At 41.4% G+C, this 72089-nt stretch overlaps 3 protein-coding genes across 3 annotated transcripts; 2 read left to right on the forward strand and 1 right to left on the reverse strand.

The window, feature by feature from the left end:
• Positions 1-1692: 1692 nt before the first annotated feature.
• Positions 1693-15308, forward strand: TWF1 (twinfilin actin binding protein 1; the record flags this gene model as incomplete). The annotated part of the gene is made up of 9 exons (XM_084277066.1): positions 1693-1717; positions 5017-5094; positions 7607-7785; positions 8456-8551; positions 9924-10028; positions 12379-12504; positions 12682-12832; positions 13266-13387; positions 15047-15308. 9 exons carry the CDS (start codon positions 1693-1695, stop codon positions 15215-15217), a joined length of 1053 nt encoding a protein of 350 aa, XP_084133192.1. The 3' UTR covers positions 15218-15308.
• A 6210-nt stretch (positions 15309-21518) lies between these two features.
• On the reverse strand, positions 21519-35040 carry IRAK4 (interleukin 1 receptor associated kinase 4; the record flags this gene model as incomplete). Its single annotated transcript, XM_084268933.1, has 11 exons — positions 21519-21551; positions 21638-21796; positions 23498-23560; positions 25475-25658; positions 28188-28297; positions 30453-30567; positions 30886-30950; positions 31567-31727; positions 33315-33512; positions 33828-33973; positions 34880-35040. The coding sequence occupies 11 exons, from the start codon at positions 35038-35040 to the stop codon at positions 21519-21521; spliced, it is 1395 nt and encodes a 464-aa protein (XP_084125059.1).
• A 548-nt stretch (positions 35041-35588) lies between these two features.
• Positions 35589-46968, forward strand: PUS7L (pseudouridine synthase 7 like; the record flags this gene model as incomplete). Its single annotated transcript, XM_084279713.1, has 9 exons — positions 35589-35853; positions 35898-36803; positions 37310-37469; positions 39912-40107; positions 41486-41584; positions 43029-43110; positions 44570-44847; positions 45601-45654; positions 46277-46968. The coding sequence occupies 9 exons, from the start codon at positions 35589-35591 to the stop codon at positions 46592-46594; spliced, it is 2358 nt and encodes a 785-aa protein (XP_084135839.1). The 3' UTR covers positions 46595-46968.
• Between the last annotated feature and the right edge of the window lie 25121 nt (positions 46969-72089).

The raw sequence follows: 72089 nt of genomic DNA on the forward strand, positions 1-72089 counted from the left end.
TTAAGTATTTTCCATGTTTCTTTCAGCCTCCTTGCTAGAAGAAATAAACTGCAGTTTTTCTGTTTCCCCAGCTGCTGCTGTCCTCACAGTTGGTCCCAGGTCACTATCGGGTGACATGTCTCCATAGTGACTTTTTATTTCCTGGACAAGCATTACACAGCACAGCTCACATACTACTGTTACAGTGTTACCGTTCCTGTCACGTTTCCCAAATAAGACACTGAATCCCACACCTAGTATCTTTAAACTGTGGATCTGACAAAGCACAGGCACCCACATCTATCAACGTAGCTGACTTCAGAAATTCCTGAGCACTCCAGAGGCTGGGAAGGTGAGCCAAGGAAGGATTACCATGTGCTTTTATTCTCGCCTAGACATTTGGTATGCCCTCTTACAGCATTTCTTATGTTCTCAGGTTGAATGGGAACCCATAAAACCCCTGCTAACTCCCAAGAATCCAAAGGGATCGTCAGCATCAGGACATCACGCTAAGTGCCCTGTTACAGCTCCAACTGCCTGCACATTTCGCCTGTGGAGTCTCATCGGCAGTGCAGGTTAAAAAGGCTGACTACAGTACAGGACACAGAAGCCACTTTTGAAGAAGACATGGCACTCGTGGTTTTTGGCATCAGAGGATGGCACCTCTCAGCCTGTGGGCACAGGTGCCTGTGAAGGGCAGCTAGCAAAAGCAACCCTACCTTTAGAGCATGCTTAAAATTCATAATGGGGGGCACTCCTTCACGGGGAAAAGCTGAGGGAAACTTTCTCAGCAGAGGCTGAGAAGGTGTAAAAGCCTTTGTCCTGGTACATACGCCACTTGCTGAGAAGCAGGTACACCCTTTCTCTGCCTCAAACCTTGCCTCAAGCTTCTCAAATGCCAGCTCCACACTGAAAGAGATCTTCACTTCTCTGTTGATGCAGTGCCACCAAGCAGCGAATAACGCAGAATTAAGAGGGAAAGACTGCCTTGTCAGGGGTAAGGGCTTCAGCTGAAAGAGCTGTGGTTCTGGGCTCTGCCCATTCATTTCTGGGCTCTTTATCTAAAGGGTCTCTTCCAACCCAGGCAATTCTATGATTCTATAACGACTGTTTAATGCAAAATTCACATCACACACAAGCAGCCTCGTGTCCCACCTTCCGGCTCCTTCCCTGCTGCCCCAAGCAACCACGGTCGACCTCTGAGACAGGCTTCTGGAGATCAGCTAAATCCGCCTCAGTTCTTCGTCAGGACTTCGGCCAACAAGCAGCCCCGCGGGGCACTCGTCCCCTTGGGACAGGGGGGGATCACCGCAGGCTACGGCCGCTGCCCCGCTGCAGATCGCCCCGCACGCCCTGGGACGGCAGGTGCAGGGGCCGACAGGCAGGACAGGAGGGGACAGGGCAGGGCGGCACGGCGCCCGCGTTTTAAACCAGTACACAGGACGCACCGAGGGGGCAAGCGGACACAGGGGAGGCGCGGCGCCGGACGGGCTCGGCCCGTCTCGACCCGGCGGTGGTTCTGCTGTAGGGGGCAGCAGCGGGGCGGCCACTGTCCGCTGCCGGAGCCCTGGAGCCGGCCCGGCCCGGCGGGGCCCGGAAGGCGCCGCGCTCCCTCCCGGCCGCTGAGTGGCGGCGGCGTGTCACGTGCGAGCGGTCGGGCCGGGCCGGGCCGTGACGGGCTGCACTGCCCCGGGCGCGGCGCGGCGGTCCGACATGTCCCACCAGACCGGTATCCAAGGTACCTGCGCGGCTCCCGGCGGCGAGCGCTGACCGACCCCTGCGCACCGCGGTGCCCGCCTGTCCCTCCTGACAGCCGGGCCCCCTCTTCCCTTGTCTCCCCCTGCCAGCCGGGCGGGTGGGGTGCCTTTTCCAGCAGGTCGCGGTGCGGGGGGAGGCTGCTGTTGCGGCCGTTTAACGGGCCGTTCCCGGCGGACTTCTCTTCCCTGCCAGGCTCTTTGTTCGCTGCTGGACGAGCCCGTCCTTTCCGCCGCGGGATGACGGGGGAGGCGAGCTGAGCGCCGGGGAGGGGGGAAAGCTGCCGGTGGCATCGGCCGCGGGCGGCCGCCGTCCCTCCGGGTCGGACCCGGAGCTTGTTCCCAGTCAGGCGAAGGCTCGCAGGCTTTATCCGCAGGGCTAACGGCGCCTGTCCGCCTTACAGCGGCAGGGAGCCGGCCTGAGGAAACTGTTCACTCCATAAGCCCATACATGGCGAGGAGGGCTCCCTCCTTGGCTCAGGTAACTTCCCTGAGCGCAGGTTGTCCGGCTGCGGCGGGGTGACGGGTGAGGTGGGAGCCGGCGCCCCCGGGGCTGTGGGGGCTCCCCGGGCACCTCCCGCCCCGCCCGGCTTTTGGAGAAGCTCTCGCCGTTTCGGGGGGGTCGCCGAGGGTTTGGGGTGGGTTGGGCAGCACGGGACATGCCGAGTTCGGCTGCCGGGCCCGTTGTAGAGGGAGCCTTGCGGGGAGCCGGGAGCCCCGGAGTAGGGCAGCCCGCTATTTTAGCGGCCTCCGTGGCTGCTGGAGGCCACAAAAGGGGAAAGTGTGGGAGAGCCCTTTCCCCCCCGCCCATGGTTCCAGGCCTTGGAGGGTGCGAGGAGCAATTAGCAGAAGACAGTATATTGTGTCTCAGTATTACCGGGCCTTTCCACCCCCCCGCCCTCTCCAGCCACAGAATTTCTAAGCAGGGATTATACTGCAGGATTACGGGGGGGTCAGGTTTTCCTGTCTCGAATTCTGCAATCTGCTTGTTTGGTGACTAGTACCGTGTGTACTTTGCCTGCTGTCTCATCTTTATTGTGGAAGGTGACTTTTGTCCCATCCATGGCAGCTCATAACTGCTCTTCTGTTCCCTTTTTTGTTCACTGGCTGCATTTGGTCCTCACCATATTATGTCTCTTCCTTCCCTGCATGCCAATCTTTACATTTCCCCCCCCCCCCCCATTATTATTTTAAGTTCTTCAATTCTTCTTTGGCTGGAGATGCATCTAGGATAGCTTGCTTTTTTTTTCAGGCTGGGGAAAACTGTGATAATGGCTCTTCATTCCCTTGTTCTCTCTCCTGGCAATGCTGGAGGGACGGGCAGAAGAATATCCTGTTGCTTACCACAGGCAAGAAGAGTGGCTAAACCTCTTCTGCTGGTCTTCTCCCTGTCTTTGAGAGTCTTTTGTCCCCAGAGGAGAGCTGCAGAGAACTCTGCAGCCGCCAATCAGGGGTCCTGTTCGCAGCAAAGCATACGCTTCTGCGATTTGGAAGGGGAATAGCACTTGTTGTGCCATTGCTGGCTTTAGCTACAAACAGGCCACTGTCACTCATAAACAATTGCAAGATTTGGCAGCATGAACCGCTCATTTCTGGAAAAAGAAATGAAGTCATGGGGACAGTGATATGTATCAGGCATTTGCTAGAAGTACAGGACTTTCAAACAGGCTAATGCAGGTAAATAGTGTAGGAAGTCACAGAATGCACTGAGCTGTGGGAAAATATACTATAATATATTCAGTCTACTAAATAATTTAAAAATAATATTCCCCTTATAATATTTGTGAAATGAAGCCAAATTTTAATTCTGTAGGTCACTGCTATGCAGAAAGTTTTAGTAGAAAATAATATCACTCTGTTGTGAATTTTAAAACCTTTATGAAAAAGAAACCATAGGTCACTTGATAGTGAGATGGTTTTTCAAACACCTTGTCTCAAAATGTTAATTCAGGAGCTGTCACTGTTCTGGTATTGGTGCAGGTATTTTGTTCTTGTTTTGATGTGTAGGGTTGAAATGAGAGAGTAAAGAACAAAAAAGACAATAGACTAGAAGAGGACAAAAAAATAGTCCTGGGGGAACTGGAAGGTCTAGAAAGTGGCACATTATTTGCCTGCTGAAGGGAATGGTGAGGACTGGCAGAGACGTTTAGAAAAGCTGGCAGCAAATTACAGTGATCTTCTGCACTGGTTAGTGGGAAGATGGTAACTGGGTTGAAGCTGAGGTTGGACTGGTAACCCGATGCAGTTCAGTTTGTTTAACACTGCCATGCCATTTTGGAATTTCAGAGTGGGCCTGGACATCACTTCGATGGGCAGAAATTTAAAATGTTTTTAGTATGGGCAGTAACGTTGCTGGGTACCATCTGACCATCTGCTCAGTTGGCCTCAACCTGACTATGAATAATCCTTTTTATTTGTTCCCTGGTTCGATGTTTGTTTTGCTGGTCCTGTGCTGTATGATGTGGGATTATTTAAAGGACCAGCTTCCAATAGATATTCTTCAATAAATGCTGTACACCCCTCCCCCTGCTTTACGGTATAATTAAGCTGATTCACACTCGGATTATTTAGCAGTGCAGTTGAGATAAGGGTGATCTGCGCATCACTTGAGCACTTCAGTGTGCTTAGGGAAGCAAGTCTGTCACGTTTGCAGTGTAGTGTCAATGTGAATTACAGACATAAAATATTTTTAGTTACTTCGTTATAAATTCATTATAAAGCTATTCAGTTACAGCAGGTTGGGGTTTGAGCAATGTCATTGAGGTGCATAGGAGGAGATAAGGTGATAGGAAAGCTGAGCAACCAGTGCTGCTCTTCAGAGAGGTGTCCTCAGGAAAGACCGGCACTTGTGCCAGACAAGATCTAAGATTTTCCTGGCAGGCGTAAAGTTTCCGTCTGAAAGTTTGTGCTAAGCCTGCAGACTCTTGTAACAAAGCTCTTGTAATTTGAGATGCCTCATATTTTTATTGTGTTGCTGTGTTCACTCTGAAATCTGAGAGCGACGGTGTGATGTCACCTTTAATTTCCACAGTGCTGAAAATCACACGGTGTGCTAGAAAGCAGGGCTGGTTTGTCATGCTGCCTGTCATCTGTTTGTGGCGTGCTGGTAGCTGGAACAGTATGCAGTGCAGAGGGAACATCACTCCCCTGTGCCTTTTTCAGTCCAACTTTGTAGGGAAGGGCCAGCTGCACGCTTCACTATTGTTGTTCTTACATTTGTGAATATTCTTAGTCCTGGAGAAGTGAAATGTGTTAATTTGGTTACTTCTGTTTTCTTTTTCAGCTAGTGGAAGTGTTAAAGACACCTTTGTTGGAGCCAGAAATGGACAATACAGGCTTTTAAAAATAGTCATTGACAATGGTTAGTCACATTTTAATCTTTTTCTCTGATACTGTTAGATATTTTCCTAGTTGTTTTAATGACCACAGGTACAGTTGTTTTAAAAACCAAAACTCTGCAAAATTTAATGTTACTAAGGTTTTTCATTTACAGAAGGTAAGACTTAAATTTTGGTGATGATAATCTTTTCAGTATGATGCTACTGTATGTTTGTATTTGATTTTTTTCTTCCAAATATCACACCATATTTTTCCAAGAACTGCTGTGTATTTCATATGGATAATGTAAATGAACTTACTCTCAGCTTCTTACTAAAGAAGTAGAGGAAAAAAAAAAATCCATACCCGTGTAGTCATTTGGCACTTTGGTTACTTTCACTGGACAGAGAGATTCTTACAGAGCAGCTAGTCACTTTAGATGAAGTATAAATGCCTTTTATACTGGGATGAGCTGCATGCAGGAAGTCCAATTAAAGCAGATGTTTAATAGTGAACTGGCTTCATAGAAAACATCGTTAAAAACCTGTAACTTTACACAAGTTTTCCAAGCTAAAACTGTTCCTGAAGTTCCACATCTTTGAATAAATACAAAATTACGTAATTTCTTGCAGAACTCAAGTTTGATCTTTGAACTCACTGGCAAGTGATCAAGGCTGTAAACACTGAAAGATAGAATGCATAATTAGTTTTGTTTGGTTGTTGTTGTTATTTTTTTTCTATAGCAGTGCTGGTTGACTGTTTAAGACACTTCATGGTTTAGTCGATATTTTCAAGGATGTCAGATGCCCATTTTGGATGTTCTGTTCTTTCTAGAGTTTATTCATTTACAACACACTGAAATACCTCTTAGCTGGGCAAAGTTTTATGTATGTACATGTACATACACATACCTACTTTTATTGTTAGGCAAATAACCTGTGGTTACTTTCTTTGTGTTTGCTTTTCTTAGGAAGTCTTCTGGCATTGTAATATTCCTTTCCTTAAGGAAATGGCAGTAATAATATTACAGGGAGGTCACTGTGGTAAAGTCTCACTAGCACAAGGTAGCAAATGCTGGCATACCATTGAATTGTTTGTTTTCCACATTGGGCAAAGTAAAAATATATTGTGTGTATGCTACATTTTAATATGAAATGAAGCCTAAAAATAAGATACAAATGGAAGATGTTACCTTTTTTTCCCCTTTTGGTGTGTATATGTTTGTGTGTATATACATGCATTTTGTCTCTCTGTAGAAGCAGACCCCAGTTTTTGATACTATTTTCCACAGTTCAAAAAGAAGCCTCTAAAATTCCCAGAATGCTGGAAGAGGGACAGTTGCCTTCTCTGTCTGCAGAACCTTTCAGCAACTGCCCTTAGTCAATAAAAATAGTAAAGTTGAGTTCTGCTAATCTGAGTTAGTAAGAGGACAGGTTTGCTGCTGGGCAGTAGAGTTCCTCCAATTCTATTTTTCCATCTTAAATCCAAGTGAGGATAAAACCACCTAGAGTTCAGATTTAGCAATTACTTTTGGAGTACTCTGGTCTTCGGCTACTTTGCATTTAATTCAGGGAAGGGCCAAACACTCTCTCCCTGACCTGTTCGTGTTCTGCAACTTCCTGTGTTAGAGTGCCTTGCTCTGAATGTTGTGCTATAGAGGCATGTGTATACTGCTGTACTTTCATGTGAAGTTTTAGAAGTTAGGTCTTAGACTCTCAAAAAACGTTTTGCATACCATGCTGCTATGATGGTCCTCAAACTGCTGCAGGATCCTATTTAAACAAGATACCTCTGTTTTGATTGTGGGAGCTAGTATTTATTGGAAACTGATAGATGTTTTGAAGGACGATATACTAATAATTTATTTTGGAAGATGAGAAGTGATCTATAAATAAGAGAAAAATCTTGCTGCCACAGCTGTTCACATAATTAAATCTTATCTGAAATATTCTATACAGGCTTAAGCCAATTATACATAATAAACAACTTCAGTCATTTAAAGAGACCATAGTTATGAAGCTGTATTAGAAAGAGGTTTATCTACTTACATAGTAAAGTTGAAGTGATTAGTGCAAGCTTATTCATTCCAAACTCTTTTCACTGTATAACTAGAGTTACTGAATCCTTAAATAAGTATTTACTATGTTAGAGCAAGAACATCTATAATACTCTCTAAAATTTGAAATCTTACTACCCTATTGTTTCTACTTAAGTATTTTAATACAGAAATAAACAGAAGACAGTTTTTATTTCCCTTCTGTGTACATTATGCTGAAAACACTGACATCAGTATTATCCCTTCAGATCAAAGAACCCAATGACAACCAGCACCTTACTTCTCAACTATTTGTATTTGGGTTGAAGTGAGTTAGGGTTTGAATGTACACAGCTGCAGTAGGAATTTGCTTGGTTTCACACTGACTGTTGTTGAATTCCATTCTTGTTTACATAATTATGAAAGAAGTGTCTGATTAACTGGTTAATGTAATTGCTAATTTTGAAAACCAGTATTAAATGTGTAGTTGCTAACCTGTAGCTTTGGTTATTGGTTACAGAGCAGCTTGTTGTGGGATCCTCTAGGCGGCCAGTTGGATCATGGGAAAAGGATTATGATTCCTTTGTCCTTCCCCTTCTTGAAGACAAGCAACCATGTTATATATTGTACAGATTAGATTCTCAGAATGCCCAAGGATATGAATGGATCTTCATTGCATGGTCACCCGATCACTCTCCTGTAAGTTAACAGTCATTAGAGACTTCATGTTGTTAATGATTTTGCAACAGTGCATTTGATCTGAATCCTAGCATTGTGGTTTAACCTGGCAGGCAGCTAAAAAAACAATCATACAGCCACTTGCTCACTCCCTGCTCCCAGTGGGATGGGGAAGAGAACTGGGAAAAAACCTGATTGAGAGTAAAACAGTTTAACAGCACAGAAAAAGAAGATACTGCTACTACTAATAGTATACAAAGCAAGTGATGTACAGCACAATTGCTCACCACCCACTAAGCAGTGCTCAGCTAGATCCTGAGCTGCAGTTATCCTCCAGCCAGTTTTCCCCCAGTTATATACTGAGCATGACATCATGTGGTATGGAATATCCTTTGGCCAGTTTGGGTCAGCTGTCCTGGCTGTGTCCCCTCACAGCTTTTTGTTAACCTCCAGCCTCCTCCTCACAGGTCGGGTGGGGTGAGAAGCTACAAAGCCCTTGCTTGGTGTAAACATTGCCTAGCAACAACCAAAACATCAGTGTGTTATGATTCAATGAAATAATGCACTTTCAACACTTAAAATACTTGTTTAAAAAAAGATGTTTGTGAATGGACTTGTAACAACAACATGCTAGATTCTGTGTGAACACCAAAGAACCCAAACCAAAACAACACTGTTCATTATATTCTAGGTTCGTCAAAAAATGCTGTATGCAGCAACCCGAGCCACACTGAAGAAAGAATTTGGAGGTGGTCATATTAAGGATGAAGTATTTGGAACAGTACAGGTAAGTTCTTTTTAAAGTCAGCATGCTGACTTTAAATACCGAAAGCATTGGAATGGCTGTATTCTAGAGAAGTAGATAACCATGTTGCTAAGAGGGTTTACTGGTAGAGGTCTTTCCTTGAGTCAAATAATCTCTTATCCACCACTTGCACCAAACCATGAGCAGGGTGTGTAATATGTAGAATTTGTGCTTGGCCCTGCAACTCAGTGCCCAAGCCTGAGCTTCCTTTTCAGTTGTAAGGAAGGAGTACTGTGTTGATCTGTTACTGTTATTTCAGAAGGTGTTTGGGTTGCTTAGAGGTTGGAGTCAATGTAACTCACTTTTCCCAAGTTCATTATGTTACAGCTTAACATTGATGGTTTCAGGGTCTTTATAAATTTCTTAATTGTAACTGTCTGCTGATGCTCATTCATTGTGTGAAAAAAATCATAGCTTCTTCAAGATGCTTAAGTCATAAACCTCACTCAGAAACTTGGTTATTAGTATCCATTGGGTTGCTGTGTCTTTATTTCGTTAGACACAAGGATAGTGTAGTTGCAACCAGCAATGTTACCCTGGTGGAACCTGATTAAGGTCCCACCTGCTACCTCACATACATTAACACCGATATCTCTGAACTGCTCAAACAAGGCATAATAGAATACTGTCACTGGACACTGTATTTTCAAACGTCTGTCTCTTTCAGAAAGGGAAGAGCTAAGAAAGAGCTTTTTCTTTATCCTCAGAACTTGAGCATAAAATCACATTCATGTGATTGCATAAAATCCTGCCCTTTTCTGAGTGACCTCCTTAATAATAAAGACAGAATAGTGTTTGTCTTTGGTGTCAACTACTTTGGAGAGGGCCACGACTCACACTGAGTATTAATGAATTCCCCAAAAGTGGTTATAAGACTTCACCACTCGTGTGACACTGCATCCTTGACTATTTTCAGTATCATGTCCTTACTCCCTATCCTGTGATAACATTTCCTCTTTCCCATTTTTAATTTTTAGAAAACTACCAATAAACTACCACTCTGTGCATGCAAATTTTATAAGATTTTAAAAAACTTGTTTATTAGAACTGTGTCAGTTCTGTGAGGTTATCTCCAAGAAAACTGAGTAACTTAACGCTCTCAGCCTTCATTAAGGCTAATTTTTGAATTAGTGAGGTAGTTGGGGAGTGACTGTGGAAATGCTGCTCACAGTACAGTTGGATACCAGAGCAGCCCAGTGGACCACACTGTACATGTGCCTGCACCTGTAATCTGTTCAAATGAAATGACCACAATTGTATGGGAGGTAACTGCATTTTTTTTAGGCTTCATAGAACATCTTTGATGTAAACTATTATTATTAAAAAGAGATAATTATTGATATTGTGCTTTCAGGATGACGTTTCACTGAATGGATACAAAAAATATTTGATATCACAGTCCTCCCCTGCACCTCTGACTGCAGCAGAAGAGGAACTTCGACAAATTAAGATTAATGAGGTACCTACAATAATCTTCAAGCATGGGTGGGAAACTGGTGCAGAGTTCCAATCATATTTTAGGGAAAAAGTCTTTCTAGGTAAAAAAAGGGCAGAACAGAAAATGGAACTTTTTTTGGGAAGGTTTGAGTGGATGAGAATTCCATTTATTTCTCAATGACTTGAAACTGCAGGATGATGATGGCTGATGACATGATCTTGCTGAGTTTGCAAGACCTCATATCTGAGTCAGAGGCCTTGCAACTGCAAAGATTAATTGTTGCAACTTTGGCTTTTATTATCACTGGATTTGCTTCATTGTGAAGGGTGACTTAGCGCTGGCCCAGCGAGGTCATGGAGTCTCCATCTTGAAGATACTCAAAAGCCATCTGTGCAAAGACGTGGGCAACCCGCTCCAGGTGGCCCTGCTTTGTGAGGGTGGTTGGCCAAGATGATCTCTGGAGGTGCCTTCCAACCTCACCCATTCTGTGATGGCCCACATACATTTACCATGGTGGCAGAAATTGCACACACAAAATAGCAAGTGAATCATTGCCAGGAGTATTTCAGCAGCCTTCTCCCTCGAGAAAACATACTTTGCTCTGCTCCAGTGCACTTGTCTTTAAGACTGAGAGGAAGTGAATGGAATTCAAATAAAAAGAGAAATCTGAAGCAGGTAGCTAGTCCTTTTAAAAAGCTCATCTGCTTTTCTACAAATGTTTTATAGAAAAACCTCTAACAAATGCCTTTCAGTAGTGTGGTGATTGCCAGCTAGCTAGTGACTGAGAAATTTCAGAGGATCCTCTTCTCGTGTTTTTCCTTCACTTCATCTCTGTGTGTTCAGACATGTATTAAAATAGGTCATGTGCTGATTTTACTTGTTCTTTAGGCTGGTATTTTGCAGCCATGGTACATGTTTGAAATACGGTTTGTTTCTGCTGCTGGATGCCACCAAACCACTGTGTTACCTACAGCTCTCTATCTTCTCTTATGTTTTCACTCTACTGTGCTTTTGCTGTGACTTCTGTTGTTTACTGACATCTTTTTTTCAGTGGTGTCTTTTGTTATTTTCTGTGTCTAGCTTTGATTAATCCAACATAGAAATGCATTCATCATCATCAAACACTGCATTTTACTTGAATGCTTTAAAAAAGCCTCACAACACTAATGAATATAAAACACCTGTGGTATCAGTGATCACTTCTGGTCTTATCTCTTACGTGCTACATACATGTAGCTTAACAGCTAATTCATAAATTTAACAATCTTTATACACAAAATGAGTTCTTCCACCTGCTTTCTTGTCTTCTTGTTGCTGGCAAACTGTTCCTTAAAATGTTAAGTACAATGGCCCCAAGTATCTTTTTAAAATTTTTTTTATCAGTTTGTTTCATATTTCATTAGCATCTGTTTTTAATTAAAGCTGAACATCTGGTTGATGGATCTAAGACCCTAATTTGTACACTTTTATGATTTTCTTGTTGCTTCATCACCAGCATTAAATGTATCAGTGAAATTGTGAAAGGAAGTCAATATATTCAAAAGCTCGTCCTTGCAAAATAAGTTCACATTTGACAAAAATGGGATGGCCAGGGCTTATTTTGAGAGAAACTGCATGAATGTTAAGATAAACATAAATTGTTGAAAAGTGATTTTAGAGTAACTGTTTTTTTCTCTCTGATAATTTGTGACCCACATAACTGGATTATGAACAGTTGCCTAGCTTGCAGTTACCCTGGATTTTTTTCTACTTTGTGTTAGACCTTCTAGAAGTCAAAAATTAAGATTCTGTTTATTTGTTTGCTTTATTTTGGATATAGGCTTTTGGCAGAAGGGTGTTGAAGCAGGAGGATGGGAAATTGCTTTGCTTTTCCTTCAAGAAGATCAGTTTGTCTCCTAAAATGGAATTTCTCTCTTCCTCTGAAAATTCTGACTCCCTAGAATGACATTTCTATGTTTTGATCTAAAATTTTTCAAGCTACAACAAAGTTTATATGCAGTATTATCAGTTCAAAAGTACAACACAGCATATGAAAATCAGCCTCTTTCTTCCCTACTTATTGTGTCTTTAGACAAGAATTTAACTTGGAGCTGCTTCACTGACAGCTGAGCCTGACGGTTCTGTTGCCTCTGCAGAGCTGGCTGTTTCAGAGTTAGGAAACTGTTTTCAGGTTATCAAGCAAACATGACCTGTAAATTGAAAAATGCAAATGTGTTGTGTATGGGGATGATGATTTAGGGTAGATTATTCTTGGAATAGCTGCTGCTAACTCTGTGTGTAACCATGTGTGTGATGTTTTGTAGTTATTGTGTGAAACCAAATGAATGCTTGCAAAGGTTTCTGTTTACATCTCAGTTGATTTGTGTTGCAGGTACAGACAGACGTTGGTGTAGATACCAAGCATCAGACATTGCAAGGAGTAGCATTCCCCATTGCTCAAGAAGCTATTCAGGCTTTGGAGAAATTGAAAAATAAGAAACTCAATTATGTACAACTGGCAAGTATAAAATACTTAAAATATTTTTCATAGTGACTATAAAATAGATGACGTGTTGATGGCATACACAGAGAGATTGCTATTCTGTATTAGATATCTTTTTTTTTCTTCTAGCCTGTCTTTTTATCTGGTTTGCTTTCTGCATATTAAGTGTATTCAGGTTTGCTTTGTTTACAGCAAATTGATATGAAAAATGAAACTATCATTTTGGCCAACACACTTCATACTGAACTTAAGGACCTGCCAAAAAGAATTCCCAAGGATGCTGCACGTTACCACTTCTTCCTGTATAAGCATGCCCATGAAGGAGACTATTTGGAATCCATAGGTATGAGAACATTTCCCAGTATGAAATTTCATTGGCTTGTTTCAAGTACTTCAGTGGTTTTGAGGCAGAGAGAAAGGATGTGTCATAAAAGTAATCTGTCTCTCAGCATGATCATAAATTTCCAAGTCATTTGGTTGCGAAACTGACTTCTGAAGAGTCCTTATGTTTAGAAAGCAGTAGCTATGCTTCTTGATTATGAACACCCATAAATCAGTTGTCATGTGAAAACAATGACACTGGCCATTCTCTCATTCTGTCTCATTCCTGTTTGAAATGAAACACTTGGTGAAACAGAAAAGATCCGGAAAGGCATTACATTTTCCCCTTTCAGGCTGCATGAGTTCATTTGCAGTGCCACTCTGCTGTGAATGATTTGCTGATACAGGTTTTGATGGTGTGTAGTTACAGTCTGATACCTTTTTTTCCCCTGCAGTTTTCATCTACTCCATGCCAGGGTACACCTGTAGTATACGAGAACGAATGCTCTACTCTAGTTGCAAAAGTCCACTGTTAGAAATTGTAGAAAGACAGTTGTGGATGCAGATCATTAGGAAGGTAAGTATACTGGGTATACTGGTACTTTCTCCATCCCTCTGTTCTTTTCTTAACACCTAACTATAATTGTCTCTGCCACCACCTTGTATAAACAATGAGAAGTGTTGTGTAACTATTAACGTTTGTCCTGGACAAGAAATACTTGTTGCTAAAGCTCCAGGTGCAAAGTTAAGTCATGGAAGCTTTCCTCTGGTTTGTATTTTTTCAGAGCTTTCACAAACATATCCTTGTGTATCAAGGGAGTGTTTGAGAATACTTTGAAGGACTATTTAGAACTAACACAATTTCTTACTGAAAGGCCTGTCAGATTTTGGACTGCAACACATTGCTGTTGTTGAATACTAAATTCCTGTAAAGCCAAGGTTATTAAAGGATTTTCAAAATAATGTCAAGCTGCAGTTCTGGAACTTAAAACTGGTATCTTAGGAGTCCTTGATGGGGCAAACAACAATTTGCAAGCAAGCAGAACTTTTCACATTGCATAGATTTTACTATATGATGAGCAACTATGGTGCATTGCTCCTCACCTCCAGAGCAGATACCACAGGAACAGTCCATGTGTGGAATATGTGCCCTGTGGTTACATTCTTAATGCTGGGAGTTATGTCTACCTGAAAATAGCAGATTTGTTAGTAACAATTTTTACGGAGATGACATGAATTCAGTAGATTATCTGTGTGGTATTTTTATGTAATTATTTCTCAGAAATTTCCTCTCCATGTGACTCCTGAAATTCCCACAGGCATATTTCTGCAGCAAGTACTTGTAATAGCCATACCATGGCTGGCCAGCCTGCCGAGTGCTATGGTTGGCAGGCCATGAAGTATTGACTGCTCAGCAGAGCGGGGCCAGAGTGCTTCTCTGAATTCTGCATTCCTGCGACTCAGAGCAGTGGGGTTTGGCCTGAGAACAGTGTTTACTTTCCATTCAGGTTTACATGCTTAAATTTTAAAAACCCTAACAGCCCCCACTTTTTTTCATTAAACTTACTGTAGCTTTTCCATGGCTTGAATACTTGCTGAGAGGCAGCAGCCAGCTGATCATAGGAGCTGTTTATACTCCTCCCCTTCTGTCTGAAGAGACATAGATATCTATGCACCAACTGCTTTTACAGTTAGTGTTTAAAGCACGTTTCAGTGACAAATTTTAATTCTTAGAATGCTGAGATTGTGTTGGGACAATGAGAAGGTTTTATTATAGAGGGGAAAATAAAGAAAGGAAACGTTAGTTCTGAGATCGGCATGCTGCTTGCTTATCTTTGATCAAGGAAGTTGCCTTACAGATGAGTAAATAAGCACTTGTTTCCACATGGAATGTGTACTCCTGGTTAGTATTAACATACCCTGTGCTAAAGCTTGGGACAGAGGAAGAGTCTTGGCGTATGTACTGTGCAGTTGTGCTTATGTTTCAGGAAAAATGATTAAGCCAAATCACACTCCGGTACTGGTAAGAGTAGAGTGGATTCTCAGAAAAGCTATTTGAGATTGCCCAGGGTGTTAAACGCAAGTTGGAGAACATTTCCTGCTGGGCTCTGAGCACCACGGCACATACGGTTTTAATACAGTGTTTAGAGCTATGGCAAGACTTCAGAATGGTTTTAGGTATGTCCTTAAGATGAATATGACAAATGTTGTTGGTTTGTTTTTTTCCACCCCCCAGATTGAAATCGATAATGGTGATGAGTTAACTGCTGACTTTCTTTATGAAGAGGTTCATCCAAAGCAACATGCTCACAAACAGAGCTTCGCGAAACCGAAAGGTCCTGCGGGGAAGAGAGGAATACGAAGACTGATCAGAGGCCCAGCAGAGACTGAAACACCTAGTGATTAGAAACTGGTTTTGCATTGGTTATCAAGCATTACAGTGAGAAATGAAATTCTGGCTTTTGGTAATGAACTGAAATCATTCCATTCGTAGATGCTGGGGAAAAAAAAATGGCTCTTTTTAGTCTTCTCTCTTCTGACCTCAACACTTTTTATATTGTTACATACTTGTTGACCATGTTTTATGATATGTGGAAGAACTAATTATTTTAAAGGTAGAAGAGGAAAACTATGGTAGTACCCCTTTAAAGTAGATTCCATTATTTAATAGCTATACATGTGACCATAAGCCTTCCAGACATAAGACCATTAAGCCCCTGTATTCTGTGGGTAAGTTGCAGCTGCATGCCTGCCTGCAAACCTCTATTCTTGTAAACAGCCTATTGAAACCCTTAAGAATTTCCATATGAGAAGAGCTGAAGGACTATATAGTGTTGTCCCAGATTGGTTTTTAATTTTTTTCTTATAGCTGCTATGAAAAATGTTCAATAGAAGGTTTTCTTCCATTTTTAACACGACACATTGTTGGGGTTTGTTTTTATTTGGGTTTTTTGTAACAGAAAAGATGAACTAGAATCAGTTATCCATCAGTGAATGTAGGTGTTCAGGAATAGCTGGATATTTTCCCACACAACAGAATGTTCATTTCAAATGTGTAATTCATTTTGTGTCATTGTCTTTTAAAGAAATAGACTTTGGCTTTTCAGACTTCTGTACCACTTGTAAGCCTTACAGAGGAAATGCTGAATGACCAAGTGAAAGGTGATGAAAAGTGCATGAGTTAGTATCCTCAGCAGATTATGAAGCTGCTTTCAAAGCAATATGTTTAAAGTTTCTAATAAATAATTGATGAGCTGTGCACTTGGACCTCAACCAGCATCAATTAGGTAAAAATTGAAATAGACTTGCTTCATAACGGCAAGTTATTCTGGAGATTCTAGTGTGTTTGTAGGATCAACTGCAATTCTAACTTTCATGATATTCTGAAAATTAGTTTTCCTGAATGTTTGAACTTTAATAGTAACTTAAATCTGTAACAAAATCCAGCCAGGTCTTGAGTAACTGCTGGCAGCACCTGGTGAGGAGTTTATTTTTTTTCTGCAAAAGAATGTTAATACCAGCCAGAATAGTCTAAACTTGATTGAATCATGAGTAATGCGTTTAATAGGAAGACTAGATTATTTTAATTAGTGGATTAAAGAAGAATTAGATGTGAAAATCAAGTATTGGATGACCTTAAATATTTAAAATTGTGTACTGAGGCAAATACTAGTGGATGGATTATATTCCCCAGTGGGAACTTGCTTTTTAGTGTCTTGTACATGAGCTTTGAGGGGTTTGACTATTTAATTTCTTCTTTTAAAGCTACATGGGAGTTGCAAGTCTGGGTTCGCTGTGTATTATCATAGTTGCTGGGTGTACACGTTACACAGCTGAATCACCTCTTTATCTGCTGGAAGGGAGATTTCAACCTTTAAGTTTTGTAGAGAAGTAATGCTTTGACACTCCTAGTTCCTGATAAAATTTGTTTTACCTTACATAGTATTGTGTTCAGAGGTATAAGGTTGCACTATGTCATGTGAAGATTGCGGTAGCTGTTGGTTTTACTGTGGTTTCCTTACATGCAGTACAACTTAGGCACCTCAGCGTTTTTCATTTAATCTCACACACTCGATCAATCCAATTCAGTAGCTCTTGATCCTCAGCTAATCTGTTTTCCCTTAGCTCCTGCGGTCTGTTTCTGCCTCTCACCTTCTCCCTCCAGGGCACGGAGCTGGCCCTTGGAGTGTTTCCCCTGTGTACTCCTGCCTGGCAGGCAAGAGGCATTGTTTTTTAAGCACAGCTAATGGTGTGCGGCTCATTGCGCACTGCGATTCTATTTTTAGTTGAACTCTGAATCTTCTTAGCTCACCTCATTCACTTTGGGGTTTGGGGGGGTTGTGGTTTTTTCTGTTGCAAGTAAAACCTTTAGGTGTAGCATTAAAAAATACCACTAGAGGGTTTGTTGTTTGAATTTAGCATTCCTGCTCATGTGTCCGCCACACCAAGAGTGCACATACATTTTTACACTGATTTGAGCCAGTAAAGAAGTTCAGCTTTTTGATACCAAACGTTTTAAATGATGGTTTGACCCGATACGGTTATGTGTGTGTTGTGTTTTGGATGGGTTTCTTCCTAGCCTTGCCCCAGGTAGCTGAGGGTAAGAGGCAGGAAGCGTAGCCTGGAGAGCTGTGAGAGCGGGTTAAGTGATTGTGCGAGGGTGTTTATAACGAGCTGCTGTAGAGTTTGTCCCATACCAGACATTGTGAGTACTCTTACTTGAAAATATTTGATGTGGGGGTACAAACCCCTGACCAGCCCGCAGAGAGTCACGTCTGGAGCACATTTTCCCCTCACCCTTCCCCTGAAAGAGATTTGTGTGAAGTCTTGCACTGTCGACTGCCTCTCCTGTAGCTCTTGCGACAAAGCAATAAGCATCACCCGGTTTTGTGAGATGTGTCACGTTTACACCTGTGTAGCTGCCACACACAATGTGGTTAATGACTGTCCAGAGCCAGCACAGCACAAGGGCATTAAGGAAAGTTACTCCTTTACTGTCTGTGATCATTTAACATTTGAAAGTGTCCGTTCCAGATTGCTGCTGGCCTTCATAAAGTCCAGAAGCAATGCAGTTGCTTGGACTCACGAGCTATTAAATAGTTGTTTATTAACATGACAGGTAATTACTTTTGAAACGTTTATGTTGCAAGGTAGGGAGAATTCGATGTTTTAAAACACTCCTCTCAGAGGTTTGTAAAACTAATCAAGGTAATAATTGCTCTATTACTTACAAACACTTCAATAAAGGAAACTCTTTTACTGTTTCTGTGTATTCAGTGAAAACCACCTCCAGATGGTAAAAGTAACTGTTTACCTTCTCTATTTTGTAATTTACTTTATAAATAAAGATTGATGCTTTATTTTGGTGTCGTCTGAGTCATTTCAGAAAATCTCTGAAGTTCTGTAGATCACAGTGTGTAGGTAACAGGCAGTTCCCACAGGACTAAAAGGCAGTATAGGACACTGCAGGGTAAGAAGGGAGGTCAGCAGAAACAGAATTCCTGGCTTTTGCGGCTAGAGAAAAAAATCTGTGTGTTACAGACAGCTACTTTGTGGAAGCGGGACAGAGGCCGCCGTAGCAGGGTCCAAGTGCGTTCATCTCTCGAGGTTGTTACACTTCCACTGTAAGCCCTTTCAAAACCTACTTCAGTTCTTTTAAATGCTGAAGTGATTATTAGTCATTTAACAGTTCTATCACTTGCTCAGCACAAGGTAGTATAAAGGATTCAAGTGATGTTGTTCCATTACTGGGTTTTCTCTGACTGAAAGTAGTTTGCTTGAAGTCTTCCCGTTGCCCTCAAAATTCAAGCTGAAAAGAACATTCAGTGGTTTGGTTTTCAACTGCCCGGCCAACCCATCCCCCAGGGAAAAGCAGCACTATGGCAGTGCTGCAGTTAGAAGGAAATTTGAAGCCGTGTTGAACTAGGATTTAAGAGAGTAATTTTACTGCAAAAATGCTAGAAACGAAGAAAGCTATTCCTGCAAGTGGAACAGGAGGGAAGAGGCCAGGACATCTTTCAGCAGCAGTGTTAGTTGCCTTCTGGGCAGTGGGTGTTAAATAGAAGTATCAGCTGACCAGCCCAAATGGGAAGACAAGGCAATTCCTCCCCCTTCAGCAATACAGCTGTTAAAAGGTGTGTTGGCTCGAAAAGCAACTGGACAAACTGATGAAAGAAAGAGGCTCAGTAACTAAGACCTCATGTCTTTTCCACAGTTAACAAGCTGCAAACTGTACAAAGCCATCATATTCCAACGCAGTAGCACTGTGCGGGTCCTGTTCAGACTCACAGAACTGTAGCGGTTGGAATGCACTTCTGGCATTGAGTCCAACCCCCCTGCCAAAGCAGGTTCCCTAGGACAGGTCACAGGTAGATGTCCAGATGGGTCTTGAATATCTCCAGAGAAGGAGACCCCACCACCTCCCTGGGCAGCCTGTCCCAGGGCTCTGTCACCCTCACTGTGAAAAAGTTTTTCCGCATGTTGGTGCAGAACTTCCTGTGCTCCAACTTGCAGCCATTGCCCCTTGTCCTGTCTCTACAGAGCACTGAAAAGGGGCTAACCATTTCCCCTTGTGTTCCACACTTCACATATTTATAAACATTGATCAGATCCCCCCTTAGTCTTCTTTTCTCAAGGCTGAACAGCCCCAGTTCATTCAGTCTCTCCTCACAGAGAGATGCTCCAGGTCCTTAATCATCTTCGTAGCCCTCCTCTGGCCTCTCTCCAGGAGGTCCCTGTCTTTTTTACACCAGGGAGTCCAGAACTTGACACAATACTCCAGGTGGGGCCTGACCAGGGCAGAGTAGAGGGGGGGAAAAAGTATGGAACACTTAACAAATTTGCGTGTTCTTGCACTCTTTCCTTGGCAGCCCCCACGAAGCAAGGTCAGCATGATGTTAGAAGCACAAGCAGAGTCGTAGACTGGAACAGGTTGGAAGGGACCTCTGGAGATCAGCTAGTGCAACCCTCCTGCTAAAGCAGGATCACCTATAGCACACCTTGCACAGGACTGTGTCCAGACAGGTCTTGTGGGGTTTCCTCTGTAGATACTCAAGCTCCCCCGGCAGCCAGTCGCCTTTCTGTCAGCTTCAGAGCAAAAGTACAAGTACTTGAAGCCACATCCTTTCCACTAAGAGCTTTATGTATCTGTGAATGCAGTCAGATCACTTGGCAATGATTCCCTCCTCTTTGATAATCAATGGATTTTCCAATTTAGCTCTAAGCCAGACTATTTTCCTACCCCTGAGCTGGAAAGAAAAAGTTCATGAGGTGCAAGAAAGGCTTATATGAAAATAAGCTCTTTCATTTACAATGATAATATTTTCGTACCTACTTAGTCCAAAGAGCCTGGATCTTACTTAGTGGCTTCCATTCCATTTTTAGCCTGCTTTGATCTGTCAATGTCTCTATTTCAGAAAGCTTTCATGTTGCTTTGTAAAAAGTATATTTTAATAGTTATTAACATACATACATGCATATATATTTGTTCAAGAAGGAGCTAAATTATTTGACTAAGGAAAATGCAAAATTGAGGTTAACAGAGTTATTGTTCTAGCCCCTGTAAGAAAATAAACCATCTGTATTTATTATCCATATGGAACCGTCTCTTAAAGTCAGAAACATTCAAAGTAGTTAAGACTCTTCCTATGAACAAAAATTAAATCATTTGTCATCATACAAGAGTTCTCTGGGAGAAAGCCGGATACATTTTTGCATTTGTCCTGCAAGGTAAGTTGTTTTCATAGAATCACAGAATGGTTTGGGTTGGAAGGGATGTCAAAGATCTTCCAGTTCCAACCAGGGATACCCTCCACTACACCAGGCTGCCCAAAGCTCCATCTAGCCTGGCCCTGAACACTGCCAAGGAGGAGCAGCCATAGCTTCTCTGGGCAGACTGTGCCAGGGCCTCACCACCCTCTCAGAGAAGAATTTCTTCCTTACATCTAGCCTGAATCTGCCCTCTTTCAGTTTCCTGATGAACAGTCCCTCTCCCACATCCCTGTCGGTCCCCTTCAGGTACTGGAAGGCCACTATAGGGTCTCCCTGGAGCCTCCTCCAGGCCCAGCTCTCTAATCCTGTCCTTGCAGGGGAATCCCTGAAACCAAAACACAACCTAAAATATGTCTTGCACCATTTATTTTACTCAAACTAATCCCAAGGTGACTTTTTCAAAAACGGTCACACTCACAAATGCTACCAGTCCTTTCACACCAATACGAACTCTTCAGTTAAAGTGCTAAATATAGTTTGGTTTTAATGGGTACCTCTGTCCTTTCCCCAACAGGCAACATAAGTGCTACTTACATCTATTAAATGTTTTTTGTCTTCAACAGAAAAAGCAACTTGCATTCTGTGCTGTTATTTCTGTGTGCCTTTGGAGCAGACATACTTGGGGCTTGGAAATAAAACAGGTTTTAACACAGAAATGCATTAAAAAGCTGTGGAGTAGGTGTATCAGCACTGCCATTTGTTAATGCAAAAAAAAGTTGTCTCATGTTGAGGGCCAATGACTAAAGAAAGGTGAAAAGGCTGCTCAGTCAACAAAAACAGCACAATGGTGAGAGGCCAATGACAGCACCCCTTACGTGTGGGACAGAAAGTTCTGCAAAGCAGAAAAGCTGATAATATCATGCTAAACACTTAATAAAATACTTGCTTCTGGCAGCTACTCCATTGCAAAAATATTTGTGTATCAACAGAAACTCATGTCAAGTTTTTATCTCTTGTAGATGCTGTTGGACCTGCAAGAGAAGAGACAGAAATACAAATAACTGATCCTGGAACCACACACACTCAAAATAAGCCTTTTGGCTGAAAGACAACATACCGTCTTGATGTCTGGCCTTCTGTTCTTTTTCTCCTTCAGACACTGCTCAGCAACTGAGTACATTTTGTGGACAGAAGGTGCATCCCAGTTGCTCATCTTCTGATCAACATAATCCTCAACAGTTGCTTCCTCATCCTCAATTTCATCTTTGATACCTAACTACAACAGAGTTGGAACCAATGAGCAGGTGACACCTGAACAGTATATATTCCATATGAACTCTGAAAACTCGCTTTTGAGTGTCCATTTCTTTTCTCAATGACTCTTCTAGACAAAGAATGATGACAATGGTTCAGCAGCACAATTACTCATCAGTATCTGCAGAAACAGCCTATAAAGTCCCTATAAAGGGACTAGACATCTTTATTATAAATTATTTCTGGGTTGACACACAACTGTAGCGCAATTTTATGTAAGCTGCATCATGGAGCTTTAAATTTCTGCCAGTTCAAGGCTCAGTTTCTTAGTACTTGTCTTCTTTTTTTGGGTTCTTTTTAAGAGAAGCAGCATGTTCAACATAAAGCATTTACATTTACTTAATAACCCACAAATAGCCAATCTTAAGTGTGAATACATTTATTTTGGTCACCTTTACAAAGCCTTTTCTGTAAACCAATGCCTTCTGTCACCAGTCTCAGTGGCTGCTCTATCTATTCTAAAGGAAACTTCTAGTCTGAAATACTTGTTTTTAAATCTGACTGTTTAGTCCAAAGCTCTCCAGCTCCAACACACTTGAAATGTGTTATCTGTCATCACAAATTCTGTTGAGGAATAGCTCAGACAAGTCAGCATGGTAAATAACATATGAAATAAAAAGTCAGAGAGTAGAGGCAGGTCTTCTGCCTTCCTCTATGGGTCAGTCTGAAATTGCTGACTAATATTCTACTACCCCAAAATTTTCATAGCTAAGGATGCCACATTATCTTGCACTGACCATTACCTTTATGTTCTCAAAAGTACATTCTAAAGATAAACTGTACCAGTCAAATTACATTTTATATTCCTTTATAGATCCCACCTCCTAAAAAGCCTGCTTCAAAAAGCCCCAAAACCTCAAGATTCAATTTGGCAGGGATTGAGTTCTCCAAGGGCTTTACAGAGCTCAACATGATAAGTATTATGCCACAGCAGAAGATACAGCTTAGAAGAAAAAAATTCTATTAATAGTAGACAGATATTCCTAAAGCGGTGAAGAAAGCGATCAGCTACCCAACAGTATGGAAAACCTTGGATTAAGTAGTTCATTTAAGCTAAATAAACATGCAAGATTTTTATTCCAAGAGAGTGAACTCTGGAGACATTTGTTTCCTAATTAGTAGACTGAATTACTCACTGAATAGTAAAAAAGAAAACAAAATTCAAGTCACTCCACCCTATGAAAAAAGCCTTTCCATCCCAAACTTCCCTAAGGCTAAAAATACAAGGTATTTGTAAATTCTGAGTGAAGTTGGAGAGGATGAAGACTGCCACAAGAATGGCAAGCAGTATAAAGAACCATAAAGAAACAACTGAAATGAACAGTTTAAAATATTCCAATGGAGGAGGAACTATCTGGGTATAAGGAGTATGCTGGTAATGGTATGGTAATGGTGTAATTGTATTGCAAACAGAAGCAGTAGCAAAGTAAGGAGAATGACAGTATCAGATCAGAAGGAGATGACCTTAGCGACTGAACAATCTTCTACAAGCCAAGAGAGAAAAGTTTCAACCTCACCTCTAAGACAAACACTGACACAGAAGCTCTTTTCATAACTACATATTTTGATGCCTAATTTGATTGTCTCAGATCCCACTAACTGACCATGATTTAATATAAAGTGATCCTGGAGGGGAGGAGAGGAGAAAGCAAAAGGAACGTACCAGTAACTGTGGCTCCCGGTTTTCATCTACTGGAGGAAGACCTGTTATTATTTCTAGTAAGACCTAGGGAAAAAGAAAACAACACAAACCTGAACAAGAAGAACCATAGAATCATTTCGGTTGGAAAAGACCTTCAAGACGATCAAGCCTAACTGTTTACCCAGCACTGCCAAGTCCTCCACTAAACCATGTCCCTAAGCAACACATCTACAGGTCTTTTAAATACCTCCAGGGATGGTGACTCAATCACTTCCCTGAGCTGCCTGTTCCAGTGATTGACAACCCTTTCAGTGAAGTTATTGTTCTTAATATCCAATCTAAACCTCCGATGGTGCAACTTGAGGGAGTTTCTTCTCACCTATCGCTTGTTACTTGAGAGAAGAAACCAACACTCACCTGGCCACAACCTCCTTTCAGGTAGCTGTACAGAAGGGTAAGGTCTCCCTTGTGCCTTCTCTTCTCCAGACTAAAACAACTCCAGTTCCCTCAGCCATCCCTCATTAGACTTGTGCTCTAAACTCTTTACCAGCTTTGTTGCCCTTTGGACACGCTCCAGCATCAAAATGTCCTTCTTGTACTGAGGGGCCCAAAACTGAACACAGAACTCGAGGTTCTCGGCCTCACTAGTGCCAGGTACAGCCAGGGGACAATCACTTCCCTAGTTCTGCTGGCCACGCTATTTCTGGTACAAGCCAGGATGTCTTTGGCCATCTTGGTCACCTGGGCACACTGCTGGCTCATATTCAGCCAGCTATCAACCATCAGCCCCAGGTCCTTTTCCAGCCACTCTTCCTAAGCCTGTAGCACTGAAGCACAGAATAATCATTAGCATACATATATATATATAATCTCATTTGCATAAAGGAGCATGACTGCCAGTCTTCCAAAGACATACAGGATCTGCCTTTGTCCAAAGATAGCTGTGGCCGTTGTTCCTACCTTACTTTCACTGTTACTGGCAGTGTGGTTTATGAATTTTAACCTGACACTGTATGCCTCAGCAAGATGGCAGGCATTCCAAATCGTTCAGACACAGGCTTACCTACCTATGAAAGTAAATGCCATAAAGGCAGTGGTCTGCAGCAATTAGGAAATTAGGATCCTGGATCTATTCAGAACACATTTTGTATTTTCCCAGATATTAAGCTCATGTCTTTGTTGTACTCAGCTTTAAGGCAAACCCCACATTAACAGTGTATTTTTGGTGCTTAGAAGTATTTTTGAAAATTTTCTTTTTTTTTTTTTCTTTTTTCTTTTTTTTTTTTTTTTTTTGTCCAGCCTGAGTTATATTTTTGTACAATATTATGCAGGAAGAAACAATGTTCCACACTGGAGAAGAGAAGGCTCCAGGGAAGACCTTATAGCAGCCTTCCAGTACCTGAAAGGTACCTGTAACAAAGCTGGGAAAGAGCTGTTCACAGAGGCATGTAGCAATAGGACGAGGGATAATGGTTTTAGAATAGAAAAGGGGAGATTTAGGTTGGATATTAGAAAAAAGTCCTTCAATATGAGGGTGGTAGATCACTGGAACAGGGTGCCCAGAGAGGTGGTGAAGGCCCTATCCCTGGAGGCATTGAAGGTCAGATTTGATGGGGCTCTGAGCTACCTGATCTAGTGAAGATGTTCCCCCTGCTTACCGCAGGGGTTCAGACTAGATGATCTCTAAAGGTCTCTTCCAACCTAACACATTCTATGACTAGATGATTACTTCAAACCGTGCTTAGCTAAGACTTGGGAAGGTATTTTCCTCTGGTCTTTTAGATGCAAATTTATATTTTAACATAATTATTGTAATTATTAGAAAATTCAATGTTTTAATGAACATATTCAAATGATTTTAAACCAATTAAAGTTTAGAAATGCTTAAGAGCACATATATTAGATCAGAGCAGATTATTCATTTCCAATATACTTGATTTTGTACACATTTAGCATTAAAAAACCCCAGTAATATACCACTTCCCACATTCTACTTACTACTCCAAAACTGAAGATATCAGATTTAGGTGTTATCTCTCCCCGCAGAGCTTCAGGTGCCATATAAGCTGCAGTTCCAACAATTCTTTCAGTCATGATGGTTTTTGTGAATGTTACAGATGCTCTTGCAAGTCCAAAGTCAGAAATTTTGGGTATATATGCATCAGTTAATAAGATATTTGCACTGGGGGAAAAGGGGAAAAGAGAAAATAATTTCCAAACCAGTATAGTAATTAAGTTTTATAACAGACTAGTAACTCTTTAGTAACTAAATGCAAACTGCTATGTGGACTGTTTCTTGAAATCCAACATATTTATTTGTTATTCATATAACAAAGAATCTAAGAGGTAATTTTGTTGGAAATTGCTCCATTTTAAAATTAATTGCTTTAAATAAATCAAGAACTAGCTGCCAGGATCCATCCATGGTTTTTCTCGTGCATGCATGCACTACAAAAAGAAATTAAAATGAAAAAAGAAAGAAAGAAAAAAAAAAGGCAAAAAAACCCCAAGGGAAAAGACAAACACCCCCTACCCCCAAATCCTACAAAAATTTCTTATAAGAAATCAATTATATCACAGCAATGTTTGGGTTCTGAATACTCTAAGGAAGATAATAGAGAATACTTAGCTCTGATGAACTGGTACTGTACCACAGTACAATTCTTAACAGTCTGTATCTCTGCCCTAAACTAACAAAAAGCAGCTTTTTATACCTATCATCTAATACTGTGTCAACCATTACAAATTCACACACCAAATGAATACTCTTACTCTTCTCTTGGAAGAGAAACAGTAAACTTAAAGCTGAAATAATACATGGGCTGTGTTTCCAATTGATCTCCAGCTTTCACTTCCCCTAAAAGAGCCCTGAAGAATAAAGCTCATCAAAAAGACTTTAACACTTTCATAAAACACTCAGTGGGATGAATTACAGCATAAATCATATTATATATTTTTTTTAACTTCTAACAATTGAAACCATTTAAAAAAAAACCCACTTGATTTAATATTTCTGTAATCCTCCTCATTTTCTCATCCCCTTAATAGGACTGTACAAAAACCACCCAGCCAGACACACCAGAAACTTCCATTTCTAACTCCTCCTTGTTCACCAAACCTGCTCAACAGAATGAACACAGCTGTAAGTTACAGCAGATCACTTGGTAGCAGAACTACTGTAAATACTGTTAAATACAAGAACACTGAAAAAGGACAAACATTAGTCAAGCTGCCAATCACCAAGTAATTTCATATTTACAACTCAGCTTCTAGAAGAACAGGATCAAAGCTTCATAAATCTGAGCTTCTTATCAACTTGAGCCAAGCCCAAAGAGCGGTCACCTTTTTGATACACCACAAAGAACACAACAGAAACAAGTTTTATTGCAACTGTGAAGCCTCAAGAGATAAATGACTATTTTCTGGGCATATCCAAGCCAAAAAACTATGGAAAATTCCAAGAACATCCAATCACGTCCCCTCTAGCCTACAGGGAAGCTGGTCTACTGCCTGTGTGGTTACAAGCTGCCTCCAGGCATCACAGGTGGCGAAACAAAGACAGAAGTAAACCTGCTTAGATGTCTCTTCATTTCAGTTTTACCTGGGAGTAGCAGCACTATTAGTAACACCAACCAAACTTCCTGAACTATTCATGCTGCAAGTGCAAGAGGAAGCCAAACAAAAAAAAACCCCAAACAAACAAAACCCCAAACAAACAAAAAATAGAAACAAAACAAAACCCAATCCTGGAATATGATCAACTCACAGCTGTTAGAAGGGTAGCGTAGAGTAAGGTAAAATATGTCCCCCTTCCAGTCAATACACCTGTCCAGCAGCTTAGGCAGGAAAGAAAGAAGAAACGTAACTTAGCAAAGCAGCAAGCACAATTTATGAGGCAGCTGCAGCAAACACTTGCTCCTCACCAAGCTGGAAGGTCACAAAACCCAAATGGCCTACATTTAGCAGAGCTGCCAGAAACTAGAAAGCTGCTGAAACATTCATCCATGACACCCAATCAGTCAGTTGCTCCCTCTTAATCTACAGAAAGAATAAGGCATCTGAGGCTGTTCCCCAAAGATCTGGACTGCTTTGGTATTTTAAAAAACCCAACACCACAACTGTAGCAAGGAAGAGGAAAGAGAAAAAAACACACCCCTTTTCTGAGCTCTGATATCCCTGTGAAAATTTCTGCTATAAACACACAAGGGAATAAACATTATCCTTGAAGGACCCTGAATTTTATAAACCTGACTCAAATAATTTTACTGTCTTCATAATAAATAGCAGTAAATCAAATGAGATGCTCTGAGGAAATGTTCTGGGGGAATAAAGAAAAAAAGAGGGTGGGGGTTCATGCGAAAAATTCCCCATTTAAAAAGTCATTATGTTCTCTAACAGCAGCTTTTTTGTTAGCAGCAGTTATGAAAGAACAGAACTTCTGGGTGTCCTCACAGCACTCAAATAACTATTTGATAGTAACAGATTACAATAGCCCTCATAATTATCTTTAGAAGTCTGTACTGGTCATGTCCTTGTGGCACAGACAAGATTATGTTGATGGATGTCACTTGCAGCAAAGATTGTGCCCTTGACTGAAGCAATGCTTCTTGCAGTTTGCTCTCTATAAAATGACTTTAACAGGGTGAAGTAGAGAAAAAAAAAAAAAAAAGAAAAAGGGAAAATGCAGCCAGCAATAGTCAGCAGCTTTTACCTTTTAATATCTCTGTGAATATGATTATTTTCATGCAAAAAGTTGATGCCATTTGCTGTACCTTGGGCAATTTTACATCTTGTATTCCAAGAAATTGGTGGAGTGTTATCCTTGAATAAGAAGGGAAGAAGGCAAGTAGAAAGAAGAAAATCAAATGTATATATATGTTCACATAAAACAAAACTTACAAAACTCCCACAATGCAAAACCAACTTGCTACATTTTGTGATTTTCAACTAAATTGTTAAAAAGACTACTAGCATAAATTTCTTAATTTACTTGGGCAGAAATACAGGAATTTGTCACATTCAGTTCTCCCCCCTGCATTTTGCTTTAGATTAATTCACCCACTGCAGAGAGCGTTCTTAATAATACCCAACTGTGACCCCTCAAGGCCAGCTACAAAGAACTACCTGCATATAGTGCAGCTCACTTTGTCCTGGCTCTGGTACCAAGAGCCTTTCAACCAAAAGCAAATCATTCAGAGCAATCAACAGTTTTTACTAGGAGTACATCAATCTTCCAGTGTTTTTGGATTTACCACTTCAAGAGCTTAGATAGATCCACATTACTAACTAGATGTTAGACATGAGGACACCTTCATTTCAAAAGTAGTTTTTAATCCTGCCAGTGGCAAAGGGAAGAGGATTAAGAGTATCTCATCATTCTACCACCTCCCTCGCCTGCTCCTCCAAGGCCAGACAAAAGGATGACATAAGCAAGAGTCTGTACCTCAAACACATTCTGTGAAGTCACAAAATGAACTTACCAGCAAGCACACACATTCAGTAAGCAAATTCCTCACTGAATCCACTTTATCAAAAAAAGATTCTTTCTGATTTACAGTTTTTGATTTAGATTCTTTATGATTTATATCAGAGGTTGGTCTCTTCTTATAAGGGGCTCAATTATTTCTCCCTCAGATTTCAATAACCATCATCTTTCAATTCACACTTGATGACAATGGCCAAAGTTACATGGATGAACATTTTAATGTACATCCCTGTAAAGTTCTGCTCACTTCTACAAATGAATCTGCACTATCTTTAGGAGCACTTTAGTCTCTCTTCTGTACTGGTTCAGTTAAAACCAGAAAAAAACCCACAAAAACATAAACCTAAAAAAATTCAGATGCCTGAGTGCATGAAAGCAAATTAACCTTAGGCAGCAGTGCTACTAAACAGATCCAGTCCTTTCCTCAACCACCACCATTCATTCTCATTCTAGTACCACTTCCTTCCTGTTGGGGCAGAAATATTTGCATAGCACTGTAGAGGAAACACCTCCAGGTAAAATGTAAAGACTTTTTTTTCACTGAGTATTTTTTTTTTGCCTGATCAGCTCTTTAATGCTGCTGTTTCTCCAACTACTAAATGACTGGGCCAATAAAACGAGAAGATCAATGAAGAAAATAGCAGAACAGTATTTTTTTAGGTCTGGGGTCATGGTGGGTTGAAATACCACCAGTTTAAAATGTCCACCAGATTACCTCAGAAGCTGCATTTGCTCAGTATAAAGCAGATGCTTTAACTCCTTCAAACTAATACAGACATTCATCTACTAGGTTAAGTGTGGCTTAGTACTGGCATCACTCTAAGCAACTATTTGTCCTTCATACACAGACTTGCCTCACCAAAACCAAGAAGCAACTTGTTTATTAAAGGCCAAGGCTAGAGGATAGGTTATTTGATTAAATCAGACGAAAGCACAGCATTTAGACAAAATATTACATAAATAAATATATAAATAAAATGCTTAGGCATTGCATTAGAAGATACATAGGCTGTGAACACTGTGTTAGAACCACTTGGTGGTTAGAACTTAGTGGTTCTAACACAGTGTTCACAGCCTGTGTATCTAACAGTGTTCACAGCCTGTGTATCTTTTTCTGCAAAAGGGCAATGAACAAAGAACAATTTCACAACGCAGAATCTCAAGAATTAGCAGAGAACTTGTCAAGGCAAGAGCCCTCAATGCAGCACCCTCTGCTCTGCTCCATGCAGGCACAAGTCCAAAATCCAGTGCCACTTCAAGTACCAGCACATGACATGCTACCATCAGCCTGCTCTGACTGAAGTGCATCTAAAACATTTGTGTAACGTTATTCGAAGAATATCTGCTATCACCTTTGGCTTCTAGAAGGCAGAAGTAAGGAGTAAAACATCCTTTGGCCATCCCAGCTCAGTACCATTTCAAAGATACGTCACAGACATCTGTACTTCAGCAAAATACCACAGCTGGAGGCTAAGGAAGAGCTTTACCTACCAGACAGGCAAGTCTGTCCAGCAAGGAGCCGCTGGGCATGTATTCGTACACCAGGCAGGGCTGAGCACCATCGCTCGAGAAGCCCAGCAATTCCACCAGATTCTCATGGCGACACCTATAGCAACAGATAAATAAATACAACCTACTCATATGTGCTCTGAAATGCTTCCAACGTTGGAGGAAAATACAAGGCAGGGGGAACCTGACCCCCCAATTACATGTTCCAGCCCTACCACACATAAGCCAGGATTCTGCAGTGGTGCTTTAAAACAAAGAAAATGCAGTCATGTTGTATATGAAACATTCTCACTTAATATAAAACTCATTAAGTTATGCTAGAAAGACAAATAAGGATTCACACTAGTTAATGTGTTATCTGCAAACTCAGGTTCCCAGAAAAGGCTATAGTGACATCATATAACACTGTACTCACTTTGACATCATTTTTATTTCTTGATCAAATTGCTGTTTCAAGTCCTGAACACTAACATCAACCATCTACAAAAGGAAATATTTGATGTTAATACAGCTGGGCATACTAAAATGCAGTTGTTCATTAAAAAATAAATCAACAAAAAAAATCAAAGTTTTAAGCCTTTAATTAATTACATGTAACAACTATTATTGGACAGATGGATCCAATTTCATCACAGTCACCAACTTAACTCTTTTTATTTCACAGCAGTTACCCACTACTAGCACTTACTCATTACAAAATGATTTTTTCACACAAAAGTGCTGGTTATAGAGACTGAAATTCTGTGCCAATTCTACAATTCTATTTATGTTGTGAATTGTTCATGTGCTTCTGAAAGCAAAGTCTCCCTTAGTACCCCTTGTCTTCTGCAACTTCCAGTGTGCAGGGGAGGGGGGGAAACCAGGGGAACACTCTGCGCTTCCAGGCAACTTGCCTGAGGCGCTACAAGAGCTACAGAAAGGGCAAGATCTGATCTCTGGTGAGTGCTGACACACACCACTCATGGGACTACAGGATAAGATTTTCAACCCAACTGATGCTTAACATGGTGGCACTTTTTGAAAGGTATCATTCAGCACTTTCCACAGATGAACAAGCACACAGTCATTAAAAAGAAAAACGTGCAGGACAACTCACAGCAACAAGCTTCTTGATAGCCACGCTTCTGCCATCGATGTAGCCTTTGAACACAACACCAAAGCCACCTTCTCCCAGTTTATTACCTCCAGCTGATTCTGGTCGTGCATCAAAATTATTTGTAACACTTTCCAAGTCATGAAACAAGTAAGTATGGAATTCTGAAAAACATATTAATCATTGAATCATTAAGTTTGGAAAAGACCTCCAAGAACATCTAGTCCAACTGACCCCCTACCACTTATATTACTAACTAAACCATATCCTTAAGTACCTCATCCAGCCTCTCCTTGAACACCCTGAGGGACAGTGACTCCACCACCCCCCTGGGCAACCTGTTCCAATGCCTAACCGCTCTTCCTGAGAAGAAATTTCTCCTAATTTCTAACCTGAACCTCCCCTGGTGCACCTTGCAGCCATTCCCTCTTGTCCTGTCACTAGTTATCTGCAAGAAGAGGCTGATCCCCAGTTTACCACCACCTCCTTTCAGTGAGTTGTGGAGAGCAATAAACCCTCCCCTGAGCCTCCTCTTCTCCAGGCTAAACCATCCCAGTTCCCTCAGCTGCTCCACATACTTGTGCTCCAGACCCTTCACCAGCCTCATTGCCCTTCTCTGGGTATGCTCCAGGACCCTGATGTCTTTCTTGTGCAGCCTCACCAGAGCTGAGCATGGGGAGGGGGCTGATCACCTCCCTGGTCCTGCTGGCTACGCTATTCCCAATACAAGCCAGGAAGCCATTGGCCTTCTTGGCCACCTGGGCACGCTACTGGCTCATGTTCAGGCAAGTGTCAACCAACACCCCCAGATCCTTTTCCTCTGTACAGTTTTCCAGCCACCCTGCCCCAAGCCTGTAGAGTTGCCTGGGATTGTTATGGCCAAAGTACAGGCCCTGGCACTTTGCCATGCTGAAATTCATCCCACGGGCCTCTGCCCATGGATCCAACCTGTCCAGGTCCCTCTGGAGGGCCTTCCTACCATCTGGCAGATCAATACTTCCCCCCCAACTTGTTGTCATCTGCAAACTTAACCAAACTTAAACCAAAGCCTCACTACCATGCAAATCCTGACACAGTGAAGCCCTACTTCCTGCATTGTGATGAAGATACCAGAAAAAATGAAATGCAAATAAATAATTAGCTACATGTAATTCTTCACAGCTAGCACTGTAGCAGCCCTCTATTTTTTTTTACAAGTATTTTTTGTTAATACTTGTAATACAGGAAATAGAGCTGAAACATGCAGCAGATCGGAGAGCACCACACTGTGTCAGATGTAAAAATTACATGGTATTTCTGGCAGCAACCCAAAAATGCAACTCCAGGAAAAAAAAACAGACCAATCATATACTTCCCTACAATGCTTACTTGAAGCACCTTTTCTCAGTTGTTTCTGTCATGTAAAATCAAGCTTTGAAACACAAGATGCTAAGCATTCTACAAAAATCAGTATCTAAACAGGACAACAGGATTATACACAGCACAAAATAAATTGCAGCGCAATTAAAAATCAAGTGTTCCATCACAGTAGCTGCCTTAGTGGCATGGCACAACTCAAACATCGACATCCTATTACCCAGGCTAAATTGAGAGTCACACAGAACAACAGCAAAAGCACAATGCCATTTCCATCGATGCATGATGATGGAAACAGTCATTACCCTGGTGCACTCCTAGGACTGATTTTGCATGGGGTGAAGGGCAGATCAACAACAAAGTTTATACTTAATCCTGCCAAACTATGTGCCTACCTGTGTTACTAGACTGCAAACTGCTATTTTCTTGACTTAAGTAGGAAGGAGCTGAATGCTGCTTCTCAGCACTCTGAGCTACAATAGGATTTAGACATGCCACTTCTTTTTCCTGTATAGGCAGTTGTTTCTCATGTATAGGCAAGGTTTCCTGTGAAGAAAGAGGTAATGTAACTTCTTGTGCCATCCTTACAGAGTCTGCAAATGGAATTTAGAAACAGTGTTAACTACATTAGGAACTAGGAAAAAAGAAGTAACATTAATGCTCATATATACTAAGATTAGGAGGCACATAAGCCTCATGATAGGTTATATTCTGCCACCATGAGCAAACTTGTAGGGCTTTTATTTAAACTTGAAACCCTTATCTAAAGTGTTACTACAAATAATAGAGAACATATTCACTTTCAGTTATTTTGATTTAATTCTTTCTGATTTTCAAATTACTGTCAAGCTCTTTAGCACCTTAGAAAACTGAGCATACAGTACAGAAAGTACAAGGCTAACAGTTACCTGGAAGCAAAAGGCTTGCTGCTGCAAGGAATTGATTCCTAACCAGGAGATCCACAAGATCACCAACTGTACAGTTTGTTGTTCCCCAGTCAAAAAGTAATTCACATGTGGGGCTCTTTCCCATTTGTACAAATGCCTCAAATCTCCTTAAAAGAGAAATTAAGACCAACATTAAAAAAGTGACCTCGAGAACCATAAAGAAGGAAGAGTGATTAAAGGTAAATGACAAAAGGGAAAAATATGCAAAGTATGGGAAAAACTAAGGGAAAAATACACATAGATGGTTTCAACATTTTGTCTGGGACCTGTATCAGCACATGGAACTAACAGAAGAAAGAATGTCAATGAGAGACAGGTCAAGTCAGAGGCAGACCAAATGGAATGGCATTCATAGTTCATCTGGAGAATTCTGAGATGGGTATTAAGCAGAAATGGAAGAAATGGAAATCCATTATTCTAAGTGGTTCATTATTATTATCATCATAGAAAGACAGAGATTTAATGCTACCATCACTAGAAAGACTGGAAAGCCAAAATGACACATGGGATATTTAAAAATCTCCTAACAGCTTAAGGATTCAGCAAGCCCTTCAAGCAACAATGGCTGTTCATAAAGTACTTCTGACATTACTTCTCAATTAAACTCGCTGGTTTTAGGCCTCGGGCTCCCCACATCTGGACATTTTCATGGTAACAGTGAATTAGGAGTGCCAGCCCAGGTGTACAGCTTCTCACAAGAGCAGCACAGGAGACAATGAAGTCAGTGTTTACTGGTCTCTGGCGTACATAAAGCTGCTCAGCCAATGCTACATCACTAAATATTCATATGCCTGCAGCTTTAATTAATTCTAATTTCCTCAGTCAATTTTCTTTGGCTTTAGCTTGTCTGAAAACGGAACTGCCAAACAACCAGGAGCAATTACGCTGAGTTCCCGAAGGAAACGGGGCCGAAGTACCCACTGGCACAGAACTGCAGCAAGGTACAGTAACGGGGGCACGGCAGCGTTTATGTCAAGCGCCCAGCAGACAAGGGCACGTCACTTCAGTAGGACCTGATGTGCATTTGGCTGTATCTGCTTTCGCCGGAGGGGTCGGTGATGTCTGCTGCCAGCTTCTTCCACCCTTCCTGCGGGTCAATGAAGTCCGCCAGCTGCCGCATGAGCCGATAGCCCAGGCAGCGGACGTGCGTGGAGGTCGTTACCGGCCTGCTCATCTTCGGCTCCTGCGGGACACAAACAGCACCGCTACCGAACGCCTCCGCCGGGGCTGCGCAAGCCGGGAACGCCTCAGAACCGGCACCGCAGCCGCCCCCGGACCCCCTCCCCACAGCTCTGCCAGCCGCTTCCCGACTGCACAGCGAGGCCCGCCCCGCCCCGTCCAGGGCCGCCCCCTACGGCGCAGCTCCCGCCCAAAGGCCCTGGTAGGCGACGGCGCCCTCCCGCAACCCGCGGCGGCGGGAGCCCCCTCCCCTCCCCTCCCCTCCCCTCCCCCCTACCTCACCGTCGACCCCCCGCCCGTCGCTCCTGGCGCCCAGGACCCGCCCCGCGCGCCGTGCTTCCCGTCGGGGCTCCCCGCCGCATCACTTCCCCTTTAAGAAGGGGCGGTGCAGCCTCCTGCGGAGCTGGCGTCGCCGGGGCGGAGCAGCTCGGCAAAGAGAAAGCGGAAGCGCTCTGCTCCCGTGCGGCCTTTCCATAGGCTGCGGGAGGACATGCCCCGCCTCCCCCGGCACACCCCATGGCTGTCCGTGGGGGAGGATAGGGGATGTGTGTGTGTGTGTCCCTTGCTCCCTTTCCCCACGCGCCTGGAGACATTGGTACCGTCCTTGGGCCCCTTCCTTCGTGGGAACGGCAGGGGGACGGGGGACAGAGTTGTGGCGCCCTCTGGCGGGCCGCCTGGCAGCATCCCGCGGGGCCCGGGGGCGCGCTTGGGCTTCACCCCGCGTGGCCGCTCGGGACGGGCGCGGTGCTGCGGCCTTCCCTGCCGGCCTCCCTCCCTCCCTCCCGCGCCCTCCGCAGCCTTGTCTTTAGTAGCTGAGGTATTGTTCTTCTTCTTCGTCTTGTCCTCTTGCAGGTGCCGGGGTGCCTGGCCGGGGAGCAGGGGACGGCAGCGGAGCCATGCTTTGCTCCTGCACTCACCTGACCGACCACACCGGCTTCTGCGGTACTATCAAAAACTCGCCGGGTGACTTCGTAGTGACGGAAATCGAGGTGCCCGAACGCTTCCCTGGCGATACCCGGGCTGAATCGCTCCAGGAAGCCAGCCAAGCACCCAAAAAGCCGAGAGCGGACCCTCCCAGTCCGCGTGCCGGTGGCTGTCATGGTGGGGCACCCAGTCCTTCGGAGTGTGACCCACGCCCGGCCGGAGGGGACTGTTCTGCATCCCCTAACAAAAAGGAGCGTGGGGGTGACCCTGAAGTGAAATCTGCCTTCCAGGAAGGCGGCAGACTGGACTCCTTGCTAGGCAAACCCATGAGTGAACTGCTGAGTAAATTCGCTGGTGATCTGAAGGACGCGTGGGACTCGGAAAATAGTGCCGATTGCAGCACCGGGGAGTTCTCGCTGGGACCTGTGCTGGACAAGCAAACTCGGGCTGATCTGCACAGTGCTGTTAGGCAGCAGTTCCCCTTTCTAGTCACTGTCACGAAAGACCATGAAATGATTGTAAAAGGAAACCCAGATTACAAAGAGCTTCGCCAGTTAGTGACCGAAAAGGAAACCAGTGATTTCTTTAAATTTTTAGATGCAAAGCTAGAAAATTCTACGTTTTCTTTTCTGCCTGATGGAAACAAAGAGCACAGAAAAGTAGTTCACCACTTTATCAATAGAAAATTTGGAAAGCTTTTAGAAACAAAGTCTTTTACTGTGACGGATGTCAATCATCAGCCAAAAATGTCAATAACAGTGCGATTTCGAGAAAAAAGTTGGTCCAGAAAAAGGCCTGTTGATGGTTTCCAGGAGAAACAAGATCTTTACACAGGTAAATTTCACATCTTTAGTGAAAGTGTGAGGTATGGTGTTGTATGGTATGGTATGTAGGTTTGATTCTCATTTATGTTGTAATACATTATTAGTGATGTACACCTCATTACTGCATCACTGGAGAATGAAACGGATGAATCAAGTTGCTGCAGTGATTTAGCATAATCTGTCCAGTGGTAATGGTTACAATTCTTTTGGCTGTAGCATTGGCTTGATGTTATTCCCTGTATGCTAGCTTTCCCTTGAAAGTCATTGGGTGTTTCTAGAAGATGTATCTAGATGTTGGACGTATTACTGAGGTCAAATTTGATTTTTAATCTCATTCCTTAAAGCAATTGGGTAGTCATATAGGGAATGTTTCTGGCAGTGAGTCAATACATGTTCATTGAATTGTGTCGCACTTTATCAATTGCTGCTTTTAAGGGTAGCAGGGGTTTCAGTTTACAGAACACCTGTATTATTTAGAAATGCAAATTGCTAATAATTCTGAGATGATTGTTTCAGCTTTCACCCTTCAGAAAGAAAATCTGGAAACACTGGAAGCAATCGGCTTCTTGGCTGCTGAACTTGGTGTTCTTCCTTCAGACTTCAGTTACACTGGCATCAAAGATAAGAAGGCGATTACTTACCAACCCATGGTTGTGAAGAAGGTCACTCCTGAGAGGTACTGAAATCTAGGTGCATTCAGTTTAGTACGTATTTTTATATGTTAATAAGTAGCAACATGGTACAATCTTCTCAAATACTCTTGTTGATGTCTTCCCTTATTCTGTATTGGAGCACAGTGGAAATGGCTTTATTAATTTGTGGCTGTAGAGAACACACAGCTTAGCACAAAAGTAAAATTCCAGTATTGGAATTTAGGGAAAAGTCTTGCCTTTCTCTGTATTTTTCATAATGTGAATATGCTGTATTGGCAGGGACAGTTTCCTTCCAGTTCATGCTCATGGGATCCGCTCTACAATTTCTTCATTCCACTAGCTGGAACTGAGAACCTCTTGCCATGTGATGCAGGAGGTTTCTGCGTGCTGTCAAAGCATTGTCTTGTGGTCCACAGACAAGAACTTAAAAGCTTCATACAGCTACAAGACTAAAATAAGGCATTGCAAATATATTTTGGACTGATGTTGTCTTTGAATGTTAAGTGTCAACTTGTATTGTTCAGTTAAGAAACAAATACATTCCGAGTATTCCGGCTGGAAGGAGGATCCGGGGAACTACAGGCCTGTCAGTCTGACCTCAGTCCCAGGGAAGATCATGGAGTAGGTCATCTTGGGAGCTATCATGCAGCACATGCATGATGGCCAGGGGGATCAGGCCTAGTGAACATGGGTTTACAAAAGGTAGATCTGTCAAACTAACCTGATCACCTTCTATGACAAGGTGACCTGCTTAATGGACAAGGGGAAGGCTGTGGATGTGGTCTACCTGGACTTCAGTAAAGCCTTTGACATGTTTTCTCACAGCATTCTGACTGAGAAACTGGCTGCCACTGGCCTTGACAGGAGGACCCTCAGCTGGGTTAAAAACTGGCTGGATGGATGGGCCCAAAGGGTGGTGGTGAGTGGAACCAAATCCAGCTGGAGGCCGGTCATGAGTGGCGTCCCCCAGGGCTCAGTCCTGGGTCCAGTCTTATTCAACATCTTTATCAATGACCTCGATGAAGGGATTGAATGCTCCCTCAGTAAGTTTGCAGATGACACAAAACTAGGAGAAAGTGTTGATCTGCCTGAGGGTAGGGAGGCTCTTCAGAGAGATCTGAACAGACTGGACTGATGGGCTGAGACCAACGGGATGAAGTTTAGCATGGCCAAGTGCAGAGTGCTGCACATGGGACATAACAACCCCATGCAGTGCTACAGGCTTGGGGGAGACTGGCTGGAGAGCTGTCAGGCAGAGAAGGACCTGGGGGTGTTAGTTGACTGCAGGCTGAATATGAGCCAGCAGTGTGCCCAGGCACCCAACAAGGCCAATGGCATCTTGGCTTGTATCAAAAACAATGTGGCCAGTAGTTCTAGGGAGGTAATTGTGCCCCTGTACTCGGCATTGGTGAGGCCACACCTCGAGTACTGTGTGCAGTTCTGGGCTTCCCATCATAAAAAGGACATTGAGGTCCTTGAGCAAGTGCAGAGAAGGACAACCAGGCTGGTGAAGGGGCTGGAGGGCAAATCATATGAGGAACGGCTGAAGGAGCTGGCAATGTTTAGCCTGGAGAAGAGGAAGCTGAGGGGAGACCTTATCACCACCTACAACTACCTGAAGTAAAATTCATGGGTTTATGATTTATTATTGACATAAATAAATATCAGTAGTAAAATTCCGTGGCAGACAGCACTGTTAAGACCAGTTGTTCAAGAGATAATTAGCAAAAATTTGCATTAATGTTTAAATCAAAATTGTTAAAATACTTGAATGCTCCTAAGCCACTAGCATAACAGGGAAAATTAAGAATTTTTAACAGTAAATTATAAGGTTATTAAAATATTGCTTAGAATATAAGCTCTTATGCTGGAAGTTTCCTTTGATTTGAATGGTTGTTACTTAGACATAAGAACAAAGAGATTGAGTGGATATTTGAAAGGGCAAATACTTGAACTGTCAGCTGTGTTTCCAATTACAAGCATGTGCAAGCATACCCAGAGAATCAGTGTGCTGAGTTTGTTTTTGTTAAGGCTGACCAAGAAAGAGCAATTGTGTTTTGGAGCCTGCTAGAGCACATTACTTTTTCTTTCTTTCCTTTTTTTTTTTTTTAATGAAGAGCAGATTTTTAGGACTGAAGAGTAAATCGCTTGTTTTTCAGTAAAAAATGCAAAATTCAGCTCAGTTGCCTTGAGAAAGTTCAGTGAAATCCTTCATTCCAATATCTGCTGAGCCACAGAATTTAAGCTCAAGTGAAGCAAACATTTAACAAGTATTTCTGGACTATAACTGCATTTTAAGACTTTTATCTCTGTGTTGGATTTGGTTTTCTCATAATAATCTATTTTAAATCCCTTTTTATTTTTTAAGTGGTTTTAATTCTGCTGCAAAGGTGAGGAAGACCTTTTTTAGAAGTTGGTTAGCTTTAGCAGAGGACGGTTCATGATTTCTCCCAATTATTATGCAGGTTGAAAGAAATTGGAAGCAAATTGGAGAAAAAGGGCATAAGAATGCACAACATACACTCAGCGTGCCAGCACCTTAGGCTTGGTCAGCTGAAGGGCAACCACTTTGATATAGTTGTGAGAGACCTCAAACGTCACAGTCATGACTCTTCTGGAAATTTGAAAGAGAGAATATCTGAAGCAATGGAAAATATTGAGGTAAAAAAGCCTTGTGGTTGTCAGTAATGAACAGTTTTAAACCTGTGCTCTATATAAAAAATAGTACTTTTAAATAAAATTCTTGTAGTAGCACTAGCAATAATGGCACTATTTTCCAGTTTTTATGTTTTTTGTTATTTTATGTCTTTCCTGCGTTACCAAAGGAATCAAGAGTAAAGCTGCCCAGAAAGGTGATGGGTACCCTGTCCCTGGAGGTGTTCAAGGCCAGGTTGGATGGGGCCCTGGGCAACCTTGTGTAGCTCCAGGCCTGGAGGTTGGTGGCCTGGCCTGTGGCAGGGGGGTTGTAGCTCTATGATCCTTGGGGTCCCTTCCAACCCAGGCCATTCTATGATTCTATGGTTCTGTCTTCCAAGGACATACCATAAGTGAGTTTGTTCTGTGTTACAGACCCCACTACAGATGGGAAATCTGGTAGCAAATGAGTATGGATGTATCAGCTATTGCTGCACAGACCGAAGGCCGACCGAAGCCTGTGTTTCAGTGTGGCAGAATATAGTTATGCATGTCAACTGGTCACATGAGAAACATGCATGGTCAGCTCAGATGAAAAACTTTCATGGCATAAATACATGTGAAATGTCTATTATCAGAGAAAGAAGATACCCTGAAATTCAGTGGAGTTTGATTGCTGTTGTCTTTAGTCCATAAAGAAAACCCCTTCATCAGACATTTTTAAACCACTGAGAAAAGTAAAAGGAAATCATGGAAAGGAAAAACTTTGTGTGTTTTGTACAGTAGTTATTTTTTTGCCTTAACTAATAACCATAATACGAAATACTTTACAAAGATTAATCCAGGAATAAAGACCCGGATGGAAACTACCCAGTGTGCAAAACCAAATACGTTACAAGCCTTTTGGAAATTATTTTGTTATGGAAAAAAGCATTTATCTGGTACTTCCATGCTTTTCTTTCTCTCTTTGCTCCACCTGACTTTTGGAAAATGAACACAAATTCTTTTGATTATATTTCTTGTTTTATTCATTTATTGATTTAATACCTGTGGTATGCTGCATTTAGCTTGAGTAGAGATTGTGGAAGTTGGTTCATATAAAAAGCTTGATTACTTTGACTTGAGTTGTTAATTATTCTAAAAACAACTACTATATAGAAATAATTTTGTTTCATTTTTAATGGAAGTGATAGAACTTGGTTGGCTTTTTATATATTTCTAAATTAGGGGCTAAAATATTGTAGTGAATCATGAGTTATGATTTTATTATTTAATATTTCTGCTTTTAAAAAACAGTTTGTATGTATTTTGGATGTAAGTGTAGTTGTATGTATGTTGTATGCTTAGTCTTACTTTACACCTGGTACTTTCATGCTGTTAACATATTTATTCTCTATCATTCTAGGCAAAAGGTTTTGTAAATTACTACGGTCCTCAGCGGTTTGGACAAGGACAAAATGTTCAGACAGATGAAATAGGATTGGCTTTATTGAATGAAAAAATGGTATTTTCATTTTGTAATTTAAGTAGTTGCTGTCAAGTTAATTTCACATTACTTTTGCAATGTCTAGCACTGGAGTTGACCTTCTCACTGAACAATTTCATTTGTGAGATAAACCCATATGTGTGCTGGAAGTAATTGCCAGATCAGTTTTGACAACAACATAAGCATGAAGATCTTAATGCTGAAACAAAAAATCTTTTTAAACAGCAGGTGCAGCTTGAAATAGTTGAGGAAGTGATTCTTTGTCTGTGATTGCTGTGTGATTGTGATCACCCTCATCATGCCACCTGGCAGGAAAGCGGCTGCATTCCATTCAAGGTTTGAACACTAAAATGAAGCAATCTTTACACAATGTCCGTGGATGGTTCTGATTGCCTCCAAACTTGTAGCCTCTTTATCCTGCTGGGGGTCTGCATACTTCTTTAAAATGTCACAAGAAATTACACTGGATCATATGAAAGGATTTACTTTTTCAATACCACAGTAATTTATCTGCTGTATAGAAGAGATTGCTGCTTTCCATTATGCCTTGGCTACCTCCCCAAACTCTTAGTTCTGAGTGATTGCTCCCATGTAAGCTAAGGAGAGCTTATTTCTTAAGTAATAATTCTTGAGCCATATACTTTTCAATGTATATGGTATTGTCCTTGGCACAGGTCTTAACCAGAATCAGCCACTACATCGTCAAATGAATACTTCAGTATCCTTTTCTTTTAATCTTGTTTTGATTCTGGGAAAAGTCGGGAAAACTTACCCTCCAAATATAAGAATAATCAAGATTTAAGGGCAGCCACAGAAGTTACTGTTGATGGAGCTGACATTTTTAATTCTGGTAGTTGGTACTAAGTGCCAGTCCCTGACGGGCAGTGATTTAAATCTCTAGTCGTAATTCAATTACTTTTTAAAAACATGTAGGAACTACTGTTTGTATTAAAAATGTGCCCATGTGTGCTTGGACAGTCCAGTACAGAGGAGGATAAGAAACAGATGTCACAGGTTGGTAAAAGTGCTAAAAATTGTATGGCTCCGCTGGGGTTGCAGGTAGCAGAGGTTAGTGTAGTGTTTTCCCTGTCACAGTGTCATCTCCCCTAATACAGGTGAGTATTAAAAAAAAAGATTGTCCCTCTGTGAGACTGTGGAACGTGTTCAGTTTGCATTTTAAATGAAATGTGTGGAAGGAAAAGGAGGAACCTTCCAGTTCAGGATAGAATGGTGGCATTACAAAGTGGAGGAGTTCTGACTGGATGCTCAAGAAGAGTTGGTTTGTCACCTTCATGGTGTTTTCTGTGAAAGTGAGAGTTTGACTTTGGCCTTGAAGAACTGATACAATTTTGAGAGGCTGCAGAATATACTAACACAGACTTGGATGCATGATTGTTTAGTTGACAAAGATACATATAAACGCAAAAAAACCCCCACCCCAAACTAATATTATTCTTTAAAGGTGAAAGCTGTGAAGTTGTTCTTCACACCTGAAGATACTGATGACCCTGTAAACAACGCAAAAAGATACTTCCTTCAGACTGGTATGTTCCATTACCTTGTCTATATATTTTTTCAGGGTTGGTATTGTGAGGGAATAAGGTGTTGCTGCACAGAGAGATACTTTTATTTTGCTGATGCTTCATACCACTTAATAGCTTATTCTGCAGAACTCAGTAGAGTTTCATCCTCGTTAGATGAGGATGAGACCTCAAATGTGCAAAGCAGTGGAAAACTGATGTGCTTCAGGAGCAAGACAGTATAGAAACAAACTCTGTACAGCACAATGCCGGAAAATACTAAGAATTTTATCAAAGCAGTTTGCTTATTAAAAGAGTCTTTCCACCTGTCTGCTTTTGGAATATAAACTTCCCCTCTTTAATAAAGGAAGTATACAGTATACAGCTCATACTCAACACTTTCCACATGTAGGCATCTAATTTTCTGAGATTTCTGTGCCAAACCTAGCTCTTGTTTTTTGCACCTTTGGGCTATGCTTTTACGTGTCTTTAATTATGTGTCTCTCCCAAGCTTTCCTGTGATCTGCCTTCTTTCTGTCTTGCACTAAAATCAACAAAATATGTGAAAGGCAGAAATGTGCTGCGTAAAATGCTCCATTTGTCATTTTTATTGGTTTTATCATTCAGTTTAACTTTTTCTCAAAAACTAAAAAATTTGAGTTGCTCTTGACTTCAAATATATTTGTTCTTTTCAAATATTCCACATCCATTAGCTTCGTTATCCATGTAGATTGACAGAACAGCTATGATACATAGCTTCAGGAGGGACAAATATGGTTTATTTCACAAAACAGCTTAATGAATTATGCTGTACGTTGCTGCCTGATGCATGGAAATACATTGATGTGGCCTCTGAAAACAGCTCTGTGCCTGCAAAAGGCTGTACAAAAAGCTTCTTTAGATAATCAATTGTAATGAGAAAATATGTAAATCATAATATTTTAAATACACTCCATGTATATGATGCAGTGCAAATTAAATAATTTTGCATCTTGGCTGAGGCTCAGACTTCCCAGAAGCCAGTGCAAATTGTGCCTTTATAAAGAAGACATGGGTTTTACCCCTGTGAAATATGTGGTCTCAAGAGATGTAATGTGGAAGTTTAATGTTATTTTGTAGCTTGGTCTTTACTTTCAGTTACCTGATCTAAAAAAGACCCCACATTGGAGTGATGAATTGACTTTATCAGAAGAAAATAATAATGCAAACTAGGCTGAATACCTGAGTGACAGCTAGTTTAGCTTATACTGCATGAAATGCAGAAGAATTCATGGGACTGTGTTGATAGGCATGATAGTTTAAATTTGTCTAACATGACACATTGAAGGAAAGGGAATAATAGCTTAGAAGCCAGCATAAAGAGGTTAGACTGACATCAGTTTTCCCTGCCTGATTATTTCATCTTCTTAAGTGTATTTTTTTCCTGACAGGCAATATTTGAAAAACCAGGGATTACTTACATGGTTATTTTTGTTTGTGTCAGAGGATGCAAAGGGCGCACTGGCGATGCTGCCGGAATGCAAAGTGAGGGAGAAGATGCTGCTGCGAGCACTGAACCGCTACGGTGTGACCCAGGAAGGCTGTACCAGGGGGTGGCTCAGTATTCCCCATGCCATGCGCATATTCTATGTCCATGCTTACTGCAGTAAGCTATGGAATGAGGCAGCATCGTACAGACTGAAGGTACATGGCTCAAAAGTTGTTGAGGGTGATCTTGTCTTCTCAGAAGAAAATGATGGAAGCGTTTCCCTGAACGACAAGGTGAGTCTTTGCAATATAGATATTGAGGGGAAAAAAACCACAAACAAGACAAAGCACGGTGTTCTTCAATGCATATATGTACTCTCATGCTTTTATTTTGTTCATCCATTTACATATTAGTGACAAAGGTGGAAAAAGTGATGTAGCCTTTTTGATCTGCCATAAATAGGCGCCTTTAGCATCTTTTTGCTGTTCTGACTGTTTTATTCAGGTGAGAAGAAGGAACAGCATGTCAGAATTCACATATGTGAGAATTCAGCCTGCATGGGGGACTGGGAAATACTTTCAGAGTGGGTTCTGGTTGCATCAGCAGTCAGGGTGGATCTGAATCCTGTTCTCCAGGGTCAGGCCTTCCCATTATATCCACCAATGGATGTAAGCCCGTGGTGAAAGGTGCCCACAGACTGAACTGGTAATCTCATTGCAGCTACACAAAGCATATATAGCACAATATCACTTAGGCAATTAAAACAGATCACAGTGAGTCTAAACTGTTATGAGCTGTTAAAAAAATGCAACAGTCCTCTTAGAAAAGTAGTAAAGGGCAAGGGAGTGCTTCTGCTCACCCACAATACAGGCTGGGTCCTCTGCATGGAGCCATGGGTGAGCTAATGAGGAGAAGCCAGCAGTGGAGTGTGTGCTGGTCCCAAGTTTGAAATTCATTCTTCCAACCCAAACCGTTCTGTGATTCTGTGCTTTTTATTTAAAAAAAAAAAAAAAAATGTTTTCTTAACTTCTTAACTATCTTGTCAGGTTCATGTAGTCACTGCTCCAGAAGAGTCAGCTGACAAATACTCTATACACCAAGTAAGTCTTATAAAAAATTCCGAATTGTTGATCTCTTTATTTGATTAAAATGTTTTGTTTTAAAAATAATGTGATTAAGTTAACTGGTGCAGTCTTCCTCCTTGCCAGAATGCACATTAAAGAAAACACATGTGAACTGGTCTCCATTCTCATAACAAACAGGAGGAAATAATATTTACTTTGTAATGGAAATAAGTTTAGAGCCAGTTGCAGTATAGCAATATTTATCTTGAAGCTGAATGTAAATACTTGGAAAAAATTTTCCATCTACTGGAGAAAACATTGAAGAGCAGTTGATGTCCTAATTCTTGAAGGTTCAGAGTACATAGTTGTAAAGTCATAGATAGGCAACTTAATGTCTTCACTATTGTATCTTTCCCAGCAAGCAAGGAAATTCCTGTTAGTATATTTCTAATTTGTTTTGGCAATCCTGATACATCGATTCTTTTTTCTGCTTTAATTACATCCAGGATAACCTGCTTTGCAGGGCTTTATTTCACAAGAGAAGCTGCTGTTTTACTATGTCAGGCCCCAAAACACATTTTAAATTGTAATCACATATGTTTAAAGGAGAATTGGTGGGCTTTATTTCAAATGTGTTTGTTGTTTTTTTCCTTTGAAGGTGGTTCTTCCAATGGTGGGACATAGTATCAAGTATCCTAGTAACAAAGTTGGCCAGTGGTACCGTGAAAGACTGGCTAAGGATGAGCTGCAGACCTGCAAATTCAGAGTGTCTCCATTACAGCTGAATATACCTGGATGCTACAGACCCATTTTGAAAAATGTTCAGAATCTCTCCTATTTTTTGGAAGGCTGTGAAAAAGGAATTGAAGACAATGATCTGAGTGAATCAAAAGTCGCTCTTCATATATCGTTTGACCTCGATCCTTCATGTTATGCAACGGTCTGTCTAAGAGAAATAATGAAATGTGACTTTTAAGATTTCAGTTATTGCAAGATTGCAGGAATATTATACACTGGTGATTATTTTATGTGTAATGCCAAGAAATTAAGGGAGATTGACAGGTTCAAGCCAGAAACAGGAAAAAAAGTGTAGATTGAGATTCACAGTAATTAGGAAAAATCCCTACCAACCCCTTCTATGCTGGGCAGGTTTAGCACAATGTAAAGAAGCCATGGGCTGCCAGGATGGATTTCATGTCTGTGTAGACATTTGACTTGCAAAGTTAAATACTGGGAAAATGTTTGCAGCAAGCAAATGTGTCTTCTGTGTCATCACCATTTTTAAAAAATAGTTTATACTAAATGCTGTTCAAGAAATACTGTTACAGACTTGCAGCCTACAGGTGTCTAACTGAAAACTTGCTCTACACTAAATTGATTGTGTTTGGGGACCAAGTGTTAAAATTCTGTGTTAGTCCTGAGTCAACAGTGACAAGTCATCTGATGCTTTATCAGACATTTGATGAATCCCCTCAGCCTAAGTTAATGCTAAGGAGTCCGGGATTAAATAGTGCATAGATTTTACTGCCTGTTCAAGTAAGCTCATCAGGACAAGGTGAGTAATTAACATAACTGCAAACCCATTTTTAATAAAAAAAAAAGTCCTGTTTTATTGTTTACAGGATGCAAACTTTATTCTTGTTACTGTCAAGCCTTATGGTGGGGGGAAAAAAGAGTTTAATGGAATCATCTCTGGAAAAAACCCACAAAACAATTTTATATTCTTAATTAAAAAAATATTAAGTTAACTGTGATAAATTGAGTGGATTTGTGGAAAAGGGGAGAGCAGAAAATGTCATTTACCTGGTCTTTAGCAAGGCATTTGACAGCTTCTCACAATATTCTTGAAACCACGTTAGGACATTATGGTCTGGATTGGTGGACAACCAGATAGGTAAAAGAGTGATTGGGTGAGTCTGGTTGATGGTTAATGGGTGGTACCCTACCTGGAGTGAGTGTCCCTGGGGTGTGTCCTGGGCCCCAGCCTGTTTCATGTCTTTGTCAGTGACCTGTTGGAGGGGATGGAGTTCACCCTCATGGAATTTGCAGATGCTGACACATCAGGGGAACAAACGGATACTCTGGATGTTCAGGCTGTGATTCATGGAAATCCAGGCATGCCAGAGTGACATCACAGGAACATTCAGCCTGACATTCAGCAAGGACAAGTGCAAAGTGCTGCTCCTGGGAAGGAAGCACCCCTGCTGCAGCCCGGGCTGGCAAGGGACAGGCAGGGGAGCAGCTCTGCAGAATGGCCCTGGGGGCCCAGTTTGCAGCTGAACGTGAGGCACCAGTATGCCTTGGCAGCAAGGATGGCCAGCAGCCTCCTGGGATGTGTCAGCTGAGACTCAACCAATAGGTCTAGGGAAGGCATAACTTCTCATTTTTTGGCACTTGTTAGACCACATCTACATCCACCACGAGAAAGATGCCAAAAATTAACTAGTTCAGCAAAGAGGCTCCATGTTCTCCGGGGACTGGACCACTTGCCATTTGAGGAGATGCTGAAGAAACTGAACTTCTTCAGCCTGGAGAAGAGATGGCTCGTGGGGGAAACCAACAGCAGGTACCTACAGGGAGGTTAGCAGGAAGATGCTCTTCCTAGTGGTGCACTGCAAGAGAACATGAGACAATATGCATAAATTAAAATGAGATTTAGATTGACAAAAAGGAAGGTTTTCCCTTGTGGGGACAGTCAGGCAGTGGAACAGGCTCCCCAGAGGCTGTGCAGTCTCCATCTGAGAAGGTCTTCAAGACCCAGTAGGATAAACTTCTCAGCAAGCTGGTCTCAGCTGAGAGGCAACCTTATTTTGTGGAGTCAGTTGGAGAAGAGAGCAGAGATCTCTTCCAACCTGGATTTACCCTGTTATCCTAAAGAGAACATTGCAAGTGTTCAATCTGTAGGTGGCAGCATGACTTAAAAGTAAAATGGAAAACGACTCATTTTTACTGAGAGAATTAATATGAGTTGAATTCTGTTTTGGCATCAGTCTTTCAGTTGTTGCTAACAGCTGAGTAAAATAAATCTCCCATAGAAGTAGGAAAAATAGAAATGCAGAAACATAATTCACATGATTTCAGTGCTTGCATAGAACTCTGTAGCAGTGAAGGATCCAGATAACTCACTACCGTAACTAAGAGGATTACTCTGTAAGACTATAAGTAATTCAAAACGTGACCCTCAGCTTTTTTATGGCAAAACAGACTGTCATGCAAACAGCTACTGAGCCACTGTAGGTGACTTTCCACGCTTGCTCTATTACAGTGCTTACTCTACACCTCAAATTTAGGTGATACAGCCAAACCGATTGAAAAATCCATTTCCCTGCCACCACCCACCTGAGACAGCTTTATTCCTACCTTTGCTTTTCAGTATCACCACTTCTGTCTTACACTTGCCCTTAAAAATACCCCTCTTCTGGAAAAATATTTTAAATGCAAGTTGTTTCGGTGCAGCACAGCTCAAAAAGAGTTGTCCTCTCACCACAGCCATGGTGAAGTGCTCTGGTGAAGATGAGAAGCTGCGTGCAGTTGCAGTGACCAGAAGAAATAAATTAGCACTGAAGTTCTGTTTGAAGACACTATTGTAGTAATCTTCAATGTGGCTTGCAACACCCTGGAAAACCATCTTATCACACGCAAGATTTGAATACGTAAAGCATTAAAAGTTGAGCCTTGATTTGGGAAAACACCAAAGGTCAGAGTAAAAGATTTTTGACTGAAAGGAGTGCTATTTTAAAATCAAAGATCAGAAGATGGTGTTAAAAGAGTTCCCCTATAATCATTTTAGGCTCATTTGTCAGTACTTCTATTGAACGCTAAAAGGACTAATCTCCTTAAGCAAATCGTTCTTTCAGCAACTTTAAGGTGAAAGAGCTAATTATGTGTGTCCATGGGTTAAAATTCCTATAGCAGAAATGTTCTGCTAGGGAAAAGTCAGGTTAGCTATCAGGAGGGTTTATATGGTAAACATCCTTCTCATCCTTCTTATTTCAGTGGGCATTTGTTTGTAATTCATTCTCTTGGCAGCATTATGGACAGTTGAATTCAGAGAGTTTTGCATGAGTGCAAGGCTCATCTCTCCTGTTACTAAGTACTTCTCTTGCTACCATCCTTTTCTGATAAGCCTTAAAGTGCTTTGCTAATACTAATGAAGACAGGTCTCTCTGTTTCTAACAAAAGGGGTTTTAAGTTCAATGGCTAGTTGATTATTTTTTTTCAGCACAGATGATAGATAATTGGGCTTTTGAATGGGAAAAATGCAAATGTTCCTAATCTGTGAAATCCTGTTAATTTTAATTCATTACAAATTTGACAACTAGTATTATCCTCAGTGAGAATGTACAAATTTTCAGATCTTTCAGAATGAAATGGCTTAAAATTACATTCCTATCATAAAGGCAGTTCAGAAGCCAGGTAGATGTGTGATCATCGGCTCAGCTAACTCATTAAATCTCCATTAACTCCTCTCTCAGTGTCAGTGCCTGTCAGCTTGTGATTTGACCTCTTACACCCAGCTGATGAGCACAAACCTCTTTTCCTTTCTCTTGCAGAACTTCTGCCCATAATAAAAGCTCAAGGGAACAAGCTGAGAAGCTATTAACACTTTCCTTTCTTTGAATCTGCAGTCTTGCCTTGCAGCCCACTGGTTCAGGTCTGGATTCCTTTTAGAAGAAATGAAACCAGAAGTGAGCTCCAGCTGCGTACTGAGCACACTCTGTGTCCAAAGGGAGGAATGACAATCCAAAGGGGCAGTTGGTCATTCAGACAGCTGCAAACCCTCTACATGGGGACACTGCACTGTGGACCTTAGACAATGTTTAGCCCAAAGTAAAAACACTGAACCACATGTTGTGTGGGGCTTCAGTGCTCCAGGATGTTCATCTGTTTCTGTCACGCTTGCTCGTGCAGACATTGTCTGAGAATATTGATTCTGCCTTCCTTGCAAACGTAACGAAGTCAGATGTTTGCACTGTCTGAAGTTACTTCATTCTGCCCAGCAGCAGCCATAATCTTACAACAGTCAAATTGTGTTTTCAGCTTCTGCACAAATGCTCCTACCTGCTTAGAACAGCAAGATTCTTAGTGTTTTAGCAATGACTGACTCAAAATATTGTCTTTCAGAATATTCCTGACATTACAAATCCAGGATACCCTCTCCCACCCTCAGCAGAAGGCACTTTGTCTTTTTACTTTCACATCTCTCTTCAGATCTCTGCTGAAATCCAGGTTTCAGAACTCTGTATAAAAAGAACTACAATAATACATGGTTGAACCATTCATTTGTGAAAGCACAACATGAATCAATTAGTGACTTTTGTGTTGATACTATAGATAAATAACTAGAGTGAAGCTGGATTTGGGTTTAGTACTCTACAACTGCAGTGGTTTGAATCAATGCTCTGTCTTGTACCACATCCTATCTGCAGCAGTTCCTATAAATGGACAAATAGGAAGAAGTAAAGCCAGGGAATTCTATATATTTGTCCTCCAGCTATTTAATTATTCTCAATGGATTCCTTTCCCAGGTATTTCTCATGTTCCCTTGAATATGTTCAACCTTTTCCCAGAGTTCCATGTTTGCTACTTGTAATATGAAGATCCACCTTTTGGGGTTTGTTTGGGTTTTTCTGTTGGTTTTTTGGGTTTTTTTTAGCTGCCTCCTTCTGACTTTGTTTGATGATCCTTGACTCTTGTATTTCAATACAAGGGACAGCAAAGACTTCATCCCTATCCATTCTTTTGGTACCCAGTCGTTTGCATGCTCCCTGTGTGGAATTCCTAAATTGGTTGCTCACAGCCACAGAGCGCTATGCAGTCTGCTCCTATTGATGCTATTTTGCCATACTTGTCATTCTGTGAGCTTTTCCTGTTTTTTAATATACCCTTTTGGAGAGGAGGGATCTAGAACTGGACACAGTTCCGTATTTATACCATGGATTTCTCCAGTGACATTGTGATGTTTGTTTTGTCCTGTACCTCTCCTAATATGTGATTACTTTTTGGACATACCCTTCTTCCCTGAACACTGAAGCAGTGTATTTTTGAAACTAGGTATTGTAACCCCAATTTTCCACCCCAGAGTCAGGTGAAAGCTTGTTATTTTTCATGTGAAGTTGGGATTTGTTTTGTCTGTGAGTCACTTTTCATGTGTCTATGCTCCCAATTTCATCTGCTGTTGCATTCCCCTGTTTTTAGCATCATAAGGATTTTCTGCAGTTCTTCACACTCTGCCCTTATCTTTGTTACCCTGAGTAACTGCATCATCATCACTCTTCTCTTTTCCAACCCTTAATGCACACACTGGACTGCATTCCAGAGCCCTCTGGCTTATGCAGGGACTGTTTAAAGGTGCATGGTGACGGATTTGTCAAGTGCTTTCTGAGAGCTCAAGTGCCCCATCTCTGCTGCAGCACACATTTCCATGCAGCTCTTAACTGCTCCCCAGAACCCCAAGGAGGCTGTAAGGCAAAGCCTCATAGAAGCCACATCAGCTCTTCTCCAGCAGATCGTAATTCTTCAAGTGTCTGCTTCTTCTAGCCTGTAATAGATTTGCCCATTACAGTTCTCTGGCTTATACCTTGCACCTCCTATATTTTTATCCCCCTTATACAGTACATAACTTATACTTGTATCATTAAATAGCTTAGATTTTTACTACATCATAGAATAACTGCAGAAAATCCATACTGTTGCTACCAGTAATGTCAACTTGAGTTGAAGGCCTGAGGAATGCACTGAAGAAGATTTGCCAGCCTATATCTTCATTAAATGCTCATGGCATTTGAAAGATATTGTTTTGGATCTGTGCTCTGTTCAAAGCAGAAATTTTGAATCCATATTTCATCCTAGCCTGTTAACCACAGTTACAGCTTGTAAAAGTAACTGGTAGTGAAGGTGGTGACAAAGTATGGCGTTTTCGACTGAATGCAAGAGAAAGGCTTTCTTGACATTTGAATAAGGGAGATAAAAAGTCAAGTCCCAATTCAGGTAGAAAAGGCCAGTCTGTGTGGTGCAGTCAGCAGATTATTCTGCAACAAGAGGCTGACGCAGCTGCACACCCACGCTCAGTGTTTCAGGTCCTAGCTCTGAGATATGGGAAGGATTGTCCTTAATGAGAACCTTGCTTCTGAGCATCAGAGCTTTGGGATGGGAAAACAAGGAAATAATTAGTTCAGTTCCTATGTGCCCAGCAGCAGAAACGAGCCAGTGGAGGAATTCAGACTCCTCAAGGATTTACACATGCTAAATAGGACATTTGGGAATGGTGTTAACACCTAACCACCACTCAGAACCCAAAACTTAGAGGCAACATCTCACAGAAAATTGAGCACCTAAATTGCCATTTCGGTTTTCAAAGCTTGGCCTGTAAATTTGGCCTTAACATGTATCAGATAAGGATACATGTTTTAATCCTAAACTCATACTAAAGGCTTGATACAACATGCTAAAACAAATGGAATTGTCCTATGGAGCAATGTATGCACCCCTCCTTTCCTCAGCGCAGATTGAGATGTCTGGGAAAGGCGATGCTTACCTCCATCCTGACCTGCCAGTGCATCATTGGAGGTTGTAGAGAGATGGGTGTTGACCTCTTCACTCAAGCAAGAGGTGATAGGATGAGGGGGAATGGCCTCAAGCTGCACCAGGTCAGGTTCAGATTAGACATTAGGAAAAAATTCTTCACCGAAACAGTTACCAGGCATTGGAACAGGCTGCCCAGGGAGGCAGTTGAGTCACCAACCCTCAGAGGGCTAGTTATTCTATGAGGTGCTCAGGGATATTGTTTAGGTAGAGGACAGGTATGTTTGGACTTGATGATCTCAAAGGTCTTTTTCCAACCTGGTGATTCTGTGATCAGATGCTGCATAAAGCCAGGAATTTCTGGTCAAGTCATCTAGCATCTTCCCTGGGATACTTGACCCAGCTGAGAACCATGCCACTAAGGCAGCTGAAAAGGTACAATTTTTTTCCCACCACGAAAGGAGCTTCAGGAAGGCAGTGTGGAGCCCTTCTGCTAGGGATAAGAACGTGCTTTGGATTCGGTGCTGAATCTGGCCCCAGCCCTGACTGGCCTTCACCCTCCCCACCCCTCCAGTACTCCCTCCACCCTGCCCAGGGCTGTTCCCAAGGAGGTGTGGGATGGCTGGGGCTGCCCCAGTGCCCCCAGCTGCCCTGCTTGTGCCTGGTGTGGTGGAGCTGGCTCTGACCATGGCATGGCTGTCTGACAGAACTTCTCACTCAAAAAAATGCTCTCCCTCATAAAGCTCCAGACTGCATAATTAATCCCACCACTTCCTTTGTACAGCCATTTTCTGTTACACCTTGCAAATGATGATGCTAGCCGAATGTTTGACAAATTGTTAAACCATGTTGCTCCAAAACCTCCTGGAAAACTACAGGGCAGAGTTCACAATCTCACGCCGGCTGTTAACGCTGCTCCTTGGCTAGACACCTGGTGCAGATAGTGCTTATCTCCTACCAGTGTGTAGTTCTCTGTTTCACAACATTTTCACATAAACACACTCAGGCATTTTAGCAGTGCCTCAAGCAGCCCACCAGTTACTGTCCCACAACAAGATATGATACACATTACAATGTTACTGTAAATGAATATTAATATATTTATTTTCCCAAGGGAAAAAAAAAAACAAAACAAAACAATATATTCCATCAAATGAGAAAGCAATCTTAAAGATTGGGAGTCCTTCACCTCTCCTTTATTCAGATAACCTCTCACAGCCAAACTGGGGAAATAAATCTCAGGGTCTGTAAAACAGTGTAAAGTAATTTTCCAGATGGAAAAGAAACCTTTGGGGTGGGTGCTTTCAACAACTGGTCAAAGAGAAGTGTGAAGAGGTGATTTTGGAGGCTGGGATGACTGCTATATTAGAAGGGACTGTTGATAAGATGATTGATGCTTTCTGGAGTGGCGCTGGGAAAAGCAAGAATGAAGAGATGGTGATGGGTGCCCCACCCCTAGAAGTGTTCAAGGCCAGGTTGGATGGGGTTCTGGGCAGCCTTGTGTAGATCCAGGACTGGAGGTTGGTGGCTCTGCCTGTGGCAGGGGGGTCGCTTCCAAACCATATCATTCTATGATTCTGTGATAGTTTGAGAAGGAAGCAGTGCATGTAAAAGAATGATATTGAGAAGGGAATAATACGGGAGGAGAACATATGTAAGAGGTAAACAATTAGATGTGCTTGTGTAACTTGACATAGCCCCATTTAACTCAGTATTTCTCTGGACACATAGATGAGGCCAGAGTGTGACGTGTGCTGACCCACTGTTGCCTTCACTTGAAAGAAGGAAACCGGCTTCTCAGCAGCGGTTCTGTTAAAAGCTGGGCTTGAGTGGAGTGACAAAATCACAGCACTTCAAAACACACACCTCCAGGCTTGATCTGATGCTGCCTTGCAGCTCATGCAGGCTGTTGCAGAGCAGGCAAGACAGCTCCCCAGCCCTGGCACGGAAGGGTGAGAGGCGATGCGAGTCGGGAACTACGCTCTGGTGGGCACAGGCGGCGCTGGACCCGGGCTCAGATCCTTGTCAGCTTGACTGACAGGAGCCAGTTGAGGTACTGCAGGGAATATATAGTTCGTTGGGGTGTGGGCTGTTAAGGAACTCCCTGATTAAAGGGCAGTTTAAAATAAAAGACAATCTAAAGCAGGAAAAGCATGATTTTTGTCTATCTCGCTGCAAGTGCAGCCCCGGTGTGATTATAGTATTCCCAGCTTCAAATGGGAAAGCCACTTGTTCTCAAAAGCAGCCAAAGGTTGTGTACAGCTCTTAATTTATAGCTGCATTTTAGATAATCAGTAAATAGATGACAAACATTATATCACAACCTCCCCCTGTTTTTCCTCCCCTGATCAGGCATTTTTTGTGGTATTTTGCCCATTTAGACTTCTTCATTACAACGTCCATTTAAAGACCTTCCTCTCTCTTACAGGCTGAGAAGCATCTTCATCACAGGGGCAGCAAATAACTCATGCCCTACTAAGCTAAAAATGTGACCTTTCAATGTTCACCATTCCTGTCAGAGAACCTGCCGTGCTCCTTCAACGTCTGTCCCAGCCCACCCCTGCCCTAGGACTGCCACTCAGCTTCACATAGCTGTGCTGGTATCCCTTTCCTGTCTTGCTGGTATGGAAGGAGCTCTGTAAAGTAAAACTGCAGGGCAGAGGTTCGATTTCACAGTAGGGGCATAAGTTCAGAAAGTCACTGCCTCATTTTCTTACCAAGCTCGGCCCTTCAACCCTTGAGGGCTCTCCAGTACAGGCACGAGAGTGTCAGACAGAGCAAGGGGAGACCTTGCAGCACCCAGAGCTTGTCCTACTTGAATTTACACAACAAAGACCTTAACAAACATAAGAAAAATAAGCTTACAGAAGGCTGGTATATTGGTTTTGGCAAAGCAGCTGGCCTACAGCTGATCCTTTTTCTCTCTGGAGCTTTTTGATGCTGATTCTGTTCAGGAACTGTGAAGTGATTTGTCATCTTCAAAGGACAGGTTTGTCTTTAGTGCTTTTAAAGCTTAGCTGAGCATACAGAGGAAGTGCTGTTCTTAAAATGCAGTAAAAAGTGGCACTGTACAGCATATAAAATATTCTAATGAATTTGAAAATGGGAATCAGGTGAATGTGAAAACTTTTAATCCTTGAAAATTTCTCCCTTTTGCCCCATCTATAAAAGCAATGCAGATGTGGAAGGTAAATCTCTGTGTGTGGGACAACTGTTTTGTGCTGTGCTCTCTTAAGCTAACATCAGGAAAGAATTGTAAAAATCAAAGATCTTTCTTTTGTCACATGCAGTCTTTGCTTTTTAACACCATTTTCTTCCAATGCTGTAGTGGCAAGAGCCTATTAGCCTTTCTACTGTCAGAACTTTGGCTGTCTTCTGAAACACTGGTATTTCATTTTGTATTCTCTGTGGTAATATATGAGCAATTTTCTGTGTCCTCTAACATTCCTGTTTTCAGACAGGCAAATTGTGCAGGTGTAACAATTAATAATTCAGTTTATTATCAGTGTACTTGTCCATCCGAGGTAAAAACATCCCAAGAAATTTGCTTCTGGGATTTGAACCACTTTTTAGGCATTCAACAGATTTCCAGACTGTTGTGGTTTTAATGAGGGAGTAAAGAATAGAACAGCATCCCGTGCTGAGGTTCTCGATGCAAGACCAGCATGTGGCTGTGTAGGAATGCTGAGGTAAAATCAGAGCCAGACAAATTCACCAAAAATATGTGTGTGGGAAGGGCATTTGATTTTACATGCCACAAAGTCTAACCACAAAGGTTGGGAGACCCACGTAAGCATGAGGCGCACTTGAAACGAGGTGTTGAGTCAAAAGAATTGCTGCTTTCCAGAGACATGTGTCCAGAGGAGAAACTGTGAGAATAGTGAAGTGTCACATTCCTCCTGTTCTCTGTTTTAGAAAAGCCCATTGACACGTGCTCACTGTGAAATGATTCGGCACACGTTCCTCCTTACTAAAACGTCAGACTGATACAATTCATATGAATGGGATTCCGGTAGAGACTGCACATAGAGACACTTCAGAGAATCTCTCTGTCCCATTTCTGGTTCCCCAGCACATCTGGGGCAGAAGGGCTTTGCCAGGGCTCTACGCTGGCTCTTCACGGCAAGATCTCTGCCCTGGATCACCGCATCCATGTGGAGCTGCTTCTCTCCACTGCAGACATATAATTCCTCTACTGGTGTATAACGATTGCATGACAGTGCCTAATAGGAGTCAGAATGTGGGCATGATTTACTGCACTTATTGCCCTTTTTATGTTTTAATTACCTATTTAAAACCAGAGTTATATCAAGTTAAAAATAAAAGCAAATCTGTATTCATAGACTCCGAAATGAATACAGTGCTTTATGAGGCTTGCAATTAGCACATCATACAACTTCATTCCATAGATGTTTCTTCTGTATCAGTTAGCATGCATGATAGATTAAATAGAGTTTACTAGAATTTACAAGATTATTGTGGTGCATTTTAATATTGAGATTGGCAGGAAATGCGCAAAGGGCTATTTTATGAGGCCTCAGATATGATATGATTTGAAGGATAAAGGGTAAGTTCCCAGGACAAAAACCTGGAAGGAATAGAGAAAACTTGAAGACAAACTAGCAAACATCTTCCTTTAAAAGTTGCCCCTGCAAATCAATCCTGCCTGGAAGCCTTACACGAAGCAGGCTGCAGAGACTTCCCAAAGGAAAAGCTTTGGGTGTTCTAGGTGCTTTGGAGTGGAGTTAAGCTTTTATTTACTCAGCTTGCGTGGGTCAGGAATATTGTGGGACGGCCCACGTACAGCCCCATGCACAGGCAGATACCCTGAGCTCTTTTCTAAGCAGTTCTAACGTTCTCAGCCAAGCTACAATGGCCTTCACAGACAGCAATGTGGGCAGGCCAGGCATGGCTTTCCCAGCCTTGTCCCTGCTCGTCACCTTGCTGTGCACATAGGGAGGTTAAGGGTAGATGTAATTTGTAATACCACATTAAAGTGTTTAGGGGGTTTGTGATGCTTTTCTTAAAAGCCTAGGAAATTACTGCCTAGAGAGTGCATTAAAAGAATGTTGTGGTAGCAAGAAGAAAAATACTGAAACTGAGATTCCCTGTGCAACCTCAGTTCAGCCTTCTTCTGTCTCTCTGTTATTATACAGCCCTTTATTAATTATTTTTCCCACAGGAAAATGTGAGGGATGGATAGAGTTCTGAGGAAGACTAAGAATTGCGTTGTGAAAGAGGCTTTGTCTTGTGATCTCTACTTATGATGGAGGGGTCTATAGAGAAAGGAAAAATGGTCTTTTGTTTCAGGCAGTTGAATAAAGAATTGTAAAATGTGGAATTGCAGCAGCTGAGTGTTGTGGGACTAGATTCTGTCCTTGCCTCCAGCACAAAATTCCTATATAATATTTGTCATTTACCCACAGACTTTTTACAAACGTGTCCTCAGGTTTAAAGAAAGCTTTTTGAGGTCACAGGTCCTGATCTGCAAAGTTCTGAGCCATGAGCTGAGATTGAAAGTAGTGACACCTTGGCTTTCCTTTTTGTGAAAATTCAACTGTAAGGATCAGTTTTGGCGCCTAAAGTCGATGGAGAATGTTTCGTTTCTGCTTCCTTGCCTGGAGATAAATGATTCTTTCATTTTTCTGAAGCTCTTGTGAAAAATTATTTATTGTTTCTGAGGCATGGATGTTACCACAGTGTAACAAAATGCCCATGGGGCATCTCTTCAGAGCAGGGTTTGAACTCTCGCAAGGAGCCCAGAGCTGTGCAATGAATCCTGAATGTCAAAGGATGCTTTCCATTGCTGCCTATCCTGTCTTTATGGCTGTTCTACCCCTCAAGTGACACTGCAGACCCATGGAAAAACAGGACATAACAGTATTATTAGCGTTACTTCCTAACACACTGTCATGATAGCATTTAGAGGCATTTTCAAACTCTGCATGCTTGACCTTAACATTTCGGATGGAGCTGCTTCTGTGCCAGGGTGTTATATGGTTGCATTGATAGTCACACAGCTTTAACAAGCAAATAAATCAGAGCCTGAGGCAACTGGATGCTACAACTCTTTTGCATATATGCTCTCTTTGCAGAAGTAGCCCCAAGGGAGTAATTTATTTTGATTGAACAAGCATTTGTTATTCAGAGATAGTCTGAGAACCTGATCTAATCATCACTGACATCATGTTTGTCCTGCAAAGGTGATAAAGCTGAATGCTGTGATGTGGCCCTCAGTTCATAGTTTAATTTGCCTGAATGTATATAGTCATTATCTCAGACAAAGAAACATGCAGTCATAGGATGGCAGCTTTCATTTGCTGCTGATCTGGGCATAAATTCTAACAAATACTCTCAAGTTTCTGTATTTTTCTGTATTGGCTGCTAATTTTGTAGCCACCTGCAGTATCTGTTTAGATGAGCTTTTAATTACACGAGGTAATTGAGTGAAAGTGACTGACAGGAACAATTGTAGCTAAATGCAGAATTCTGAAGGTGAAAATACATGGCCCTTGCTCCTTTGATCCAGACTCTGGCTTTGTCAAGCAGAAGGTGCTTCGAGAAAACAAGAACACTTGATTTAACTGAATTACGTGATGAAATGAAGCGGCAGGTGAGGGAACCCCCATCATTATGAAAACAATGCCATCCTTTGTATTTACACTCCAGCTGTCCAAATCTCCACATGAAGGTATTAACTGAGATCAAAGATACCCACACAAATGGAAAGGGAAGGCCAAAATTCAAAGTAATAAACCAGGTAACTAGCTGCACACACTGACAGCACAATGATTTTCGTTTCAGTCGGCAGTGGTGCTGCTATCTTATTTCTGGGGGCTAGAACACCTTCCATTCAAAAGGGCTTTTCCCAAAATACCCAGAAAGGAATCATTTCAAGAGATCGAACCACTGGAAGGCTGACACCAGGTTATAACCCAGCCTGCAGCAGGGTGTCAGGTTGCCCTGCTGTAGCCTGCTTTGAAACCCATCCCATTCTCCTGCGGGAAACAGAAAGGATGAACGGCAGTGAAGGCTTTGGAGGGGGACTTAGCAGATGCAGGTTCCCAGGCATTACTGCTGTGACCTTTGGCAGCTCTCCTAAATACCTTTCAGTGCTCAGCATTTAATCTCTTAGTGCCTCCTTCCTTCTCCTGTTTTGGAGGTAATAAAAAGCCTGTTCTCTCTACACTGAGGAAAATATGGGATACAGAATCAACAACAAAAAAACCCCCTCAGTCCAATCAGTGTTAAGAAAAGCTTGAACTACAGGCTCTCTGGTTTGCGTAAGGTGGTCAATTTCTAGAGGAAAGTCAAAATAAGAGCAGTCACCGGTGAAAAGAAAGCAAAGGGAAAGAGAAAGGAGGAAAGGCAGACAAAATACGGACTATCAACCTGAAAGACAAGGATTATTTTAGTAATTTCTCTGGTTTGTATGCAGTTAGATCTGGAGACAACACTCTCCAGGTTTTTGAAGAAGAAAATGGTGGCAAACTGAGCAAGCCCAAGAATTAAACATGGATGATCCAGTGAGCTGCATAACTTTATATATTGAGCTCAGAAGGTAAGGAATAGGATTGACTGGGGCTTAAAAAATTAGTTTATTAATGCACAGGTTTTTTATGTGATGCACAGGTTTTTTATGTGATGCACAGTCTTGCATTAATTTAATAATAAATTGATACTATTTTCCATTTTTTTACTTATTAGAAGTAATACATCATTGAGCAGTGCTGGACTGCACAACATGATTATTCTGACATTTGAATGTGTTTCAGTAAAAAAAACTTCTATATGATTAACTAGAACCTAAAACCTAAACCTAAAAATCCTAAAAAATTAAGGGCTGGCTTCATAACTAACACAGCCAATGTCAGGTTCACCTTGGAGTATCTACTGCTAAGTCATGTGGCTCTCAGCATGAAGCCCATGTGCCTGAGCAAGCCCTCAGAGTATGTGCTGCCTGAGGAGAATCAAGCATCTCCAAATAAGGTCCCTGAAAGGCAAAAGCTAGAGGTTCTTTGAAGATCCATGTCCTTTGGTGCCTGATCTGGGGCTGTAACAAGATACATGTTGGGCTGAAATTTAATTTCTATACTCTGTGTAACTTCTGCTGTCAGGTGCCACCATGGTTTCTTCAAAAGTTGTGGATCAGACATTCCTTTCTTTAAAAGCACAATTGCAGAAGACAGACAAGTGACCTGGCATATTTGTACTCCTTGATTTGAGAGCATTCAATTCCAGTTCTCACATCTCCCAGTTATCTTGGAGTGGCTTTGTCCTCTATCTCTCTTTCTCAAGGAGTGCCATTCTGCTAGTAAAAGATTCGTGATTCACTGTAGTAATATGTAGCAGGAAGGGTGACACAGTCCTGTAGTTCAATGACAAGACATTACTCTGGAAGAAAGGATACCTGCTGAAAAGGTAGCTTATGGATTTCACTCAGGGCTTACTGAATTACAAATAAAATGTATTCTCTTACAGTTAGTGTGGGAAAAAAAGCAAAGGGATGGGAACTATCAGAATAAGGACAGGTCACTGGTTTGATGACTTGGTTAGCCGCAATGATGGGAACAGACTAATTTATCGTCAGAGAGGATTAAAAAGAGACAAAATAATGCAAAAGAAAACTTAGGAAGTAAACTTAGGGATAAAAAATAAATCATCATTTCATCAGAAAGATGTTAGAAGTCAGTTTTCTTTGGCATTTGCTTAATGTGAACCCGTTATTATGTGGAGGGAGTAGGCGTAGGTTAAAGGCTAGTAAGCTCTATTCCCATGTAAACTTTAAACAAGATAACAGGAATGGCATATTAAGATTTTATTTTTTTTACTAGCACAAAAAAACCTCCTTATTTTAATGACAATGAAAATGGTGCTGCATTATTGGAGGAATTCTTTCAATTAAGCAATGGGCTTACAGTGCCTAGCACTCAGGGAATACCAGGCTGCCAGGCCACCCTGCCACAGCATCAGCACACTTTGAGCCTGCTGCCATAGTAGCTTTTTTGACACTGCCCGTGTTGCAGTAGGTAGATGATGAAGGGTCTTCTTTTTTAGCTAAAGTCAGTCTTTGGCTTTGATTTCAGCCCACCACATCCATTATCAAGGAAACCAGTAAGAAATCCTCAAGCCCTAGCATCTATCAAGGAAATGAGCATGAACCCAGCAGCCTGAGAACTCAGACATCACAAACATGAGTAGGTCCTCTTACCTCTGAATTGGAATTCTCGGATCTCACATTTGCATCTGAGCTTGTGCAAGGGTTTCCAGAGAAGATCCTGAAACCAGAAATGACAGGGTAACATATCATAGGAGCACACAGCAGAGGACTGAAATTATAAAGGGATATAAGAATATTACACTGTCAAAACAAGACCTACTTGTGAAGCATTTTCATGTAACAGCCTTGTGTAGATCCAGGCCTGAAGGTTGGTGTCCCTGCCTGTGGCAGGGGGGTTGGAGCTCTATGATCCTTGGGGTCCCTTCCAACCCAGACCATTCTATGATTCTATGATTCTATGAACAGTTTTGGATTTAATTATGGATGCAAAAGAGCAGCCTTGAAAAACTGCTGAAAGATGTACAGACACAAAGTACTCCAGCAGAAACAGAATGGGAAATAGAACAAAAATAGAACAAAAAAATAACTATGGAAATCTCAGAAATATTGAAACTATCAGATGCCCAAGATGATGTGGAAATATTGCAGGCAGCTGTGAAGACAAAGGATTTCTAAATCAGAAACTTGGAAAGAGAATTCAAATCCTTCAGAGGGCCAGAGACAGCTTCAGTCAGTTTACCTTCATGATGTCAAAGATTAATATATTATTTTTAAGACCTCATGAAATCTACCCATTTTTGCAGCTCAGATTCTACATGGATTCCACCATTACAACTCCTTTGATTTTCTGCTTTATCTCTATTTGAAAGGATTGTTCTTAGCTTAGGCCTTGATTTTGGTCTCATGTTGCTAATCATAGAATCACAGAATCATAGAATGGTCTGGATTGGAAGGGACCCCAAGGATCATAGAGCTCCAACCCCCCTGCCAAAGGCAGGGCCACCAACCTCCAGGCCTGGATCTACACAAGGCTGCCCAGGGCCCCATCCAACCTGGCCTTGAACACCTCCAGGGACGGGGAATCCACCACCTCTCTGGGCAGCCTGTTTGTAGACTCAGACCATTTTTCCTCTCCAAAATCTTTGAATGAATTTTCTTTTCCACAAACCTCAGAAAGGTTTGATTAAATATAATGATCTTTCTTCAACATTAGTTTACTTATGGTCACTCTACACTATTTTTGTCTCATTATTATTTCTTATCATTGTCCTTGGATCCTTGGTCTGTAAATGTCAGTGGAATAAAAAAGCTAAGACACTTTTGTGCCTTCACAAAATAGCTTTTCATCTACTGTGAAAACACATGAATGAAAGAAGATAATTCATTTTCAGAATATTTATATATTCTCAAGGCATATGTTGGTCACATTATATGTTTAATGTCTTCTGAGAGACTGTGAGGTTGTCACTAACATGATCAGTCTCAGATATGCTGAACTCCCTCTGCAGATATTTGCCAGCATCATACCTATGATTGCTTTTCTCTTCCCGGCCTCCAACCTGGGAATAGGCTCTGTCTTTTTCCAGTTCTTCAAGCTACAGCAGGAATTTTATTGCATGAGATGCTACCCAAATGGTAGCAAAAGCATCAGTGTCACCGCCCGTGTGCCCATGCAGCCATGATAGGTAATGAAAACTAGTGGCAGTTCCTCTTTCAGAAGAAAAAAAAGTATTTTTTTCTCAGGCAGAATGACTTGGGAGGCAATTATTTTTTACATATCAGAGTCTTTCAATAGTTTCATTTTTTTTCTGCAGCTCTCAAAAATTTTAAGAACTTTAATGCTCTTTAAAACTTTTCATGGATTTATTTTTTAATTTTACTGAAGGAATATGGAAAGGAGATTATATTAGAAAAGAAACCAAATTTATAGAAGCTGGTCACAGAGATTTCTTGATAAAAACATTTAATAATTGTACCAGAAGCAACATGAAAAATGGATTTATTTTTTAAATGACCAGCATAGTCAAGATGCCAAAATCAATGGAAGAATGTTTTCAGTCATTTTGATGATAAACAGAATTAGTATGGCTGTGTTTTCCCTTGTGTGACTGATTATGTTAGTGACTGAAGCAACAGTTATTGTGCATGACAAAATTATATTATATGATCTTATGAGAACTACATTTTTAGTTGTCATATAGTTCTTACAATACCACTTTTTATCACACTGTGATTCAGGAGTATTAAGCCTTGCAAAACCTATTGATTCTCTTGGATAAGTTCTTAGAGTGCCTTTCAGGCATGTGACAGCATTGATTCACTGTCACTACGAGCTCTTACTAATTTAGGAATGAAGTTCTCTAGAAATGATGGATTTATCTTGAACTTTATGTAGCGAGACACTTAAAGATCTGACATGCACATGATATTTTTAAAAATCTGCCTTCTTTTCCATATGTGGAATTAGATCCTTAGAGATAGTCACTCATTTATGATCTTTGCTTACACAGCCTATCAGGACCATGACTCTATATGCATTTGAGATCAGGAGGATTGTCCAAGGCTCCGCACTTGGCATCTAAGACATTTGTAGGGTAGTAGAGGAAATCTGGATTCTATTCTTTTTGCCAAGAACAGCTTCCAGCTTTCATCCACAAAAACACAGGAACCATGACAAGTTAGACCACAGACTCATCTAGCCCAATAGCCTACCTCCAATGGTAGGAGGTGCCCAAGGAGATAAGAAACCGGCTAAGCATGATGCAGAATAACTCCCCAGAATATTTTGCTGGCCCCCAAAAATTTGTGGCTCAGGGACATCCCTTGCCAAAGATACTTCTTTCTTCATTTGTCTCAATTCAGATGTGTTTCATTTGTTCACTTTCCCTGGAGCAGCTGGAGACTTTTATCAGCAAAAACATCCTGTGGCACCAAGTCCTACAGATTTGCACAGCTCTAAGCTGCGTGAAGAATGACCTCCTTGTTTGCTGCGAGCCTCCCTCCCTCCCTCATTTGAGGCCCCATAGTCCTGCAGTAGAATAAGCAGTAAACAGTGATTCCCTGTTCACCTTACCCAGGCCACTTAGGGTTTTGTAGTCCACTTCCATAGCAATCCTTGGTCATGTCCAGTCTGAAAGTTTTTGTCTGCTTAGTTGTTTCCCATAGGAAAGTTGTTCAACATCTTTGAAGATCCTTGTTATTCTTCTCTGACCCTTTTTCACTTTAGTCTAGTCCGAGCTAATTGTCTGACTTTCATCAGGAAAAAGAAAATTAGCTGTTATTATTTGCTGCACATCTAAATTTCTAAGAAGAAAGGAGTTCTACTCTCTCTTCCTGCCCTTCCACAAAGGCATTCAGCTGCTGTTGTTGTTATAAAAAATAATTAGTTGCTTTCTAACCAGTATAAAGAAAATTCAGTTGGTATTTACAACTGCTTCTCAGTCATCTGTTCCAGAGGAAGTGAGCTGTTGCCAGTAATAAAACATCATAATTTACTTTTACTGTGTTTTCAGTTGCATATTTTACTTAGTTGCAATTAAATTTCATAATCAACATTAAAATAAAAAAACTTAATAGAGTAAACCAATAAACAATAAAACAGTAAATTATAAACCCCCTGATACTGTTTTTCTGCAGTTCAGCAGAAATTAAATTAAGTTTTCCAGTACCCTCCTTGCAAGGCTTTAACCCATCATTTTAAAGATTCTGCACTAGGATGCCATACAAAAGAAGGCTGTGAACACCCCTCAAGGCTTTTATTCTTTTTATTTCTTAAGAAAAGGCTAAGTCCCCTCCCCCACCTTAGGAACATATAGACTCTCAGCATCAGAAGCCCCAGGGTGGTGGCTCTTGAGCATCTCTTCACAGCCAGGGCCAGGGAGTAGTGAGGGCCAGGGAACGGTGGGACTGGGGCAGTGCATTGAGTGTTGTGATGTTCCTCTGCACTGCTCCTGAGAGGGCCAAGGGCTAACTCACTGCCCTGCATTCCACTCTGGAGACCAGATGCTGAAAGCTTGTGATGGTGAAGTTAGCAACTGAGAAGTTTTAACATATTTCAGTGCCCAAGTTCCTTTTTGGATCTAGCTCTCTCTTAGCATGTACAGTGTGGGGTAACAGTTACCACATTCATTGACAGAAGCTTTGATGTATCTCATGCAGCCTGCTTAGCAAAGGATGGGGAGGGGGAGGTTGGCTGGCCTTAAAGCCTTTTGAACTATTTCCACGTTTAACTCTCCTTTTTGTAAATGTTCCAGATATGAACCATAGCAAAAAAAAAAAACAAAAAAAAAAACCCACAACCCAAAACCCCAAAGAACTGTATTAACTTAAGAGAAAGGAAAAAATATTAACATTTTCTTTTTTCAACAAATGATAAATATTGGAAATCAAACAACAGCATTGCTCTTGAATAATGTTAATATTCCCTCTGACTGATATTGCCTTGAAATGTCGATATATGGTGTCTCTAAGTTAAAGGTGGTACTGCAGCCGCTGGTAGTGATTATTAGATAAAGGTTGCAATTGTGTGCTTACTTTCCCCGCCTCTCCCCAAAAAAGGGTCTGATTGTTAAAACATTCTCTGAAGAAGCTGTTTCAAGCTTTTCTGCTATGCTAGACTTCATCCTTGGTGATTAGCAGCCTCTTGGCTTTGAAGATTTAGTGCAAGCAAACTATACTTCTGTGACCTTTCATTTATGTTCTGAACTCTCTGAAAATTCTTGCTTGGCACAAAAGAAGCAACACACATGCCAGCCTGACAAAAGAAAAGCTGCTTTCTGAAATGGAAAGATATAAATCAGGAAGCAATTCCTCATCCTTGCCTATTTAGATATTCACTTTTTCCTTCTCTGCCCCAGAGAATATAATTTATTTTTATAAAACGCCATTCAGAGGTTGCCCTCACAGTTGAGGCTTTGGCTTGACACAACAGAAATCTGTTTTCAGTTCGTGGCTGTGATTTAGGCTTGCTGTACAGCCTGTCAAGGGACCAGGGACGAGAGTAATCAGCCCTAACAGGCATCAAAAGATAGACTTTTAAATACGAGTGAGTCACTAACAGACTGCTAATCTGAACTGGACTCTCTTTATAGGTACAGATTCATTTTCTCTTAACATAGACAGTTAGACCAGGCCAGATGAATTACCATGTGACGGTGCTTTTTTGTCTCTGTTAGCCATGGAAGGAGTCCAAAGGTGACATGCTCCTACTAAGCACTGGACTTCTGAAAAATAAGACTTTCTGTGAAAAGGCTCCTACTTAAAATCTTTTTTCCATCTGTGAAACTTAATTGTGATGGTACCTTTTTATTCTTTGTTTCCCTCTTCTTTTCAGATAGGAGATTTCCGAGGAACAATCAGTATTTTCTCAGGTGAATTTGTGGTGCCTACCATGGAGGGCAGAGTGGAGGTGGGGCACAGGTCCAGGCAGGGCTCTTGCCTCTCAAAATATTAGGAATAGTAAGCCATGGACACAGACTTCAATGAAAATAACATTTCCAAATGCTATGCATCTCAAAGATACTTGCAGGATGGTTAAAGGGCCCCAGGAAAGATCACGATGGTCCAGTAAATATCCCTGGTGTCTGAGAAGAACTCTACATACAGAACATCTGGAAACCTTAAAAGTTCTTCGGTAAAATCTTTGTCCTTTTGACTTCCTGAGGTCAGAAGTTTGACCTAACACCAATTATATTATTGGAGACTGGGCGTTGATATTAGATTCTTAATTTCCAGTATGCAGATGCTGAAAAGATGGGAATGAATTACCTGGCTGGAATGAGTTTACCTCTTGCCACAGGTAGTCCGTGTCTAGCTTTCTGAAAGTGCACTGCCAGTCCTGATGGGTAAACAGGATTATTCTATAATTGTATTCCTCTTGGCAGAGCTAATTTCATGGCAAAATATTTACAAATACTTACACTGCCTTACTAAGGTCTTGCTCATACACTGTAAGAGGACCCATACATCAAATCCTTTCCTTGTGGTTTTGTGTAGTTTACAGAGTCTTGTTTACAATCGCAATTAATTTAATTTTTCACAAGTTCTTGTCAAAAAAGTTTTATTTTCTTTCCTCTCTGCTGGATTCTAAATATTTCACAATGGCCTGGAGATATGCTTATTGCTATCTAGATATTCCCTCACAGACAACCGGTGGAACACTGGAGTTAATGAGTTTTCTTTGACATGATCCATAAACAGATAAATCAAATAAATGAATTCCATCTGACTTTCTCTCATCTAACTGCAATAACTCGCATGAGGCGAACTCAAAGTATTTCTAAACAATGAAGAGAACGCAGTTACTGAAGTTCACACACGTCCGCCACTTGCCTCCAATTCAGAACTGGGTTTAGCCAGTCCAAACCAGTCCTGGTAGAACTAGTGCCTGAGAACATGCTGGGTGGCTGGTTAGTGTGATTTAATAGATTATATGCCTTGTGAACTAGCAGATGTTGTCCTTTCCCTCCTCAAGCTTCAGTCTCTTAAAGTGAAATGCTGTGGAATGATAATCCTGGTCCAGGAGGAAACACTTGCTCTTGATGTTGCAACTGACATAGAAACAGCCATTTTGACAAAAAAGAAGAGTTCTGGGGAAAAGCATTTCACCTGGTAAGGTGAAAAAAAGATTTAAAATAAAAGCAAAAAAAACAAATTCAAGAGATTGAAGTAGCAGCAAGAGAGGATGGGGGGAGGTGTTAGGGGCATGAAATTAACATAATGCTCAGAAATGGAGTGACATAGAAAGGAAATGAGTTGAGAGAATGAGCTGAAGGGAGAGCAGGACATGAAAATTACCATGCAAATATCTGGAAGAATTTTCATTGGAAAAAAAATGGAAAACAAAAATACAAATGAATAAATGAGATTAAGCCATGTGTTCTGAGGTAATGAGAGGTAATCGTTCCATGTGACATGATGGAAGCTTTTATTTATAACGACACACTCTGCCATTACTTAAATAAGTCTGAGCTGATTCCACTGACATCATCGGCTTCCCACGTAACAGTTTTCAAATTAAAACAAGTGAAGTCAGATGACTCCCCTGGAATCCATGGGACATGCAGCCATGTAAACTGAGAGCAGAATTTAGCAAAGTAAATTGAGTGAGTGCCCATAGCAATTATTTCTGTGCTACGTTATTTTGGGATTAGTCTCATAAAGACATGAGGTTTGTTCAGAACCAGTATTCAAATCATTCTTTTTGATGTTACTTCCATCATCTTAAGAGTTTATATTTTCTCAGAAAAACTCATAAAGATATAGAAAAAAAGCCCAAGCCTGACCATTTATTTTTTTAGTAGAGCAATATAATACAGGCTTTGTAAATACATATTAATTAATCACTTATCACCCAGCTAATTATACACACTCATATTTTAAGATACAAACTACTTTTTTCTTCATCTTTTTAAAAAAATACTATTGATAAAAGATTTCATGTGTGCTATTCCCATGTTTTCCTTTTGGATCAATAGTGCCCTGAGTGTTACTATGCTCAATTTGTCTTTCTTGCTGGAGGTTACTGTAGGTCCTAGGGACCATCTCTCTGAAGTGGGAACAAAGGCGATACTTGAGCATATCCTTTTTAATTGAAACAAAACAGTGGGAAAGAAAATTCCAGACTCTGGGACTGGGGTGAGAGGTTGAAGTGTAGGAAGAGTGTAAACTTCTCTTTCTACTTTTTGATACACAGAACAGAGATACATAAAGAGCAGCTATTGTCCAACAGATGTACTCTGAGCTAAGCCTTTATCAATCCAATCATCGTTGCATTAATGAAGTGGGATAAAGAGTTTGCCCTGCAAAAAGTGACATAAGTCCTACCCTTTTCCCAGCTCCCTAATAGTTTCCTTCCTTGATTTTCTTTTATAGCACCGTCCCTATTATTAGATGCCAAAAGTTCAGAGGATTTGGCAGACTGTTGCTATCATGTGGCAACCCCCTTTGGTGCGCAGTAGATATGTTGTGGGTTTACATTGTGTATCTCCTTTCCACATGCTTGAATCAGAGGGCTCTTTTTATCCCCTACAATGCTGAAACATTGCCACAAAACTGCAGCTGGAGCTGTAAAGAAGACCATAGGATTGAAGGCCAGGCCACGGAGCAACTTTGTTGGACAACAAGGCATAATTTTTTAAAAAGAAAGGAAGAAGAAAAGACAAAAAGCACTGCAAGCTTTTTGTCCTTCCGTTTATCAAAAGTGGAGTTTCCAAGTGGGGCCACACATTTCACTTACTAGCGGATTGTAATAGTTTGCCAACTACAAGCACCTTTAATACCTCCAATGGGACAATTATGAGTTTTATGCAGAATATGTCAGATTCTATAATTGCATGAGAAGATGAAATCAGCTGTTCTCCAGACCCTGCACGGAGACATGATTCGACTATTTGCAGCAAAGTGACAAATCTCCTCTATTAACTCTAAAATCATCAAGCAAGGAATCTTCCATCTTACACTGTATCTATTTTAATAATAATACTACTAATGTAATAAAGGAAAGCATTACTATAAACAATTCTTATATTTAGTGATAGATGTACTTTAAAAGTTCAGGGCAGCAAGCGTGTTTAAATCCTTTTCTGAAATGCAAGGAATGTATTTGTACTTTAAATGACATTGGTAGACAAATCCAGCTGTGGGCATGAATAGATTCTCATGTATTCTATTATCATCTGGAGATCAAAACATTTTGTGTCAGAAGTCATCTCATATATGACTGGAATCCTCGATTTTCCTCTCAAGAGCTATTAGGAAATTATTTTTCCTCAAGATTAGAAATAAATCTTTTTTTGCAGCCTTATTATACTGAAAGAAAGTTTTAGGAAAAGTGATTTTAGCTAAGGAGAGGGTTGCTAATCCTTACTGCATTCATCTCTTCACTCGCATTCTCATTGCACCTGAGTAAATCTGTTTTCCTACAGGTATGTAATCTATCAATGAGTAGGTTAAATTGAAATACAATGCTATAATAAAATTATAATACAGCATTAAAAACTGCTGCTGAGCTCTCCCAGTGATTGAATCAGCTTGACTCAGCAAAATCCTGTCATGTGCATTTGACGCTGGCAAATATTCCTGCAACGGAAATGAGTATGTCATGTCTATTTTTGAGATGTCTGTGTTATAGAACTCAATTGTACCGCTGCAAATCATAGAATCACAGAATTGTAAGGGTTGGAAGGGACCTCGAGAGATCATCGGGTCCAACCCCCCTGCCAAAGCAGCTCCCTAGCTCACATTGCACAGATCGACGTCCAGATGGGTCTTGAATATCTCCAGAGAAGGAGACTCCACCACCTCCCTGGGCAGCCTGTCCCAGGGCTCTGTCACCCTCACTGTGTAAAAGTTATTCCACATGTTGGTGCGGAACTTCCTGTGCTCGAACTTGCAGCCATTGCCCCTTGTCCCATAAAGAGAAGACCTGGGTAGGTAAATGCTGAACAGGCTTAATTCTTGGTTTTTTTCTGAATCCTGTTTATGCTGGGGATATGCAGAACTTCCTGCTGTACAAGCTTTTACAAAATATTCACATTTTACTCCAGTCACAGCTAAAATGCAGTCACATTTCAGTAATAAAGGTTTTTATTTTTCTACAAATAGATATGTGTCTGAGAGCCCATGCTTGCAATGTGCTAGTAGCCTTCAAACCTGCCTGGAGTTGGGGCAAGTCTCACTTTGAAGGTCCGAAGTCAGAAGAGCTGAACATAAGCTCTGGAAAGACAGTCTAAAGATGATGGAGAGTATTGACCTTTACAGTGTCAAGACTAAGATCAGAATCTGGCCTGTAGAATAAGGAAAACTTGATCTCTTATGTTGGGAGCTGCTGGGCCATAATGAAGATGTTAACACAAGCAAAAGAAGGAAAGAAATCAAGAGAATATGT

The sequence above is a fragment of the Gallinula chloropus genome, assembly GCF_964237585.1.
Source record: "Gallinula chloropus genome assembly, chromosome: 1".
Taxonomy (NCBI): domain Eukaryota; kingdom Metazoa; phylum Chordata; class Aves; order Gruiformes; family Rallidae; genus Gallinula; species Gallinula chloropus.